The 72,089-nt window shown below is 47.0% G+C and overlaps 2 protein-coding genes and 1 long non-coding RNA gene across 4 annotated transcripts; 1 reads left to right on the top strand and 2 right to left on the bottom strand.

The window, feature by feature from the left end:
* Nucleotides 1-28,264: 28,264 nt before the first annotated feature.
* On the bottom strand, nucleotides 28,265-37,714 carry LOC144113559 (natterin-3-like). Of its 2 annotated transcripts, XM_077646695.1 has the most exons (4): nucleotides 37,560-37,709; nucleotides 35,454-35,700; nucleotides 30,306-30,517; nucleotides 28,265-28,943 (listed from the first exon to the last, which is right to left on the bottom strand). In XM_077646695.1, the coding sequence occupies exons 3-4, from the start codon at nucleotides 30,402-30,404 to the stop codon at nucleotides 28,695-28,697; spliced, it is 348 nt and encodes a 115-aa protein (XP_077502821.1). In that variant the 5' UTR covers nucleotides 30,405-30,517; nucleotides 35,454-35,700; nucleotides 37,560-37,709; the 3' UTR covers nucleotides 28,265-28,694. The 2 variants fall into 2 exon arrangements, with proteins under 2 accessions (XP_077502821.1, XP_077502820.1); XM_077646694.1 differs by lacking the exon at nucleotides 35,454-35,700 and having other exon boundaries at nucleotides 37,560-37,714.
* Nucleotides 37,715-56,514: 18,800 nt separating this feature from the next.
* LOC144135459 (uncharacterized) lies at nucleotides 56,515-57,253 on the top strand. Its single transcript, XR_013315506.1, has 3 exons — nucleotides 56,515-56,830; nucleotides 56,904-57,038; nucleotides 57,181-57,253. It is a non-coding gene; the product is annotated as an uncharacterized LOC144135459 (long non-coding RNA).
* A 2,077-nt stretch (nucleotides 57,254-59,330) lies between these two features.
* Nucleotides 59,331-60,233, bottom strand: LOC144113418 (uncharacterized). The gene has a single exon (XM_077646491.1). The coding sequence runs from the start codon at nucleotides 60,231-60,233 to the stop codon at nucleotides 59,331-59,333; it is 903 nt and encodes a 300-aa protein (XP_077502617.1).
* Between the last annotated feature and the right edge of the window lie 11,856 nt (nucleotides 60,234-72,089).

Raw genomic sequence — 72,089 nt, 5'->3', positions numbered from 1 at the left:
GAGGGCCGCACCTGGAACGTGGAACCTCGTAGCACACACAAGGAATGTACCTCGTAGCACACACAAGGAATGTACCTCGTAGCACACACAAGGAATGTACCTCGTAGCACACAAGGAATGTCACACTCGCTCACCCTCCAGAAGAATGTTCTCCGAACATTTGAGTCCCTGCAGCTCCCCTTGTCTTTCTGAATCGCCTCGCACAGTGCGTCCGACAAAACACTTTTCGCTGCACTCAACACCACTGCACAACACCATATGCCTCCGCTGTCATAACTGGCGTCTCCAGGGGTAGCACTGATCTTCTTTTACAGATAAACATGAAACTCAGCACCCAAGCCTCTCCTTTCTAGTCCAAACTGGACGAAATAAATTTACCACAGTTGCAAAGGAGCTCCCACATCTAGCACGATCACGGCACAGACAAAAATATAGATAACGAAAGGAAGTAGGGCAGGTTCTGCATGCGCTCCGCATGCTCTCCTGTGAAGGTGTTACTTAATGACAGAAAGGTTTAACTACCAACTCCGATAACTTAACACATAAGCACATAGCAATGTTATGAGCTGCGGCATTACACAATTCTAACCAGTTCACAACTCCGCTCTGTTTACGCCCTTAGTCCGACTTAGCTTTCCGATTTCGCAGCGGATATCGGCCTTCATGAGTCATACTAAGTAAGTCTGTGCCCCTTTGTCTGCTTTGGGACTCGCGAGGGCTCGTGGCAGGAGCCTCTCCTGGCGTTATCTGCGCGGCAACCTCGCGCGCTTCTTCTTCTAGCAATGCATGAAGTAAATCCGGTGGCATTCCGGCCGTCACCTCGGGCGCCTGCCGAACAAATGCAGGAGAGGGCGTTTCTTGCGAACTATTTGCGCGTTCCGCTTCACTTCTGTCCCCATCAAAATCCGCGCTTTCCCTTTCCTCATTTCGTGAATACTGAACCGGTGCCGACTTGAGGCGATTTGCGTGTATCCTTATCAAACGCCGGTTCACGTCTCGGACTCTGAAGTTTACCGGAGAAAGCTTCTCGACAACCTCGCACGGTCCTCTCCACTTCGTCTGGAACTTACGAGCTAGCCCAATCTGCCTTTGGCAGTTTTCAATGTACACGCTGTCCCCCACATCAAACGGCGCGTCTCTAGCACTGCGATCGTGCACCTCCTTCCTGCGCTTCGCCGCTTTCTTTAAGGACTCCTTTGCGATGTCCCTCGCCACTTGCAAGCGCGATTCTAGCTCAACCTTATAGTCGTCCAGTGAAGCGTATGGGACACGACGGGGGCCCTCTGGCACTTCACTAGGCTGGTCCGGGTCTCGGCCGTAGAGAAGAAAGAATGGCGATTCGCCCGTGCTCTCGTGTGCTGCGGAATTGTAGGCAAACATTGCATACGGGAGCCACAAGTCCCAGTCCCGCTGGTCGCGCGAAACAAAATGCGACAGGAACCCGGCCACGGTTTGGTTCAGTCGCTCCACCGCGCCGTTGCAAGCCGGATGGTACGGTGTTGTCTGCTTCTTAGCGAACTTAAGCAGCTCGCAAACTCTCCTCATTAGCTGCGACACGAAGTTCGTTCCCCGATCTGTCAAGAGTTGCCTCGGGGGTCCATGTCGGAGCACGATCTGTTCGACAAATGCTCTTTCAACCGTGTCTGCCTTCTGATCTGGGAGTGCTACCGCTTCCGCGTATTTTGAAAGGTGATCGACAAATACTAAAATGTACTTGTTTCCGGAAGTGGTCGTGGGCAAGGGGCCCATTATGTCCATACCTGTCCGCTCGAAGGGAGCCGAAACCTCAGGGAACGGCTGAATTGGAGCTGGTCTTCGTCCCTTGGGTGTTTTTCTTTCGAGACAGGAATGACACTTCGCACAGTAGTCTCTAACATCCTGTCGCATGCCACTCCGAAAGTACAAACGCTCCACACGCCTGCGTGTCTTCGCTACGCCAAAATGACCGGCGCATGGCGCATCGTGAAACGCGCGAAGAACCCTTTCTGTCCACGACCGAGGTATGACGACTCTCTCCCAAGCGGTTTTCTCTGGTCTCCCTTTCCTGGTTGGCCTCGTGCGCCGACACAGGGTGCCGCCTTTGCCAATGAAATAACCTAGCTGTTCGGGGTGAGACGGTGCGCCCCCTAAGCTTTCGATTATTCGCTTCAGGTCAGGATCTTTGCACTGCTCTGTGCGTAATTCGGCGGGGTCGAATACGGGGACAAACTCATCTATAGCTGCCACGGCAGCTGTGCGGCTGAGTGCATCGGCATTCAGATGTGTCTTTCCTGACTTGTGCTCAACTTCAAAGCAGTATTCCTGCAGGTGTAGATTCCATCTAGCGAGTCGCGAGCTAGGGTCCCTGACACTCATCACCCATTTCAGAGGATGGCAGTCTGTGACTAGCTTGAATTTGCGGCCGTAAAGGTAGCATCTGAAGTGCTTTACTGCCCAGACAACGGCGAGGCACTCCCTTTCCGTAGCTCCGTACTTTTGCTCTGTGGGGCTCAGCTGTCGGCTAGCAAAAGCAACGGGATGTTCTTTGCCCTCGATAACCTGAGATAGCACGGCACCAACTGCGAACTTTGACGCATCTGTGGCCATAACGAAGGGCAAACTAAAATCCGGGTGGCGCAACAGCGGTGCACTCATTAGCTTCCTTTTCAGGGCCCCAAAAGCATTCTCCGCGTTTTCGTCCCAGCGAAAGGCGACATTTTTGGCTGTTAAGGCGGTGAGCGGCTTAGCGAGCTTGGCGAACTCCTCTATGTGCCTTCGGTAGTAACCGATCAGGCCGAGAAACTGCCGGACCTGGCGGACGCTAGTCGGGGATGGAAAATCCGAGACACACCTTAGTTTCTCAGGGTCCGGTCGCACGCCGTCAGCTGAAACAACGTGCCCGAGGTATTTCACCTCGTTTTTGAGGAATTGGCACTTAGAGGGCTTCAGCTTGAGACCCGCTGCTCTTAGTCGCACCAAAACCTGCTCAATATCGCGCAAATGGTTATCAAAACTGTCACTGTATATGATAAAGTCATCCATATACACGAAGCACAGCCTCCCCAGAAGACCTGCCAGGATAACATCAGCGGTTCTCTGCCAGACAGCAGGGCTGTTGGCCAGACCCATCGGCATTCTTTTCCATTCATAGTGCCCTGAGGGCGTGTTGAATGCCGTTTTCTCGGCATCTGCCGGATCCATTGCTATCTGCCAGAATCCCGCCGCCATGTCCACTACCGTGAAGTACCTGGCAGAGCCCAGCTGAGAAAGCGTCTCCTGTATATTGGGGATGGGGTATGGATCGATGCGAGTTACGGCATTTAGTTTGCGGTAGTCCACTACCAATCGATACGAGCCATCTGGCTTTTCCAACAATAGTGCTGGTGCTCCCCAGGGTGACTTTGAGTGTTCGACAATGCCGCGATCAATCAGGTCCTGCACCTGCCGCTCCATCTCCTCACGTTGGGAGTAAGGAATCCTGTACGCACGCTGGTAAACGGGTGATGAAGTGCCGGTTTCTATCCTGTGCTTTATAACGCCACAGCAGCCCAAATCCAGGTTGGACGCGGCGAATACCTCCGAGTAGTCGTTCAGCAAACCAGCCAGAGCCTCCCTCTCCCTGGATTTTACGTGAGAAAGATCGAACGACACCTTTGGAGCAGCCGAAGGACTAGCATGCTCTACAGTTGCGAGTACCGTATCGGTGGGCTCACGTTGCTCTATCGCAGAGGTGAAGAAAGCCAATGCTTTGTTCTTGGGAAGGCTCAGTGGCTGCTGGCTACAGTTAACCACCCGTAGGGGCACTCTGTGGGCGTCATTAACTGTCACGAGGCACGCGGCTGCCTTCAGGCCATTGCTGAGAGAGTCGACCGGCTCAAGCACTCCCACGGCGCCGCTCTCTACATCTGAAGGCACAAACGCGTACAAAATGTGCTCCGACCAAGGAAGGACGACCGCCTCCTCGACCAGCCGGACGGCAACCCGCGAATATACCTTCTCCAATGATCCCACTATTTGACGGGTGTCAATATCGGTAATGCGAATCTCAGCCCCTCTCCTGTTCAAAAACGAAACTTTTGATCCGCCCGCATTAACCTCTTCCTCAGAGAATGAGACTACTACCTTCCCTTTTCTCAAAAAATCCTGCCCTAATATACCTGACACTCCGTTTGGCAGAGACACCGTGTCCGGGCATACGTAGCAGGGGTGCTCCAATGCAATTCCGCCGAGAGAGAAGTGTAACCGGTAGAGTCCACTTATGCCAAGAGGATCCCCCGTTATGCCTACAAATTTGGTTGTCATACCACCAGACGCTTCCAACACCTCGCGGTCCCCCTTCCTTCGAAGCGTGTTAAAACTGCTCTCCTTAAGCAATGTCACCTTTGACCCCGTATCTATCAACAATTCCATACAACAACCATTTAACTTGCAACGCACAACAGGGCATGCCTCGTCGGCCACACAAACTACCACCACCTCATCATCTACTGCTCCCTCCCCACGCTCCTCAGGCTGGGGAGGACTAACTAGTTTTTTGACTCGGTATCTGGAGCCCCGCTGTAGGCTTGCTTAGGGCGTGTCTCGCCTGCTTCTCTTTGTGGCTCCCCACGGCGCACGTTTTGGCAGAACCTGGCGATGTGTCCGCGACCCTGGCAAGCGAAGCATACGATTTCTTCAAAATCTCGCATACCGCGCCTGTAGCTTTGTGGCGGTCTCCGGTTTCCAGCGAATGGGCGCTGTTGAGCGCGCGCTTCAACCTGGCATTCTACCTGCTGAGATAGCAGCTGTTCTAAGCGATCTAACCGCTCTGTCAAGAGAGCAACCTCAGGGTTGAGCACCGCTCTCTCTATGACGCGTACTCTCGCTGCGGCTGTCGTTAACGCCTCATTTTGTTCCTCATCCAATGCGGCCTCCATGGCTTGGTCGAAATTGCTCGGCTTGCGCGAGAGCACGAACCGGCGCACGGGGTCTTGCAGACCAGCAACGAACAAAGCAGTCATTTCCTCTTTAAGTATATCCTCCGCGTATTTCTTCTTAAGCTGGTCTCCTTCCTCCTCCCTGCTTAACGTATCGCGCGCTAAGCGCTGAAGCCGCGACGCAAACGTTCGCACGTCCTCCCCTACCATCTGTCCGGCGTCACGGAACCTCTGTACTCGCACGTGACGTGGTTCAGTGTCAAAATGCTCAAACGCGAGCTTCTTAAATTCCGCAAATGATTTTGTGGATTTTACTTTTTCGTCTCGCCATGCAAAATCATGAGCAGCTCCTGCCATCTTACACCTCGCCATTCCCAGCATTTGAGCATCGGACCATCCCCCCATTTTCCCAATCTCTTCTAGCATGGAAAAGAAATCGCAGATTGGAACCCCTGTCTTATCTCCCGTAAACGTCGGAATGACGCTTCCTAATGCCAGCATGCTTGCTCCGAGCGACGGCTGTGGAGTGGGAGCTCCCTCAGATAAAGACATTTTTTTTTCAAGCCCTCCGGTGCCTCAAGCCTCTCAAATGGGGGTAAGAGTCCCACAATCAGTCCCGTGATTCCCTTTTGATTACAATTTTGAAGTCATGAATGTCGCAGCATTCAGAGGACATTTGCTTTTGAGACCCCACTCCTGACACCAGTGTGATGACCCCCATAATGCGCAGGTCCACACGGGACGGAGAGGCAAAGAGACACCGTATGGCTCAGTTAAAACAAACAGGTATATTCAATAATTACACATGATTAAGATTATACATCAGAGGCTGGGGCGTCCGAGCTTACGTGCCGACGACTTCATGGGGGCGATGGAGTGGCTCCGGAGTTGGGCTCGAGCGGTTGCTGGCAGAAGCTGCACGCCGTCGGGCTTCGGCGCTGAAGGCCCTCTTGGCGAACGATGTCGTCCTGAGCGTGTCTTCCGTACTGCTTCTCGATTTTTATATCCTCTTCCCCACACTCCCTAGGGTGAGGACGCCCACGCCGGAGGGGAAGGAGGGGGGGCTAGGGCTTTCACTTGGGCGCACAAACATACCACCGCACTTATTGTCTCGCCCCCCTCACGTGTTGAGTCCGAGGGAAAGAATGTTGTCTTCGCGGTAGCGCATAGCGTCGGCTGTGGTACGGCGCGCTCTGGATCGCTGACAGTTCCCTTGTCCTGGAATGTGCCCGGGAGGGCCGCACCTGGAACGGCCACGCAAATTGGGGAGGATAAAGCCTGTTTCCCCGCGGCGGCGGCGGCGGGTCCGGTTGGGTCCGGTTGGGCTTAAACCCCTTCGTTCTGGTTGTCACTCTCAACGAGCATGGCTGGGTAATTGATGATGCCTGTCATCTGGGTCTCCGTCTTCCCTTGTCCTGGAATGTGCCCGGGAGGGCCGCACCTGGAACGTGGAACCTCGTAGCACACACAAGGAATGTACCTCGTAGCACACACAAGGAATGTACCTCGTAGCACACAAGGAATGTCACAACAAGAAACTCCTGTGGCGAGTCATCGGCTGCGGACTGGGACTTTTGTCCGATGCCTGTAGCCTCCTGGTTTGCATGACTGGCCTGCTTGCTGGTACCCCACTTTGCGGGATTTGGATCTGGGGTCCCTCCTATTACCGTCAATCGAGTAAGCCATCAATGTGCCACTTTTCTTTGAATCTCCACTGTTGCGGGCGTGCAGCCGGACATTTTTTGGGAAAACTTTCTGGCGGGTTCGGTATTGGCTTCTACCACGTTCGCATCGCTTCGTTGGCACGGGCACCTACTTGCCCGTACGAGGTCTCATGGCACCTGTGTCCATTACCGAAGTAGCGATGCCTTGTTTATCAACACTGGCTCAAACCTTTCGTTGAAGACTTCCCCGCTATTCTGTGTGTCAGCATGCCACCACGGAGGCTCCTTCTACCGTTCACGACGACCTCCTTAAAATTGCAGTTTCATTGCACTGAAAGAATTGTACCATAGGCTGCAACTGTGCATAATCCGCTCGTCATCAAGACGCTGGTCATAGACTCTTCGCATTGTGCACAAGCACTACACCGGGGTGCGAGCCATGCGTGCTCAAAGCCTGCAATACCCTTTATATCGGTACCTTCTTCCAAACGTTCATGACTTGGTCACCCATGCATGCCTGAATAGTATCTTGAGGCATTATTTAGAGGCATACGCGACTTTGTTTTGTGCGCAGAGTCTATCCGCTCTTTTCACACTTCATAGATGAGACCAATACTAAGCACACGTGTGACATTACGAATGCACAGAGACTCAGAAAATGATGGAATCGGTTTTTAACCTTGCAGGTGACATGGTGCCACACGCGAACAATTGATGTACACGTTCTAATTGCGCGCGCTGTGGCGACCGAGGAGGAGTATTCGATCAACAGCCAGTTGCGGTCACTGTCTCATGACATTGGGTGCCTCGGTGACGGCAGCTAGAAGGAATCCTGCTCTCTTACCGTAATCAAATGACATCCCTTACTTTCTCCACTTGACCAGCTGCGTTATGCGGCGCATCGCATAAAAAATCTGTAGTGTTATTAAAAATGACGATAATAGCCACGGGGATATTGCCCTCATACGGTGTACATCGGGCTCGGTGAATATGCATTGCAATCATGGTCGCCCGATTAATAAACGGGAATTGGTTAGTTTTTATTATTTATACCAGATGGCATGTGAACTGTTTAAAAGGACTAATCCAGCTTGCATAACCCTCCTAATAACAATAATTCGACATATTCGTCGATAGATTGTTTTATCCTGATTTAGGAACGGGGCCCTCAAGACTGGAAACACCACACACGGTAGTACGCCATGTTCTCTCTAATAAGAAGCTTCATCGCCTCAGAGCTAGCTTTCGAAGAATCCGCACGGCTGCGTTGACGCAGCTATGAAAAAGTATAGATGACGGAGAAAAGCAGCACAGGAAAGAGCCGAGAGACAATGAGAGACAAACAGCACGGAGCTTCCAGGTACTTTGAGTATCCATGAAGTTCTATGTAAGAATGTTTAATGTAACTCTTTATAATATAGGTACACACTCGAGCACAACCAAGCAATAACATGGCACAGCATATAGTAACTTCGATTACCATAAAACGTCATTTTTAAAGAATACACGGAAAGGGAAAGGGCAGAACGTATCATCAGGTTAGAAAACGTTTCAAAATATCAATTATTATTCATCCAAGAAAAATCCGAAGAGTGTCATATCCTCTTTTCGCAATTTCATGACGTCGCTCTCTCTTCTGGATGCCTCTGTTTTTGCCTCAGATTCCTCGCCTCCTATTACCCAGAAGGCAGCAGTCGCGGCACTTGAATTCGAATACAGGTGTCTTCTATAGTTGGCGCGAGGTCAGGTGTCACAAGAGTAGGAGCCGATGCGGCGATTGCTGCCATCACCGTCACCGACGGGCTAGTGCCACTCAGATGAGCCCTCCAGCGACTGTCCGTCAATTGTGGTGCGCTGTCTCCATGGCGTACACCGCAGTGCTTATTTGCGTTCTGTCCACAGTGCTTACAAGCCAGAGTCTTCCTCTCCCGCGGAGAGTTCTTCCCGAGAGACGAATCGATGACGGCTGAAGAACCACTGCCATCGGAAGGACCTGCTTCCCTTGCAAGAGTCTGAGCCCATGCATTGGTTGATGGCACTGCGGTTAATGACGTGGCTCTGAAACTCGCCTGAGCTGCCGTCGCGGGGCTGGACGCCCGTGGTAGCCCTAGCTTGGGCAGCAGTCTCAGCCCTGCAGGTGTCAAAGATGGCTGCTGTAAACAGCGCAGTTCCATCTCGTGCCTGGGCGAGCCGTTCCACGCACCAGCTGACTCGGGACGACGTGACAGTAACAATGACTGGACTGGAGCTTCAGGAGGAACAGCGTGTTTTTTGACTTCCAACTGCTCTGTCGCCTAGCCCACAGCGAGGAAACAGGCGGAGCCGTTGCTGTAGAGGACGGGCGTGCTGCGGGTCCGCTCGAGTGCTGTAGCGTGCAAGATGATAATGTTGAAGAAGGCGAAGAAGAAGAAGCCACGGATGGCAATAAATAAGTACGCGTAATCGCTGCCTCTTTTTGTTCTCCTGGGTTATATTGCGCGTGTAGAGGTGTAATTTGTGATTGTGCCCAGCGGCGATTTACAGGCGAGTCGCGTGACTTTGCGCTCTGTTATTAATTTTTTTCCTCCATGGTTGGTGCAACCGTGCATGATAGAGAAATAAACAGAGAGAGAGAGAGATAGAGAAACAGAGAAAACATACAGAGAGAGAATTACATCATGCAGCTAGCTCCCGCAAGCACTTCCGCAAGTGCTTCTTCAAAACCGAATCGGATACGAATAGTGCAGCTTCGCTGATGATTCGAGTGCGAACAGTGTAGCTAATATGTGAGTCGAACATTGAATGATCTGAACTGAGCGCGTATAGAATACGAATCGAACGTACGCATAGTCGATTCGACATTCAGCGTGCGTCTAGCGGCGGCGCTGTAGCTCCTGAAATTACAGCTACACCTTTCAAATGGCCCATCACTGCTCTCCACTAAGGTGTCGCAATACAGCCATTATCATAAAGAAACTCTGAGGAAAACTGATTTTGTGGCTCTTTCTGTGTATGTTGATGTTTATGTAGCACCACAAGTCGCGTTTACTCAAACGAAAATTTGCTTTCAGTGAGGAACACTTTTTTTCCCCGCGGTTGAAGACTTGAAAAGACGGTGCGATCATCGCTTAGGAGCGAACAGCGGTGTAGCCGGGACTCAGGCGTATGTGAAAAAACTGTGTTTACACCACCCCCGCCCGCAAGTCGGCTCCCGGTGACGGCCGGGACTCGGTACTCTCCATTTAAATCCACCGCAGGCAGTCACCTGGGGCCGACTACCCCTTTTGATTTTTTATGACCAAACTTGAGAATAGTGACGCTGTGCTCGTCTCGAGCTTATTTTCCCCCATGTCGGAACCACACCGCGCCTGATGGCCGCAACGTAAACTTCCCCACTTAAACTTTCACATTTCACCACGTTCCAGGCGGTGTGTGGACGGCGGCGAAGGTCATGGCACCCAGCGTTTCCACGGCCGATTCGTTAATCACGGGTCCTACGTGTACTTCGCATTGTTTGCGCAGGGTGTGGTGGGGTTGGATTGCATCAAGCGTACACTGAAGGCGATCCCAACTTAGATGCGCGATGGTATACAGCCTGTTGCGTGCAAAACTACCTGCCCTTTACTTCTGCACATCTCCTTCTTTCACAAATAGGCTTTGTGCCAGCCCCATTTCAATAAAGGACTAATCACTGACCTCTTTATATGCACGCGAGCCGTAACGCCGATGGCCCTACCGTCGGGAGTCCATCATTACAGGGCACGGACACACTGCGAATGCGCGATGCGAAAACCGATGAGTTCCACGCTCCCGTCTCGTGCGCGTGCGTCGCCATGCATCAGAGCAGTCTCGGTCAAGCAACACAGAAAAAAAATTGTCATGTGCGGTAAGTAGAAGTGATGCGGCGAAGCTTTGAAAGAAAAGGGGGTGCCATTGACTTATGCTGGTTTCTCTTTGGGGCTAGGATTTGCCTTTGCGCCAGTGCTTTTCGATTATGCGTGGTGTGGCTGCGGCGGTGTATTTGCAGCTGCGCATGATGGATTTGTGATCCAACTATGTCATCGTGCTCAAGAGCGGGGCACCGCAGCCGCTGAATCACCGCGCAGGGAAGTAACCTGCCTTTTTGCGACGGCAACATTATTTCAATAATGGGGCCCGTCAACAGCTGGGCATCATTTTAAAGCGCGCAGAAGGATATGAACCCGGCTTAGGAAAGAAGAAACAGCCCTATTCTGATGCTCGTTGTACAGGCTGTTTTTCATCTGTTCTCGTCAATCGCACGCCCACAAAACTCTGCCTCCTTCTGTATACTCCTCTCCGCTTCTGCTGTTTGCGAGCGCGCAGTCGTTCTTTAATCATGAGCCGTCGCGAACTCTGCAAGCTATAGCTAATCTTGTGACATCGTTGTGTCTATACTAAACCTCGCCGTCATGCTCCCAGCAATAAGTTATTTATGTCACGCACGTGCAGTCACGCAGTCAACATGCCTGATGCAGTTTTTCCTTTTGAACTAGAAACAGTGAATTCTAGCATTTCTCGCTTTCTCTTCTGTCCTAACTGTTCTCTTTTCGAAGACCGCAGTGGCCATTTCTGCTACGAATAGACGCTAGCGCATCCTAAAATACTGACCACGCGTCAAAACTTTGGTATATCTTTAGAGTAACCTTAATACGGTGGCTTTGCATGGGTCGTGGAGACGTTGCTAGCAGCTCAGTTTTCTCTATAGCTTTGGTGGGGAGCTGGCTTTTTCGACTGCGTCTCTGCATTCTATTTGGCCGTCGCTTTTATGCCATAGCGTTAGGAGCTCCATGAAGGCGAAACATGTCTGGCGTCTGTGCGAAGCCTCCCCGTGCCAACATTGGCAGGCTTCAGGAGGTGGCCAAGGGGGATTTCCCTCCCCTGCCACCTGCCTTCCATCCCCCCTCTCTATCCACTCTACACTTGTAGGAGATTGGAGCGAGACGCCTGACTAAGGATGACTCAGCAAAAAAAGAGTGCAGAAGTACATTAGATACAATCATAAATTACCACGAGATAACACGAAGCAGCGGGTATAAAAGCGTGTGCGCTCATGTCAAGACGGTTATTTGAACGCCACTAGAATAGAGACGTTCGCGCTCGTCCACTACACGGTGTTCTCATCGGGGTTTATTCAACACGGCTTGGAAGAGGCTCAGCCGGCCTTTCACTGGTCCCGTTGCCATCTGTCGCATCTGCAGCAACAGACCGCAAGCCCAGCCTTTACAGTGAGTTCTACCTGAGCAGGTCTTTCGCTAACAGCGTTTACGCCCCCGACTTGTGCTCCTACGACGCCCTCTAGCGCGTTGAGGGTTGGCGGCGGGCGAACCGCGCGCTGGGAGCAAAATGACATGCGAACTCGTTTTGTTCGGACTCTTTTGTAGGTGAGAGACCTGGAATCTAACACCGGGTGTTTGAATTCAGGGAAATAACAGATTTTTAAAGGTGGTTGAGTGCGGAATATCGCGTGGTAGAACAAGTTTGGCTGGATACTTAAGGTCCTTTCGGAATAGAGGCAATTGACATCGAGGCCTTTACCATATACACCTTCAGCCTAAAGGCGCTCTTCCTAAAGGCCTATGGGTAAAGACAGGTGTAGATGCTTAAAAGCCTGCCAGGCGTACCCACCTGGCAGGTTTCCCACAACCCGGTGGGCCGCCTGCCGCAGAGCAGGCTTCAGGGACGTACGAAAACAGAAAATGCGTCTATTAGTTCTAGCGCCCTAAAATGAATATGATTAAGAATTGACTCGGCAATAGTAAATAACAGAATCGATTACAAGTAGAAATTCGATAAGAATTGAACACTAATACAATCAAAATTGAAAAAAAAAAGTGAATTGGAATAGATTGGCGAATCAAAGGAAAATACCTCCGATTCAACCCACTTTACCGCCCCTACGAATTTTTGCTCCGCTGCTGCGCGGGCTTCTACTGCATGGCGTTGAGGAGGATTCCGTAAACAGTCCATTAAAACTTTAAGCCGGCAATTAAAAGACCCAATGTTGCTTTTATCATAAAGGCATTGACGTTATTACGAAGTTCTTGTTTATCTTGCAGGTTTTAAAAAAACTCTCGCTGGTAAGGATAACCTCAGCTGTCTTCGGACGGAGCGTGCTATTGAAGTCCCAGGAACTTCGAAGACCTGTGGAATGACTGTAGCTATACAGCAAGGCGTGGATTGTTATTTACCTTGGAAATTTTCATGATTTTGTGAACTCAGCTCAAATGACGATCTTATATTCTAATATTCGGTTGGGGCTCACCGAGTATCGCAATTAAATAGCGTAAAGGTAGCATGCCTTAACGACATCTCCATTCACGTAAACACGTAAAATGAAACAAAAAAAGCAGACAATGAACACGATTTTTGCCTGGCGCACTTTTCTTTGGCCGCTAACACATTTTGCTGCCAAAGGCTCTCTACCACGAGAACCGAACCTTCTAATATCTCTGCCTGAGTGAGAGTCGATAAACACCTGCAGAGCAGCTCTGCACGGAGGTAGGATCTGTAATTGCTTAAGCGCAATAAAACTGCCCCGAGAAGATTTTAGCGGCCTCGTTTCTTCGTTCTCTCTCAACTTTGATTAACAACGCTTCCTGTTGCGTTTCATGCGAAGCCGAGCTCTCTAGTTGTGCGCTTCAGAACGAACGAAACCTCAGGGCTGCTACCTGGCATGCTGAACGGTGCGTCTCATTGGAGCCTTGTGCTAAGGGGATGGGCTTTGAAACTGAGCAGCTGCAGGTGTTGGCACAACCATTGTTTATCTCCGGAAGTGCACTACAGGTGTGCAGAAACGAAGTACGTTGAGCATTGTTCTTTCCATGCATCCTGCTTTGTGTCTTTTGTTCGAAACTGAGGGCTATACGCCGCAGCTCTGCGTATGAAGCCCTATTACTTGTGCAATTTCCTAATCAGACGAAATCACTTGGGTAAGAAGGAATCAGCCAACAATTCCGAATGCGGAAATTAAGAAATCCATATATTCAATATCCACACAGATCCACGTATTGAGGCAGGTACAGCAATAAACAAAAAAAAACAGGCTGAAAAAACCGCGTGCATCATTGTACAACACCGATTAAATTGGTTCCTTTGCCCACAGTGCAGATATCCATGCTCAGTCTTGGCAGAATAATACAATCCTATTCAGGAGCACCGCGGTATTCTCATCGCACGGACGCCGAAGGGTAGACGCCCAGCAGGCGCACCAACAGGAGGCTCGATCGCTAGGCAGATGTGAGAGGCCTAGGCAAGAGCCAGCAGAAGGTGTTCAAGCTCTTCCTGTTCTTCTCTGACGACATGGAGACCGGATGATGCGAACGCTCCATGTTCATTAACGTCGTTGTGTATGGGAAGAACTAGCGCCTTTGCAGCAACTTGGACGAGGGTCTCGCTGAACTTCCAGGAAGTTTCCAGCTTCAGCGAGTACTTACTTTGCTTTGGTGACTTGAACACCATGTAATGCAAGGTGATGCGCCGCATCATGAATGGCGTCAGTAGCAAGACACGGGAGTCCGAGGTCAGCGTTGTCGTACACCAGCAGCATGTGGTAGTCACCTTTCCCATAGGCGTCATCGATTGGAATAACAACGAGCGCTTGATGCTGACCAGTGTTCTCTGCATTATAGTCAGAAGCGGGCGCTTTGCTCTTGCAGGGCATGGCAAGGAGTCGGTTAAGGGTGAAAACGCGGTGCCGCTGCAGGACCCGGACAAACTGCAAACCGTTCTGCGGTGCAGTGGCGAGAAGCGCAACTCCTGCTGTCGCTGTACGCGGAGCGGAGTTCCCGCCAAAAAGCACTTGCTTCTCTCCTTGCAGCAACCGGGCACAGATGGTTAGGGGGCGGCTCCAGGGCGACTCTGGCTGGGGGGGGGGGGGGGGGGGGGGGCAGTATTCCACCATCGGATGAGGATGCACAACGGTAATGCTCAGTTGACTTCCCTTACCCTGGCCTTGCGCAAGCACAGGATTCCGACAGGAGTGGCGCCGCGGACTCACGGAGCGTAGGTGCCGTTCCCTGAGACCCACCAGCATGTCCAGTGTTGGCAGAAGGGGGTCCTGAAGCGTCGTAGACTTGTTATCCACAAAGACACAGCGCGCAGGGACTGAGGTTCGCGTCTTTAGTTTTGGAAAACCGAAGAAGCAACCTTTGAGGCTAGCATGCAGATGGCGGCGTCTTTCGCAATGTGGCTAAGGGCAGAGCGCCAGAGAAGAACATCAGCGCGTGGTGGCGCGTGCGAGCAGACCAAATGAGAGAGCCTCATCTTCGTTTTTAAGGGAGCTAATTAAAAGGGTTTGTGGACCCTATTGCAACTTCAGCTGGGTTACGTAGAGACGACAAGGAAGTGCACATGGAGCCAACTGATGAGCATGAGGTCAGGCATGTGAAGGCATACACTTCTGATGATTTATAAAATGTACGTACGCCTAATTTTGGAGTTCGGGTGTGTTTTATTCTCAAGAAATCCTGCCTGTAAATTTCGCCCTCTTGTGCTTTTGGAGCGTGAGGCGTTGCGCCTTTGTCTGGGGCTTCCAAAATATGTCGCCAATGCTGTTCTGAACCTTGAGGCGCGAATCCCATCTTTATCAGCTAGGTTTCGCCTTTTAAACGTTCAAACATTTTTAAAATTGTACGACTCATCTCTTCACGCTTCCAGTAAAATATTTCTTAGTAGACCATCCGTGTTTTTTAGTGCCGCCTGGTCTCGTTTTCATACTCCGCAGATATGTTACGTGCAATCTCTCCTTGATCCAATAAATATTCATTTCACAGATGTCCACCAAATGTATAACAACTCATCATCTGTCCAGATTGAATTCGATGATATTTTCCCATCGAATGCAAAGCTGCAGCCCTTCCCGCTTCTTCAGGGTCTGTTGCAGGACCACCTAAAGTCCTTTCCCTCTCATGTTCTTATTGCTACCGATGCTTCGCGGGATCGCGAAAAGGCAGGTGTGGGAATTTTTTCGCCTTCACTGGATTGGTCTTTTTCTCTCCGTCTTCCTGACTTCACTCCAATTTTTCTGGCTGAATTATTAGCAGTAATCTTAGCCTTACGAAAATTAGAAACTACCGTTTCCCAGGTCGTGGTTATGACAGACTCTCTGTCCATTTGCTCTTCATTATCCTCACCCACTGAGTCTCGGGCATTGCGCCTCTTTAAGTTCCTGATTCCGCTCCATTTAAATTCGGTAAGGTTGCTTCGGGTACCAGGTCATATGGGCTTTCACTTAAATGAGGTTGCAGATTCCTTAGCAAGAGCCTCTCTCTGCGGCCCAATTGTTGCTGCCCTGCCAACGAGTGCATATACAGCTGAGGTGAGATTTCGCAGCTACACAATATTTCAGGAATTTGCTGCCTCGGTTCTTACATCATCTCCCGAATATCAGCATCTTCTGCATTCTTTGACTAGGAAAGACTGGCGCTCGCGCAGACTAGAGGTCTCTTTCACGCGTTTGCGTTGCCGGGTTCCCCTTCTAAATTTCTAGCTTCACAGATCTTGCCTGGCGGCTTCCCCATTGTGCCCTTTTTGTGCCGAACCTGAGACAATAGATAACTTCCTGCTGTTCTGCCGCCGCTTCTCTCATTTGAGGAAGCGTCTTTTGCAAATTCCATTTCATCAACTGGGCTTACCTGTGTCCTCCGCGGTTTTTCTTTCCATTGGCGCTTCTTTGCTTGGACGAAGCGACAGGAGTGTGCGCTCTGCTGTGCAAATTTTCTTCAAGAAACGCAGCGACTCCCATTCTAATTTCTTTTTCCCGCTATCAGTCAGTACGAAATTGAAACATTACATGCACTGTATGCTATTATGCGCATTAAGCCATTGTCCCGTCCTCGATCTCCAAGTTAACAGGACCCCTGTCCTTCCGTCTTCCAATATATCAGACTACATACTATTACCACTCCTTTTCCCGTCAAAACTTTCCTGTATCCAGCAATTAACCGCCTTTGTCTTGGCCACTCCCACGTAGTGGGTATTTGCCAGCAACGTCTGAGGCCTTCCTTCCTTCCTTCCTTCCTTGATGGGACGAAACTCGAATGTGAACATTTCATGAGTGGTATGTGGTCGTATGAGTTTGATGTGTGTCAGTCATGACGTTTGAGTAGCTGGCAGATGTAGTTTGCCTTGACGAATGTTGACATGAATCTGCTAGTTGAACTTATTACTTTAAGGTGCTGGTCGACAAGTTGTCTGTGCTTTTCTGTAGCTAAGTTTTCTGTAGCAGTAGGCGCACGATATGTGGGCGCCTACTGTTAAGATTACCAAGGCAGCCATTAAGGTGTACCTGCGCGGTCGAAATACTACTGAGCACGCTTCGGCGTTTCAAATTTTCTGGCACATTCCGTTGATAAGACATGGTGGTTTATTAGATTTGTTTCCCGGGGCACCGGAGGGATGTGCTAACTAATGTATAAAGTACTTCCTATTTTCTCTCAGTAAGACACGAAGGAGTTGGATCGCCTTAGCGTAGCTTCGTGCTCATATGGCCTGGACCCGACGTTCTACGAGGTGCCGACTTTTGGATGGTACAGCGGAGGCAAAGACACTCGTTCTAACCCCTGGCCACGACATCGCTTGCATGCGAAAAGGGCGTTTCCCGGTCTAATGGACGGCTTAGTTTCGAAGGCAGCCGTTCCGAGGTTTACACCTGTCGAGTTAAGGGCCGTCCGCCACTCATCTGGGTGCCATAGGCGCCTTAGCGCCTGATAGGCCTGTTGTGAGGGTTTCGAGAGACGTCGAGGGGTGCACAAATGCAGTGGCCTGGATCACATAGGTATCGTTCCGGCATAGCGACAGCACGAATTATTGTCCTTATTTCTGGGGACTGAGCCAGGACATGCCTCACAGTTGACTCGCACGCCGAGCTGCTGTGCTTCAAGCACGGCAACGAAGTGGCATTGTAGCCATTCTAACTGCTGGAAGCTCCAAATGAAGGCGACTGTGCTGTTAACAGCACCTAGTATGGCAAACGACGCTGATGCATGCAGAGATGTGCAGAAGTTCTGGTGTGTTGGTCGAGGGGGTGCATAGGCAATGCTGTTAGCTGATCTTGACTAGAAGGCATTATTTCGAGATGCAGAAAGTAGATTTGCCAGCGGGATCAGTGCAGAGAGAGTTTCTAATAAGTGTTTTTTAGCGCCAGTCAAGATAGTAACCTGCTGTCTAAGCTTCAAAGCGAGAAACACTCTAAGCATCTTATTTCGCGGAACTTGAAGTAGTCGTAAAATATGTTGCGGTTCGGTACCCAGCATAGCGTCTGAGGACAGCGGAGACGTTGGAGAGCGACGTCATAAAAATATCGGCGTTCCCATGCGTTTAAAATTCCCCCACAGCACTCCAAATTTTGAGCTGTTAAGAGACCTGCCTAGCTAAATCTCATCCGAAGTGGGCGGACATGACAATCATGGCAATTCAACGTGTTTTTACTGGTCACGTAAAGATGACACCCTAGCCGCATCGGCTCAAGTCCATAAAATCGCAATAGGAGCTGGCGTTTTGTCCGTTATTCCCCGGCAATCGGCTGTCTCCGGTATTTGACCCAAATAATGTATTTGGAAGAACAAACGGATAACAAACGCAGCATGCAGGGCACCAGCAACTCCGAATAGAACAGCGAATGCCAACACGGGAAGTTTAGTCAGCTCTAACTGGATAAGAATATGACAGTGCCATTTCTACCGATCGCGCCGATTTTAGTGCTGTTGCGGCTAGGGCGGTGGGGTCCTGGGCCTTTATGGCTTGGTGTCGGGTCCAAAGATGCTGAATAAAAAGTTGCGGACAAAAAGGCTTTTAAACACAGCGTTAACATTTTGTGGATTCGGGGTGAGAGACAGCTACTACCCTGACATAACTGCGTGGCCCGGTATCCTGCGCGCCTGCGCAGTAGCAGCCTGAGCAGTTGTGATAAAGCTGCCAATACGCCGATGTAACAGACCAGTCGCGTTGCGTGAGGGCCGTTGCTGCTGGCGAGGCGAAGCGCCGTGCTCTGAACGTTGCACGTACGCGGGAGAACAGAGCCACAACCGTGAGGTGGGTCGAACAGAGTCCGGAGACGCTGCCCGCAAACTCGGTGCACCACAATACATGCTCAAGTCCGTGCCTACACATTTCTCACGCCATAAAGCACACATGTCAAAACTCCCCAAACAGGAACACAGGCATTCAAAACATATCCAGAAACTGCAAAGCGCAATGCGAACTCGCTAGCGCTGATCATCCGCGTTATCGTAGGTGTAATAGGTATTTAATTGCTTGTTCTCTTTTTATTTATTTTATTTATTTATTTACAAATACTGCAGGCCCTATTCGGGCCCAAGCAGGAGTGGGTACATACAACAACGTAAATTACCATTGCCAATTAGCAATTAAGAACACAATAAACATGTACATACATCTTTGTAACACTATACGTAACAGAAATAAACATGAACGTACAACAGTGCAATATGTAAACAAAATAACAATGAAAAAGCGTAACGCAAAAGAAACTGCTCTCATTGCGGCAATTTTAGAGGTCAAAGAAAAGGTTATTTGAAAGCTGAACGAACGATTCTATTGTTTTAGCGTTAACTACTTCTTCGGGTAATTTATTCCATAGTGAAATTGCATGGGGAAAAAGAGAATATTGATGGATGTTAAGGTTACTTAATGGTTGCTTAATTGTTTTGTTGTGGTTTGTACGAGCAGAGCGCATGGGGGGCTCGGGTAAATAACATTCACGCGCTATTTTGTAGTGACCATGGTACAGCTGATATATAAATTTGATGCGAGATACAATTCTGCGATGAACTAGTTTTTTCAATTTCGCCCTGTCGCGAAGAACGGACACGCTTGAAAAACGCGAGTATGTGTAGTATATAAACCGCAAAGCTAAATTTTGCACTCTTTCTATTTTCTTGATTAAATATTTTTGATGAGGGCTCCAGATTAAATCCGCATATTCTAATTTTGGTCTGACAAGAGCTTTGTATGCTGTTAACTTAACGGTTGATGAAGTACGGCGCAATTTCCGTTTCAAAAATGCCAGCTTTTTTAGCGCGTTGCTGCAAACGTTTTCTATGTGGGGTTCCCAACTTAAATTGCTTGTGAGTGTAACACCTAAATACTTCACTCGCTGGGTTTTATGAATATAAGAATTATTAATAATATAAGCAAAATCTAAGGGTTCTTTCTTGTTGGTAAATGTAATAGCTGCCGTCTTCAAAGTGTTTAGCTTCAGTCCCCATGTTTCACACCATACGCTAATTGAGTGCAACGCGTCATTAAGTCTTACTTGGTCGGAGTGATGATTTACATTAGTATAAATAACACAATCGTCCGCAAACAACCGGATCTTCACAGGCGATTGAACAGATAAATAGATGTCATTGATATAAACTAAGAACAACAAGGGACCGAGGACTGACCCCTGTGGCACCCCTGAGTGCACTTCCAGTGTACTAGAAACGCAGTCTTTAACAGCAACGTATTGTTTTCTTGAGGACAAATAAGATTCTATCCAACGGATGATATTGCGTTCAATGCCCATTGAGAGCAGTTTAGTTACTAAATCGGCATGCGGAACTACATCGAACGCTTTGGAAAAGTCCAGAAACACTGCATCGATTTGACCCCTCATATTCAGCTCATTCATAAAATCATCCGTTATCTCAGCTAACTGTGTTATTGTGGATAAACCAGCCCTAAATCCATGTTGATTTGCATGAAGTACATTGTTATTCTCTAAATGTGTTATAATCGCTTTAAATAAAATATGTTCTAGCAGTTTACAAGTTGTGGATGTTAAGGAAACTGGTCTGTAATTATTTAGTTCTAGAGGGGATCCAGATTTGTGAATCGGAACTATCCTTGCAAGGCGCCAGTCATCTGGTATCACACAGGATTCTAACGATGTTTTATATATTACATATAAGTACTCTGCTACCCAGATTGCGTATCTGTTAAGGAAAACATTAGATATTTTGTCCGGACCTGATGACTTTTTTATGTCTAGATTACGTAAAAGACTAAGGATGCCGTTTTTGCTTAAATCTACTTCGGGCATCGGATTACGAAGCGTGTAAGGTTGCAAGTGCGCGTGCGATGCGTTTATGGTAAACACCGATTGAAAAAAGGCGTTAAATTCATTAGCAATGGTCAAAGGATCGTCAATGCCTGTGCCAGACGTTCTGATCTCTGTGATGCCGCTTTTATCTTTAGATAAATATTGCCAGAATTTCCTTGGTTGCTCTGACATGAAAGAAGTCAATGTGGAAGAAAAGAACTGATCTCTTGCAGCGCGCACTTTATCCTTGAAAGTGCGTACTAGACTTGCAAGTTGTTTCCTGTCACCCCGTTTTCGAGAGCGTTTTATTTTGCGTTTCTGATGTATCAGATTACGATCCATCCACGGGTACTCCCTGTTGATGCGCTTTTTCTTCAAAGGCACGTAGGTGCTTTCACAGTGCATGACTATGTCTTTAAACTTTGTCCACAGCACATTAACGTCATTTGTCTCATTAAAGGAAGGGAATAAAGATTCCATACAACTAATAATTCCGTCATCATCAGCATGCGTATAGTCTCTTACAAATGTGTCAGAAGGTTTAACATACGATCGCAAGCCCGAAATAGGACACTCAAGAACAAGTAACTGATGATCAGATATACCGTCCTTGACACTGACTGAGCAGTCTGGAAGCGAGCTACTTGCAAACGCAAGGTCAAGTACAGCAGAGCTGGAAATTCTTGTAGCATCCAAAACCAACTGGGTTAACGAAAACGTAAATGCAGTTAGTAGTAATGACTCAGCATTTTTGGAATCTTTGCCGTCATGTGAAAGGCTGCACCAGTTAATTCCTGGAAGGTTAAAATCTCCTGTTATAAGGATGTTGGAACGCGAATTTGTATTTTGCAGCAAATAATCATATAAGGAATCTAAGTCTTCCTGAGGAGCATTCGGAGGCCGATAGACCCCTCCTAGTAATATAGTTTTTCCAAAAAACTTTATTTTGCACCATATGCTTTCATGATCACTGATGCCGTTTAAGCGTGTGAATTTAATGTTATTTTTTATTGCAATTGCAACTCCGCCACCCCTTGATCCTCTGTCCTTACGGATAAGCGTATACGAAGGAGGCATTATTTCTGAATTTTGCACATCGGAATGCAGCCAGGTTTCAGTTACCACTAGGACGTGTGGTTGATAGGTCAGAATTATATCTTCAAGGCTCTGGATCTTATTCAGTACACTGCGTGCGTTCAAGGAAACAAGCCGTAGCGTCTTGGATTCCCGTCATTTGTTATCTAGCTTACGCGTGTTCGCACGTGTGGGTCGATGAGAGGAAGTTTCGGGTTGGGCAGGCGCAGATGATTTGGACAACTCTATTCTGCGATTGCGCGTTGCGTCCCATACGTACAGCCTGTCATCAACTTTGAGCTTATCGAAACGAAGGGAAACCTTAGAACCATTGTTCTTTTCTTCAGCCGCTGAACGCCATAATTTTGCACGAATATCCCGAATGTTTTTTGAAAAATCTTCCGATATAGCTACTTTTGTGTCCTTTAATTTGAAGCAGGAAGACATAACCTTTGTTTTGTCTACGTAGTTAAAAAACCTCAAAATGATCGGACGATGTCGCTGTGCATGTTTTAGGCCAATTCGGTGAATACGCTCTATTGAGTTTACTTCAACACCTAGAATCTTTTTAAAAATTTCTTCGTTAACTTTCCGCTCCAGTTCTACTGAGTCCTCCTCTGGATCTTCCTTTACTCCATATAATACGATATTGTTGCGACGACTTCTGTTTTCGAGATCATCTACCTTTTTGGTTAACTCAAGAACTAGTTCGTGTTATTGCAAGCTTCGTCCACTTTCTGCAACCTTTGCTCACAATTCTCAATTCGGCACAGTTCTTTCTCAATTTTGGTAATCCTGGTTTGAATATTCTCGACTGTCGATTCTACCTGTTTCAGATTACTAGTCAGCGAAGCCAGAGTCTTATTAGTCTTTGTTTGCTCTTTCAAAATTTTCTTAAGTAATTGGTTGTTTAACTGTGTCTCAGACTCTGAATCAGAAGTAGGACCAGGATTTAGCTCTATGTCTCCGGATGTTAGTAGCAATAACCTGATCACATGTAAACAGTCACATAATAGACCAAACAAACACTGTGGGCTTGGCAACACCGTCAATATGACTGTATCATCTCTAATAGAAGAAGTTAGATACTTGTCACCAACCTGGGCAAAAAGAATCGGGATCAGCATCCTTCTGTAACCGGTGTCACCAAGCCCACTGAAGGAATCTTGCAAGAGCGTCCAGTATTTATGCCTGAAGTGGTCGCTATCCGATGATGTCACAGAGCTGATACGCTGACAGGCTTGATGCACGTAGGGCGTTGTTTCTTGGGTCAGCCGTGGCGATGGCATGATGACCAGGTCAGTCGGCGCATGCTCTTCAGGAGTCCTTTCGAACGGAGGGTCCGTTGATCCCACGGCGAAGTGCGCCCGGCAGGCGATCTGGGCAAAAAGAATCGGGATCAGCATCCTTCTGTAACCGGTGTCACCAAGCCCACTGAAGGAATCTTGCAAGAGCGTCCAGTATTTATGCCTGAAGTGGTCGCTATCCGATGATGTCACAGAGCTGATACGCTGACAGGCTTGATGCACGTAGGGCGTTGTTTCTTGGGTCAGCCGTGGCGATGGCATGATGACCAGGTCAGTCGGCGCATGCTCTTCAGGAGTCCTTTCGAACGGAGGGTCCGTTGATCCCACGGTGAAGTGCGCCCGGCAGGCGATCTGGGCAAAAAGAATCGGGATCAGCATCCTTCTGTAACCGGTGTCACCAAGCCCACTTCTTCTTCTTCGCGAAGCGCCGCTTTATACATAGAGGTGCATTCTGTTGTGATGCCATGCAGCAGCTCAAGCTATGACGTATGCCACCGCTCTACATGAATGGTACCCCGGCCATTTCGACGAGTATACAAGGTGAGGCATCCAGACGGATTCCATTGCGAAGCGAAGGATGTGAAACACATTGAAGTAGAAGAGACGCTGGCTTGAAGCATTTGAACACCTTTACAATTTTTCTGTTTTTGTTATGAGCAGCATAGCAGCAGCAGTTGTGGCCTCGGCAACACGCTCTAAAGTTTCCTGCTCTGTACAGGTCCCATGTGCACAGCTGATCTACCACGCCATAACTTGTCCCGCACCCTTGGTCTGGCCTGAGCACGGTTTACTGCCAACATCGGTGGACAGATAAACTTCTCGGGCGCCACAAGCAACTCACCGGATACGCCTTCTGCCGTTTCTGCGCCTGCGTGGAAACTGACCATAAAATCTTCTGCCGCCGGACCCCCAGCATCATAGCAGCAGCAGTTGTGGCCTCGGCAACACGCTCTAAAGTTTCCTGCTCTGTACAGGTTGGTACAACTGTTTTTCAAGCAGTTTATTTCAGTTTTTGGTTTTTGTACCACGGCTGCTGCTGCTGCTACTTGTACTGTAGTTCATTTTGTATCGCGCCGCTTGTTTGCCACTGTACCGTTGTGTATTTGCCTTTCCGTTTTTTTTTTCTTTCTTGGCTACACGTAACCATTTCTCGCCATGAAGGATGATATGAAAGCCGAGCTAGCAAAGATGAAAGGGGAAATCAGACAGGAAGTCAAGGTTTTCCGCGAGTCGATGGAAAGAGACTTGCGTAGCGAAATCCGTGATCTTAAGAGTGAACAAAAAAATATAACCCAAAGCCTTGACTTTGCCCATGGAACAATAGATGACTTAAAAAAGAAACTGGACGATGAAGTTGCTAAAAACCGACAGAGAGCTGCTGAAAATGAGGCACTTCAAGCGAGGCTCACGTTGATGGAGGCCAAATTGCAAGATCTTGAAAACCGGCAAACCCACTCTGAACAGTACTCAAGAAAAAATAACCTTGAGATACAGGGTGTGACTAAAAGTGAAGATGAATCGGTCACTGATATTCTCGCGAAGATTGGTGATGCTGTAAAAGAACCAATTACTCAGAATGACATTGAGGCTTGCCACCGTGTGCTCACACGAAACCCTGATAAAGCAAACATCATCGTACAGTTCCGGTCACGCGCTAAACGCGACAACGTCCTCGGAAAAGCAAAAAAGACTCGTTTCTCAAACAGCACCATCGGCCTGAACACTTCAGATCCTATCTACATCAATGAACACCTATGCCCAGTACTTAAGAAGCTTCTAGCGCTGACTGTCAAGAAAAAGTACGAAAATAGATGGAAATCCGTCTGGACGAGCAACGAAAAGATCTTCGCAAAACAAGCCCATGGCATGCCGGCTGTGCAGATCCTTACTGAACTTGACATCGACAAAATCTTTTCCGCCCAGGCTAGCGTAGCGTCCTCATCCAATGATAATGAGTAAAGTGTGTGCAGGCTTAGTTGCTTGTACAGACGGAAAAAAAAGAAGCCAAAATGGATTATCGCGAACTGATCTTACCATCAAATCTCAACCTTCAGCATTGTTTTTGTGAATCGGTCTTGCATATTAACGCACGTTCGGCTAAACATAAAGAAGATGATATCATCCTTCTTTTGCAGCAATTTTCTTTTAAGTTTGATGTGATAATGATGTCAGAGACTTGGTATTCAAACAATTGCCCTGTGTTGGAAATAGATGGGTACGAGACCTTTTTTCTTAATCGCTTTAACCGACGAGGTGGTGGTGTTGCGATACTTGTTTCGGCTCAAAACAAATGTGAAATTTTGACAGATTTCAGTATGGTGACTGATGATTTCGAAATGCTGACAATTCAAAATAAAAGCCAAATAATTTCTGTTGTATACCGCCCACCAAACGGTAACATTATGCGCTTTCTAGATTTATATGAATCTTTTTTAAACTTCGTCTCAAAAATAACCTGATATTGGTTGGTGGGGGTGATTTCAACATCAATGTCTTCGAAGATAGCCATCCTGCACGTGAATTTAATATGCTACTGCTTTCGTCTGGTTTCGCAAATGCAATTGAAACACCAACACGCATTACATGTTCCACATGTTCAGTACTTGATCTGTTAATAACAAACATTGATACTACCATAAACAGTGCAGGCACAATTTCATCCGACATCAGTGACCATTGCCTGGTTTTCCTTGTGCACTACGTAAATTCAATACCAAAAGAAAGGCGAAAGAAATGTTTCACTACTCAGTGCATCACTGAAAACAGTTTAGAGCTGTTCAAACAAGAAATATTATGCCAAGATTGGTCAATAGTAAAAACAAAAGATAACGCGGATGAAGCTTACAATGAATTTATCAAGCTTTTCATGCTTGTCTATGAAAAATATTTCCCATTAAAAGCTCCTAAACGCACTAAAAGAGCGAGGAAGCCCTGGGTGACAAACGAGCATCTAAAAAAGATAAAAAGCAAAAACCCTCCTTTATCAATCCTTTTTACGTACACGATTGGAAACAACTTTGAAAGACTTTAAAACCCTTCGGAATAAGCTGAATGCGGAGCTGCAGCGCGTGAAGTTTTCTTATTATGAACAAATCTTTGCTAATATCGCTGAACAGCGCACCAAAGCTGCCTGGAAAATAATGAATAGTGTTCTAGGCCGTGGAAGCAAAAATTCCCCACCAGATACTTTAATGATAAATGGCCGTGAACTTGGCGGCAAGGAAGTCGCTGACTACTTAAATCATTTTTTTCATTAATGTCGCTGACCCAATTCAAACGAAAATCGACCTCACCGAAAACAGAAATCACCGAGACACCATCATTGACAGCATATTCTTACAGCCAACCGATGGGTCTGAAATCCACAGTGTAGTTATGGCTTTACCAAACAGCAAGGCGTTAGACACCGATAATATTCAGATAAGACCCGTTAAATACGTCTTGAGCATAATAACGCCTGTACTTGTACATATATTTAACTTAGTAATAGAGTCCGGAAACTTTCCAGATGCAATGAAGATAGCTAGAACGTCAGTTGTCTTTAAAGGAGGAGATCGCAACTTGCCAACAAATTATCGACCTATATCTATTCTTCCAGTCTTCTCGAAAGCGCTGGAAAAAATAATCTCTGTTAGAATAACTGGATTCTTTGATAGACATAACGTTCTGAGTGACGCGCAGTACGGCTTTAGGAAAGACAGGTCGACGGAAATGGCTCTATTAGCAATAAAAGAAAGTATTTTGCAAAACATAGAAAACAATATGTTCACACTTGCAGTTTTTGTAGATTTTAGCAAAACATTTGACTGCCTGAACCACCAAATTTTAATCAGTAAACTGCAATCTTATGGAATCCGCGGAAAGTGCATAGATTTACTCAAAACATACCTTGAAAACAGAGCTCAGTTTGTGCACTTAAACAACCATAATTCAGTGATTCTACCTATTAGATATGGAGTCCCGCAAGGCAGCGTTCTTGGTCCGCTATTGTTCAACGCCTATATAAATGACATTGTAGACATAGATCATTCAACAGATTTTATCATCTATGCTGACGACAGCACTCTACTTATTTCTGGAACAAACATAGATAATTTAATACTGAAATGTAACGAAGTACTTGAAAAACTGTCTGTTTGGTCCAAAGCAAACCTACTCAAGATAAATGCTGTCAAAACAAAAGCAATGATTTTTCGCGCCAGGAATAAAGAAGTTAAAACGAACCTTACAATTATGTTCGAAACTCTAGAAATAGAAGTTGTAGACCACCACAAGATTCTTGGAGTATACTTCTCTTCTAGCTTATTCTGGGATACTCATATCAATTATCTATGTAAAAAACTGTCTTCAGTTACAGGAGCTCTAGCACACTGCCGCAGTATACTTCCTTTGAAAGCGAAACTTCAGATATATCAAGCATTATTTAACTCTCATCTAAGTTATTGTACTTTAGTATGGGGCACAACAACTAAAAGAAATTTAAACAGGCTTCTAGTAATACAAAAGCGAATAATTCGTCATATTGCCAATATGGAACCAATGACCACTACAACAAGTACCTTCAGGTCATTTGAAATACTTCGTATTGAGGATATTTATGAATTCCGACTATTGAAAACATTTTACTTTTCCTCCCTTACTACAATAAACCAACTAATGTCATTAGCATCACTGCGGCGCCGCGACGCTAACGTACCCACAAGAAATAAAGATTTGTGGGAAATCCCACGGTTCCGAACTTTTTATAAGTATCAAGCGTTATCACATAACCTCCCACTTATACTAAACAAAAATACTCACACTTTAGGTTTGAATAGAAGAGGTTTGAGGTCTTGTTTTCTGTAATTGCTCTCCCCTGGTAATACTTTGTTTTGGTATACTTTGTTTTGTTACACCTTATGTTTTTGTTTTTTTTTCTGTTCTGTTCTTGTGCTTTTTTTCATGCAAATCAATTGTACAATGTTTTTTTGCCACGTTTCTGGAAATGTGTTTTTGTGTACTTCGTTTGATGTCTGACTTGTGTTATTTACCTGGTATAATTTCAGTGCTCCGAATTTTGTACAAAACTTGTAATTACAGTTGCAAATTAGAGGTAAATGTTTGTTTTAATTATAATGTGTTTTTACTGATACTGCTATGTAACGGTCTTCTTGGTCTTAGTCAAGCTGCATGAGCAGCTTTTAGCCAAGGAGACCCTCCAGGCACTTTCTGGAAAAATAAACATTGAATTGAATTGAATCCCATGCTTCTGAGTTCCAATCTAGCAGGAAAAGAATCAGAGAGTGAGAAAATGTCTGTTTATTGGTCGAGGGGACAGTCACGTTGCCAGCATTTTTCTTCGGTGGGACGCGGTGAGGGGCAAGGAAGAAAGGGGGGAGGGGGATCAACGAGAGCACTGCCAGAACTTTTGCAGGTCGAGGGGAGCTTTAGTTCAGGTTGGTGGGACTGGCCCCTTTCGACCGCCATTGTCTACGTGCCTGCAAAGAGTACGACCCTGCGAAGATGTCGTCAGGTCTATAGAGATGCGACATTACACCACTATCACTTACGCATTGAGCTGAACTCCTTTGCGTGATGCGCTTTCGTAGAACCTTTCTTGAAAGGACACAAACCGACAGAGAGGCAAATGAGATTTGAGACTATCTAAAGGCTTACACCTTTAGCTGGTGGAGTCTTACAATGCTCATTTAAATAGCGCCACGAGCATTTTTTAGAAATTTATGGTCTTGCAGACGAAGACTTCATATTCGGTATAGCGGTGTTCCTGGCCGCCGTATGGAATGTAAAGGCACCCGTGGGATGGGTGAACCTTGCCGATGGCCAGTGTTCCATCATGGAATGTTCTGCCGATGTACAGCGGCTCCCCGTTGGCGCAGCTGCCACCCTGGATGGCTCCGGTGGGCACGGAACCACATGCCGCGGGTACCCAAGTCATCGGTGTGCCGTTAGTGACCAGCGCCTGCCAGAGAGAAGCAAAACAGACTAATCAACCTTTTTTTAAAGCATTAAATGCATCTAGCTCCAATTCTGGGCAAATTAATGTGGACATCGTCCGAACCTGAAGCCGAACTTGAGGGAGAACTTATCCATAATATTCCGAACCTTTCCGTCCGATTGGTATCCAGCGGAACAAACTTTACTCCCGAGCGGGATTTGAAACGGCGGCGGCTCAAAGAGGGCTTCGCTTCCCGCTGCCTTAGACCACTCGACCATCGCCTCAGTCTATCGCGCCGCGTGCTTAACTGGTAGCGTGTCGCGCTGTGCTTTGCATATCGTCGTATTCATCCTCTTTCAACCGCTAATTCTCTGCTGCGAATGTTTGCGAAGGCCGCTAAAAAATTGAAATTGAAAATTGGTTTTTGAGGACAGGAAATAACACAGCAACTGTCTCACATATCTCAGTGGACAACCGAACCGCGCCGTAAGGGAAGGAATAAAGGAGGGAGTGAAAGAAGAGAGGAGGAAAGAGGTGCTGTAGTGGAGGGCTCCGGAATAATTTCGACCACCTGGGTACCTTTAGTCTGCACTGACATCGCGCAGCATAAAAATAATAATAAATTGGTTTTCGTGGAAAGAAAATGGCGCAGTATGTCTCACATCTGGGCGGACACCTGAACCGCGTCGTAAGGGAAGGGATAAATGAGGGACTGAGAGAAGAAAGGGAGAAAAGGAGCCGTAGTGAAGGGCTCCGGAATAATTTCGACCACTTGGGGATCTTTAACGTCCACTGGAATCGCACAGCACACGGGCGCCTGAAAAAATGGTTGTGAGGGAAGGAAAATGGCATTCCACCGCGACCGTGATCTGCAGCACGTGCTGACGCCACCTCCTCTTCTTAGGAGGCTTGCGATGGCCATGCGGGTTTCCATACACCAAGAGCGGCAAAGGTAGCCGAGCGCGCTGTCTCTCGCTACGAAAAGCTAAGAAAAGTGGCTGTTGACAGAACCTCCAAGACTCGAGTGCGGCTACCATCATCTATGAGCTGTCCTATCGAATGCGCTAAGCCTTTTCTGCGACGCATTTCTTGCTTACATCTGCTCTCGACAAAAATAAAATAAGATAAGGGAGAGTGGAATTTTAGGAAATATGCTTGGAAGGGGTTGTAAGAAACAGAACACAGAGGGGACAGCATATACAATCCGGGCACTCGAGTGAAAGCACAGTTTTGCTATAGCTGAGAAAGGTTGTCATAGGTTAGAGAGGGCAAAAAATATAAATAAAAAGGTCCCGCCTGCATCGCCTATCGACACAACGGGCTTAATTAATTGGGAAAGGCTGACAGGCAGAAACGCAGGAACAGCGGCATGAACAGTAGGCGCACCTGGTACTCCTGGTGGCTGTGCTCGGTACCGTCGTAAGACACGTAGCAGCAGTTGTGGGTAGGCACCACCTTGCCCGGAACCAAGTCTCCGCCGTGCATCGCGCGCCCTATGAAAATGGACTCTCCGCTGTCTTCTCCGCCGGGCACGGCGTTGGACGGCAAGCGAGAGCCGTGACACTGTACCCATTGGCACACAGGCTGGTGGTGGAACGCTGCGATGCGGGTACACGAAGCCTCGTTAACCAGGGACGAGAATTCAGTGCGTGCAGTACTACTCAAGGGCTACATCTTCGCAAGGGCTGCTATTCGGGCCGTAATTCTGCTGCTCGAATATCCGCCAAGGTCGCTGGATTTCGGTCGCAGGTAAGGCTGCGGGCTTGGTGCACAATTTTCTGTATCCGTAATAGTTACGAGAGGTTGGCATGGACGCAACGCGAATGCTTAATGCGGTCACGTTCCCCGTATAACTACTGCATGGATCCTTTCGACTAGCCCTCATGTGCTTCTTGTTACGCAACCATCACCCAGTATGTCCAAAAGCCATCAAAATTACGAAAGGCAGTGAATTCTGTATTTACCGTGGTGTTCCTCCTGTAATTGAAAAAGCGCACTTCTCGTATTCGGGTAAGTGTGGCTGAAGACGGAAACAAACACAAAGAGAAAAGAGGCAACGCTTCTTCGAGGCTAACTGTTATTTTGTGTGTGTCCTGTGTACCATGATACCTCACTCCTTTTCCTGGCCTTGAATTGCCAAGCACTCCAAACTAGCATTCTTCTTAATTATAGTTCTTGCTGAATTGTGAATGTTTCTTTGTTTCTATAGTTATAACACAAGTCAGGGAAGCGTGCTTGTGGAACATTGTTTTGTTTAACTCACTCATGTGTTTTGGTAGCTGCTTCATGGGATATGTGTTGTTTGGAAACCCAAGTGTCGTTACTGTTGATAAACTTGCGAATGATAAAATAGCCTATACTACCGATAGAATTAATGCCATCCAGAATTAAGACTCGTCGGGCTATGTGGTTTTCCTTAACTTGCAGAACAGCGCAGAAACGACAAATCAAAAGCATACAAACCTAGCACTGACTTGACCATTCATTTCTTGTCATTAGAGCCTATAAAAGCTATGCGCCTCCAGCATAAAAATGCAGAAGCAAAGAAAAACAAAATAAATTATTGAAATACATTTTTCATGGTAGATGGCCTTGCATTTAAACCATACATTCTCTTTCCGATGGTCTGACTGATGATAATCTGACACTCCTGTCTCTCATACACAATCTTCGAAGCCTCGATAATTTTGATTAGCAGCTATCTCTGTTCTGGGAGATATCTCGCATCGGTCGCCCTCGGGCACGCATCCTTTATGATGGCTATGCATCCTGCGGTAGTCTTGATTAATTACACGTCTAGAATTTCAATTGTGCTTTTTATCCTGCTTTACTGTATTAATCTGCCTGTCTGGCAAATATATTGGTTCCGGAGAACAACAAGACACGATAAACGACACCATAATCTTTAGGAATAGAATGCTTTAAAGTGTGTCAGTTTGACACTTTCTTTTTTCTTACATGGTTTGGAAAAAAGCGTCTTTTTACACAAAATAGGCCTCTTTTTTTTCCGAGACTGAGAGCACAATGTGAAAACATCCACGGTTTTCAATATATTTAAGGCTTTACGAATATTTGCAAACACACAGTGGCGTCATATGCACGATATGGGCAACACCACTGCGAATTTCGACCAAAAGGTTGGAAAGATGTTGGCGATTTTCGAATAGTGTTAGAGCCCGTTAATCTTTATGCATGAGCTGCATGACGAAAGGCCCCGTTGGGCTTTTAGTGCCGATGCTGCACTATTTCGGATGTCAATAAAAAAAACGAACTTTGCGTGGCCGTTAAGGTGGTCTTGCCGGCTGTATGGGCATTAATAAACATAGTTGGATACAGCTCTAGAACGAAGCTGCAGAATCCACTCAGAGCAGACCCTCCGGATAATGGCGTCAACTGATTGCGGACCCTGTCAAGCCCATCTTGAGGCTTTCTGCCCATTTTGAGACCGACCGACCGACCGACCGACAGACTCACTTACTGACTGACTCACTGGCAAAGAGAGTGCCTTTTATCCGTCTCTCAACGTGTAGTGTAGCCAGCTGGGCATAGCCTGGTTATCCTCCGTGATTTTCCTTTCTTTTGTTCCTCTCTCATTCTCTTGCAAGGGCTTCATCCGAGAGTACTCTGCATTGCACGTAGGACGTCTTTGAGATGCTGAGTGCACTGAGTCGTTACTGAATTCCGTAGCTGAATACGTGCTTCAAAAAGTTAAGAAGGCCCTCGGCAAACAGGGAAGCAAGGGGCTGCATGGAAGAAGCATGGCCGCAGGAGGGCAGCAGTCGTGCCCTGTATTCACCAAATTTCGCAAGACGTGAAGAAGATGAAAACTACGCGAATAAGAGAGGACAGGAGACTACGAAAGTGACCCCACCGGCGCTGTCTTCTGTTCCATGTCTCTTGTACTGTCTTATTCTCGCAGTCCTACCTTTTATGGACAAGCAGGATAAGCGGTAGGGCTTGTTGGTAATGCATCGTTTTCACCAGCGCGTAGCAGCACGATGAGATAAGATAAAAAGACACGAATGCATGCCCAGATGGCGTAGTCTACTCTATTCCGCTATCTTACGGCAGGGCGTATAGGCCGATCTGTCGGTGAAAGGCCAATGGTTTATGAGGGTTTAGCGTCCCAAAGCGACTCAGGCTATGAGAGACGCCGTAGTGAAGGGCTCCGGAAATTCCGACCACCTGCGGTTCTTTAACGTGCACTGACATCGCACAGGACACGGGCCTCTAGAATTTCGTCTCCATTGAAATACGACCGCTGCGGCCGGGATCGAACCCGCGTCTTTCGGGCCAGCCGCCGAGCGTCGTAACCACTCAGCCACCGCTGCGGCTGATGAAAGGCTAATGCGTCATCGCAATGATATATCAGGTTCAAAGCGCCTGTTTTGTCTTCGTGTCTTTTTGTGCTTTTTCCTCGTCATGCAACGCGCTGCTGAAAGCGAGGCTAAAGTAGTACGATTAAAATATCAGCCGGGGCCACCAGGGCCACCTATTCCTTCACTGCAACTTCTCTTAAGCGCAGAAAGACAGCACAGGAAGGAACCAAGTTCACAGCACAGATCTCTCTGTCCTGTCAACTTCGTCCCTTCCTGTGCCGTCTTTCGGCGCTTAGTTAAAACCAATTCCATTAGTGCACCAAGTAGCCTGCAAAAACGTCCGCGCAAGTTTTTCTTCACAGCTATCATTGGCGACTCATGCCTTATAGTTCGGCCAACGTTGGCTTATCTCCCAGAGCAAAGATCTTCCTGTAAGGGGAAGAACTGAAGTGGCGAAGACTGCGCATGCGGGACGCGGTATTCTGAGCGCAGCATCGGCCGGATGTCGGAAGAGGAGCGTATTGTTTAGAAGCAAGACCTTCTGCCAGGAAATGAATGCTTCAACGGTGGGTTGTGTTTTTCGTTTTTTTTTTCTTTTCCGTTTTATTGTTTCGTCGTTGTTGTTATTACCGTATATGTATATTATTTGTTGGCCCTTCGAACGCGCACCTGCAAAGACACTGGAGGCAGCGCTACTTGTGCGCGCTTTTGTCCTGTGCTGTTTCCGCGCTGTTATGCAAGTTAGGCGCCACATAAATATTGTTTATAAACTTAAGCGCTGGTGACGCAGGTTTGGCGCACTTTGTCTGCACGTCATTTTTTCGGCGCAGTGGACTAGACCACCTGCAGAATTCGTTCACAAGTCTGTCGTCTGAGCTAGAGCGCCGATATCGCGCGGGCATGTCCGCTTTTCACGTGAAGAGTTTTCCATATTTCGCGGGCTTTCCTCCGATAGAAACATGAACATGTCTGAGTTATAATTCCAAGCTTGAAAAGTTATTTGTGCCGAACACGAGAAGTTAACTAGGTTGAACTAGTGCGTTATTTAGTCAGAATAAAACCGACGCTCCGAGTAGTTCTGTTGAACGACCAACAACGTGCTTTCAGTTACACCCTCCAAAGGTACATTTTTAACCCTGAGCTCAAGTTTCCTGATACACCCGGTACATTTCCTGCAGGCTCCGCGAATGACGAAATGCACTTACTCGAAAGATGCGTTGCAAATATTGAAGCAGTATTCACATAAGGAGATTTCGCGCGTCGCTGGCGCGGCTTCTCGCCAGATACAGGTATTGCTGTGCCCTGGCGTCTTTTTTGCTGTCGCGATAAGCCGCTCTCTTGTGACAGCCACTGACGCAGTATTCTTATCTTAAAGCGGACCCTGGCCCATCGCCACTTCATAATAAAGTTGAATGTGTGGAAGATTTTCCGAAGGAAGTTCAGGCTGTGCCTGTGCACCACCTCCCAATTGCAAGTGTAGCTCGCGTACAGTCAGCGGCGGACTTACTGGTCGTTCTTGCAGGGGGCGGTCCTATTTGATCCATATATTTCTTCGCCTTTTTTTCTTAAAAAAATGGGGTTGAGGGGGTGCAAAATTTCTCAGTAATGGGGGGGGGGGGGGGAGACCGCCTTACTTCTTTTATAAATATGCCCCTGTAGGGCGTTTGCATTGGGCGTCAGTATTACTTGTTTATTTGTTATCGCGGTTCTACAGTCCTAAATATCGACACTCGAGCAGTCGGATATTAGCCGGCGGATATCTAAAGCTACAGGATGTCCTTATCAGTGCAATATTGCGTATGAAAAGGCGTACCGATCTTATCTATACTGCTTATGTTCTCTCAATACAAAACGCTAACGCAAAAAGAAATGATTGACGAATAGAGTTCAAAGTATCACCCCAGCGCAGGCAGCCCGGACGTTAAACTCGATGTCGTCTATTGCTTCGACGGGAAGTAGCGCAGACGCGCGCGTATCCGGTGTCTTCCCGGATGGTGCAGCTACTCCGCCGCTAGCGTTGTGCTGAGCATTCTTTTCTCCTTTTTATGTTTACTGTACAGCTCAGGAATTTTCAGCTTTCTACTGGCTGCCCACTTCTTTCTTTCCTTTCGCTTTTGATCACGCGTTTCGAGGAATGTCTTGCTTTTTGTTCATCATAATGTAATCCCAGCTCGCCGAAATTCGCCGAGCTGGATAAAACTATCTTCCTTCTCACCGTTTCCTCTTCAGATGGCAGGCCGGTGTGTGGCGTCAACCAGACGGGCTCCTATTCTGCACCCCTTTTCTACTCCTACCTTTGCAACACCCTTGGTACCCCGCAGTGTCCGCACTGTGGTTACTACACTTCCTCTTGCACATGGTTTGGCAGTGCCGGGCCATCCTTCTCCTTCAGCACATTCCCAGTCCCTCACCGACTTCCTTGGAGAAGCGACTGACCAACCCATGGCCATCGCCAGCAGTGGCTAGGGAGGGAAGGAGGACCAAGATGGCTGATCAAACTGAATTATTGTCATCTTTTTTATCTAGCAATCAAAATCCTTCTACTCACAATCTTACGACCAACTTCTGTTGCACAGAAAGAAAAGAAAGACAAGCGGGCGTCATGCTCATCTGTCATCATTTCCACCTCCAGTGTAAGCAATATGCACGGATGCTGTATACAGGGTGTTTTTCGTAAAAATTTACGCAATTTTTAAAAATACGCTTTTTGACTTAGAAGAACGCTTTTCTCGACAGAGCAATGTTAGCCGTGTAGTTCATCAGAGTACGGCTAAGAAGTGCTAAGTAGCAGGCTGGTTAAAAAATATTGAATAGTTAACGTTTTAAATATTACTGTCAGGCTTCTCAATTATTAAGAGGCGTGTAGACAACCCTAATTTAGCCGCCGCGGTGGCTGAGTGGTTATGGCGCTCGGCTGCCGGCACGAAAGACGCGGGTTCGATACCGGCCGCAGCGGTCATATTTCGATGCAGGCGAAGTTCTAGAGGCCCATGTGCTGTGCGATGTCAGTGCACGTAAAAGAACCTCAGGTGGTCGAAATTTCCAGAGCCCTTCACTACGGCGTCTCTCATAGCCTGAGTCGCTTTGGGACGTTAAACCCCATAAACCAACCAACCAACCAACCAACCAACCAATCCTAATTAATATCCATATCAGTTTCTAGAATTTCGAAACCATGGTTACCCTGGGCACTGTGGCCCAACAAGTTTTGGCTATATCGCGAAAAATACATGCGCTTTCAAGATGCTTGCAGGGAAAGCAACCTCTCCAGGGCACGTAACTCGTCGAAATAGCCCAAATTTGTTGTACCGCAGCTCTGAGGCTAACCGTGTTTTCGGAATTCTAAAGTCTTATGTGAAACATAAGACTTTATGTTTCGAAAGTCTTATGTGAAGTCTTCTTTCGGAAGTCTTATGGGAAACACCCAGTATTAAGCTGGCAGTGTTTCATCACGGAGCTCCTCCTGAGTGTGTTACGTGCGGATAATAATCTTTTAAGAGAACGTGAACCACGAAGCGAATAATTTTTACTGTCGAATAGTTCACAAATCAAACAAAACCAGGTTAGATCACTGTAAGAGGAAGGTCACCCGACTGAAGATGAAAATGCTCTATTAGAAAAGGGCTTGGGCAATGATCGTGTTTTATGCTATTCGATGGTATTTATGCTAGGGGGAAAAATTCAGGCTATTTTTAGTAACCATTCTGAACACCGCATCACGCCGGACCATCGCAGTCTGAATGTAAGCGCCGATAGCTAGCCATTAATATCATTCGCCGGCATTGGCATTTAAGGCGAAACACACCAACGGCAAGGAGGAGGAACCGGCAGAAGCATAGCTAAGAAATACGGCAATCGTTTGCACGAAAACAGTACACTGTTGTTCCTAAAATCGGAGAAACGCAGCTGCATTTGCGCTTTTTGAGCACGCTAGGGCTGGCAATGGAACTGTCGCCATTTGAATGCACCCCCCCCACCCCCCAATTTTTTTACATCTACGGTACAGCTTCACGATGCAAAATTGAAACTTATACTCTTTTCATAAACAGACGATCATTATCATCATCGTCATCACGACCTTGAATAACCCTGATTTTTATGTATGCTTTTCTGCTCTAGTACTCATACCCCCTCGTTTTTCAGTGAATAAATTTTCATAGATTGTCACCATCACAGTACAGAAGGAAGAACTGGCTAACCTTTTCTGAATATCCGTTTGTAGTTGTACCCTGTTCAGCACATCGTACGAAAAACACAACAGAGCCTTGATGTTGAACGAAACACTGCTTTGAACAGCAGAATGCACACATGCCAAACTCACCTCCGAAAGCAGCCATTTTAGTGCAGAGTGCGAGTTGCTGGTCGCTAGCAGGATCTCTTTCTCGTGTCAAGTGAGGCCCATAAATACTGCAACTGAGCCGGTGCAACAACGCCAGCGTTTGCATAGATAAACGGAACTTGACGCCGGAGCGGAAACAGCGCTGTCGTCAGCGCACCAAAGAACCGCCCCCTGAACGTGTGCCCAACCCGTGCCTCGTGCTCTCCATGTCGCTTTCCCTCCCCACCTAAACTGTTCGGGTTCCATTTCACTCACCGTTTCCTGCGTCGTTGAAAGGGGAGGATACGTTTTATTACCTCACTCAGGTGCGGGTTTGCTTTGGCTTGAGCGAATACCGGATAGCGGTCTGAATCACAAAGGATATTGCACCTGCTGCAGTCACTTCCTATCGAAAAGCAGAAAGAAAAACTAGGAAATGAAGAAAAATAATTCAAGATATATTTCATTTATAATGCGGAGCGGATCCCTACGCACGGTAATAAAGCAGATAAATGTTGAAATAATGCCTTGGAAATTACAGGATGCGAGTATGAAACACTAATAATACAGGACGAGCGGCGCCAATAAATCGATAAAGCATAAAGACGGGAGGACAGTACCTGTCCTTCTGCACGCACGCGCTCAAATGAGCCAGATAAGACACCTTAAAAAGAACTGTCGCAAATACAAACGGGTCTACAGCAAAGAAGGTGTAAAGGAACAGCGTCTGGAAAGAATAGCACGCAGTGTGCTGAACTGTAAAGCAGAACAAAACTGAAGACCATATTTTGGATACTCACCGGTACAACCGTGTTTTAGTCTCGGGTGAACGTAGCAAAATGGTTTGATTTGGTATGGTTTCGTTTTATGGGGTTTAACGTCCCAAAGCGACTGAGGCTATGAGGGACACCGTAGTGAAGGGCACCGGATAATTTCGACCACCTGGGGTTCTTCAACGTGCGCTGACATCGCACAGTACACGGTCATCTAGCATTTCGCTTTCATCAAAATGCGACCGCCGTAGCCGAGATCGAACCCGCATCGTCTGGGTCAGCAGCCGAGCACCATAACCACTCAGCCACTACGGCGGCTTTGGTTTGGTATGGTTTGTGGTGTTTAACGCCCCAAAGCAATCGACTCGGGCTATGAGGGACGCCTTTGTGGAGTTCTCCGGACAATTTAAACCATCTGAGGTTCTTTAACGTGCACTCACATCGCACAGTGCGCGGGTATCTATCATATCGCCTCCATCGAAATGCGACCGCCGCGGACGGGACTGAACCCGCGTTTTCGGGCGTAGAAAAATAGGTTTGATATGGTGCTATGCAAACACTCACAAGTTAAGTAGCGCAACACTCTTATGGCACGATTTTACTAATAATGGCATAATAACCGCTTCAACAGAATTTTTTGTTGTTGGAGATTGAGATTGCAGGAGTCAAAAATAACTCTTCTGAGAAGTCTTAGCCGTTTTAATACATTAAAAACTGCTGCAAAGTCAAACTGCCACCATCCTATCTTCCAGTGTGCAACACAATACTGGGCTTTTCACCGCACTGCAGGAATAACGTAGAATGTTGCACAGTTCCGCGTCCATTGGCGTAACTCTTACGTACATTAGTGCGCACCATGCTGTTATATCATAGGGCCATATTAGGCAACAAGCTTAGCATTTTCTCAAGGAATTCGTTCATGTTCAGGGCTTTGTTCTGTACCTGTTCTTGGAGGCCCTTGATCATATCGCATTTTTGGGCCGGTTGTTGCATCTGGCCGCACTATGAAATCTGCAGCAGGCAACTCGGCTTGCAACTTCGTTTCTCTTCAGAGCGCTAATCCACGGGTGCAAAGGTATCGGGGAGCGCCTGCTAATCAAGATGTTTTCTTTTTGCACGAGGAAACAAATAAATGGTGTATTGAAATACCTTGCCTCAGCTGACTTGTGCCAAGATTTCTTAACGTTATAAAGCGGGAACCGCGGTTCCGGTGAGGGTTCAAATGTTGATTATTAAAATTTCGCGTCATCCACGCGTCATCCATAAAAGATCAGAGAGACAGTTTGACCACTTGAAGCGGGGGACAAATTTAAATAATTTCATGATAACTCCAGAATTTTGGCAGGGGTAAAATCTTAACCTGTATTAACGTCACCTTATGTTATAAGCTCGCACTGTTCACAAGATACTCGGGCAAAGCATGCAGTGGTGCTGGCGCGGTGATTCTGGTTTGGGCTTTTCGCACACGGGGATTAAGGAACCAGAAAAATGCTGCCCGAGCTTTTGCGACGTGGAGATAGCAGCGCCGGGCTTTTATGACGGGGGTTTTGTGCCCGGGGCAATCGAGCTATAACCCATGAAAAATTATGCAATGTCGTCTTGAAGCTGGTTCTTGTCGTGAACATTGCGATAAGTGTGTGTTCACGATCAGCTAGGTGTTTCTCCGAATCGGCAAAATTCTGCCGCCCGCTGAACTGCGTCATAAATCCTTCTAAAACAAAATTTATAGGGCTTCAAACTATTCAGAACATCCTTTCCTGCACACCGGCTTTAACCCTTTGTTCTAGTTCTCCACTTTCTCGACATCATTCTGGATTCAACACTTAAATTTTCCACACAAATCGCTCATCTGAAGAAAAAAAAAGTCTGCGTTAGCATTAAAGCACTCATTAAAGCTCGCCCATATTTTCCTTGTAACATACTCTTATTCATGTATTATGCGTTCGTACATGGTCACCTCACTTACGGTATTGTTGCATGGGGATATACTTACCGTTGCCACTTATCGTCCTCTCAGCATCCGCATTATCACATGCAGCTCTTGTACTGATGCAAACCATCGTTCCTTGTTACATCATCACAACCTCCTATCAGTCCACCACTTTTTTCAGCATCACCTTTGGATCATGTTCTTTAAGGTATTTAATCACGCCACTGCGTTTCCAATTTATCTATTCCATCCTGTCGCCTAACTGAAACTCTACAAGGTTTGCGGCTGGAAACAATTATCTGCTTCTAAAACTTCCTACTTGTTACGAAAAAAATTACTTACGCCATCTTTTGCATGCATTTCGTTTTTTTACCACACTACCATTTTAATTCATTGAAAACCTCACTGTCCTCACATGTTTTCACGAATAAGCTGAAGGTCTTTTTTTCAAAACGGATGCTTTTTATTTTGTTTCTGTGTAATTTTACGACCAGGATCATTTTGAAGTTCCTTTTTGCTTCTTTTAAGTTATAACCAATCCGATGAATTAGCTGTTGTTACTTCTTGATTTTGTATTTATATATCGAGGGTCCCGTCGTTTGAATTTGGGACCCTCGCCTGTATTAATTCTGGGTCCGATAAACCTTGATAGTTTGATTTGAAAAATAGGGTGGTTGAAATTGTAGACAGACTAGACGGCTCTACATGGAAGGCAGTTCTCAAACGGCATGGTAAGCGAGCCGTGCACAGTATAAGACGTTGGCTACGCCGATGGCTCCGCCGATGGCCCGACCGCCTTAGGCATCCGCGAACGCTTCTCGTGCTTGCAAACACGGTGTTGTTCTATAGCCACGAAACATCCCAAGCAGCACGCCAATAATGGACCACCTATGGCATAAGAGTGGCGAAAATTGGCTCCAAAATTGGTCCTTCATTGGCATTTGGGCAAATTACTACATTTTCCAAGCATGGCCCATCGTTCGCTCTAGTAATGGGCCGACGTTCAGCCACTCTGACTGCCAACAATGGGCCTGTGCACGGCCCAGTATGCACGAATGGTGGCTTCTCAGTTATTGGAATCGGGTGGCTGCCTATAGGCATTTCCAACATGGCAAACCATTGGCTTTCCCAACAACACCAGTGAGGAATTACCGCATGCAATTGGAGGTCCCGTTTGTGTTTAATACCGTGGGACCATTTGTATTGTAATGTGCAATTTGTAGTAAGTCATGAAACTTTCAAAAATACTGGAATCTGTCTTGATGAAGTGTATATATTAGTTAAAGAGGCCAAATGCTTTGCCAAAATCAAGGAAAACGCATGCCTAATGCCACATTTTTGTTGCCAAAGTTATCGAGTGTAATTTTTTTGTGGTAAGAAGTGCCAATTCTGTTTATTCAAAAAGCCATGTATACAAATGAAGGGCTTATAACACTGCAACAGTCTGGGAAGGTTATTAAGCATTTAAGAATTAGAGAGACTGGCAATATTTAAGCGAGGCGATAGTTAGACATATTCATCTCGGTCCCCTTTTTTGTGTTCTACTGCAACTTTGGCGAACTCTACGCGACGAGGGGACGCTCCCTCTGAGTTAGAAAGGCTGAAAATATTCACTAAGCAAGGCGGAATTACGTCTGCAACATATTTTGCAGGCTTGATCTGAAGGGCCAGATGCGTCGATAGATGTATATTTGTTTTAAGGTCATGAACGTCCTTGCCACTTCACTTTGAAGACTGGATTCAAGAAAACACTATAAATGTCTTGTTGGTGTTAATCACATCCTAACAGACATGCATATTTAATATATTTTAGAATTCTATTTAAGTGTTCGTAGCAACAAGCATCCGTGTACTGTGCGATGTCGGTGCAGGTTAAAGAACCCCAAGTGGTCGAAATTTCCTGAGGCCTTCACTGCGCGGCGTCCCTCATAGCCTGAGTCTCTTTGGGACCTTAAACCCCCATAAAGCGCAATGACATTAATATCACTACCAATGATTACTTCATATATATATATATATATATATATATATATATATATATATATATATATTCACGGACAAATTATAACGACAAATCAAAGAAAAAAATTACTGGGAAACGCCAGGGCGGCGGTAACAAAAACTGAACCTCTATGATCCATAACCAAGCATAAGTATTTCAAGATGTGGAATCACCGAGCAAAAATCTGGGATTAACTCGCATTTCAAGGCGTTAAATACTAGTATTTGACTCACCGCCAGCTAGGTTTGCTTTCCTATTTAAATAGTGTGACTTGTAACTTGCTTGGTAACTATCATTGCATTCTGGGAGTCAAAACAACTGTTTATTTCAACGCCGTGTGCTACGCATATCGCCGGCAATAGGCAACAGCGGTGCAAATGCTACCAGGGAAAAGAGCACGACTAAGGCTCCTCGCTGTACACCGATGCCTTTGATCATTTCCGTTATTGAGGCACAATGTGATAAACACGCGACCACACGATTTATACGCTGTGGCGGGGCACGACACTGTGTGAGCGAAAACGAACCCTTAGTAGCGCATCGACTGAGTAGAAATCGTGCGGACAGTGTGACTGCTGGAGTGAAATTGCACTGAAACGCTTAACATTTTCATTCCTTTAAACGCTTACCGCTCACAGCGCCTTCCCTAAAGCATTTTCGTGACAGGCGCCAGGTGCAGCCTGGACTGAACAGTACGTGAGCATCTATGAGAGAAGTATGCTCTCATAGATGCTCATAGGCGATCGCGACCAGTTACGATGCAGATACCTGTGAAAAAATATGCCATAATTTACAGCAGAGACGATTCTGTAACTATGCCGATTATCACGTCTTTCTCCTTAGTAAGAACTTCACTGCGCAGTTTTAAATGCGTTTGGGAGTCCACGTTTGCTCCACGCTCCAGCGGCGTTGGCGGTTGATGGAAAGGTGCGAAAGACATATCCTGCGACGAAGCCCTTGCAGAGATAAGAGCGTTGGACCAGAGGAAAGGAAAGCGAGGCCCGGACGCAGGGGTTGTGTAAAAAGCTCGAGCGTTGTTTCTCCGCTGTACGTTGCATCGGTTCATCAAACGATTCCTTGCGCAGCCTGCGGCCGGTCAGTAAGCTAGGCAAGCTTGAAATGGACGCAACTTTCTGAGACCCGGTGAGCTGTGGACTTTTAAAACGACGTACTTTGGTAAAGGCTGCAGATGCAGCCCGTTAGTTCCTGACTGCTAATCATCAAGAAACTTTTTTCCCATTGCGTAAAATTTCATACCTCCGACTTCTTGTTTGATGTTTTTTTTTTTTCTGACGCGGTCAAAATGGACTGCAACGCACAATGGGTGAGCGTTGTGACCACGATACGCCGGCGTGAGCAGTTGCCGCGGCGCACGCAATGTCTGGGCGCAATCAGGAACAGCGAAGAGGTGACTCTGGTTTTGTGTAACACCACTGCGTAATCGTCATTTTGAGTGGTTTGGGAGAAACGAACAATGCACTTCGTCACCGCTCTGCGCTATCGGGAGTGTAAGCGGTGGTGACGTGACGAGCAGCTCCGATTGTCGAGAGGAATAAATACAGAGTGCACGAAACACGTGGCACCCGAGGCGGAAAGGCTGCAACCCCCGACCAACGCATGGCGGACGTCATTACACTCTCCATCACTATCACATTTCAGGGAATTGGGCTAATGCTGGAAAAGAAAAACGCATGAATATTATAGCCACCCTGAACAAACAAGGACAGATTAGATCAGTCGCACTAGTGCCGAAAAATGCTGTTCGCCAAACCGCAACTGCGAGAAGTACGAAGTTTTCGGGATATGCGCCCTCATCCGTTGCGATGAATTGACATCGACAGCTGTAACGCTATGGAACATAACGCATACCCACTAGCCCGAACCATCACCTTGTCAAGCTGCAACGCCACTGCCATCAGTGCCGTTGTACCTTACATGTGCAACAGTCTCGGAAAAAATGTTTGAATATTAAAATTGTAATGTACTGTTATAGATACATTGAAGGTAATGCATGGTGAAGCTTCGCTGGGTGTCCCCGTTCCGGTCGCACTAAGGGGAAACTCAGGTTGGCCTGCGTCGACAGATTACCGCGTTCTGATGACAAGTACACTACTTTCATTCAAAACGGAGCTTTTATAAGCTATAAATGAAAAATAAATTAATTGCAGGTGGCGCCGGCAGTTTCCGCAGCCGAACAGCAGTGCGCCGACGTTGTGTTTTTCGCGCAGGCCGCCGAAGCTAGGCTGCACCACTATACACTTCTAAGCGGTGATTACGGGGTACTTTTCGATCTTGATGCCATAATTTTGAATTGAATGGAAGGAAAATTCTAGTTCGAAAGCTCTCATACGGCCACCAGCATCGACCCAGAATCTTGCCACCGTTCGTACACTATCTTGTGCCGCTGCCTAGCAACGCGAGTTACTAGCCGAGCTTACCCGGGTTGCTCCGGTGAGCTGGGGTAAGTTCGGAGGAGCGTCGCGCCAGCTGCGCGAGAGGTTGTTCGGGAAGAGCAGCATGGGTCGCACAGTATACCTACGGGTGGCTGTGACAGGAACTGCCACCCGCCATTGCAGTTGGCGCATCGCTTAACCGCGGCGCCACTGCGCTGGTTGTGGCACGAGGACTCGCCGCCATCTATGAAGGTTAAGTAGAGAGAACGACCACTTCTACACACATAGGCATTAACCCACTAAAGATATCGCGTAATACCCTTAGGGCGGAGCGTAAGTGTCCCCTCCAGTTGTAGAATGAACACCTGCTTTCGCACGTCCACTCGGTTTGACTATGTTAAACCCCTACCGATTTTTAGAAATTCTATTTCTTCAGCAATAATGCGTGCTTGCTGCGGAACAAACATCGACAGAGCCAGGAACATCCAGTCGCTATTACTAATAAAAATAATGAGATCAAGTTGCGCTCGGATTTCATTCAAAAAAAAATTGGCGATGGTTGAGCTCTGGTTAAACCTGGAGTTACGCGATAGCTACAGCTGGCCGAGTGGAACTTGGTCACGTGACCAAGCACGTGACGAACCACGTGATCAGCAACAGCGCCGCACAACCGGCAGCCGCTCCGCACCACGTGACGAACCACGTGACAGCGTGGAGGCGCCACCACCACCACGGCTCCGCCACGCTGAAGGCTCGAAATGCCACCGTAATGTAGCTATCGCTACAAAAAAGTCGCCATTGACCGCCTCCCCACAATGCCACAACGTGACTCACAGCCTTAACCTCCCATCCTCCCCCTCCCCCACGTCTTTCACATCGCAGCTTTCGTTCTTTTGACCCCCGCCTCCCCTCCATACTTACAGGCTAGCTACTGCCCCCAGTCACCCCTGATGAAAGAGTCGAGCCGGCTTCTAAACGTTGGGTTTGAAATTAAGTTTTTTGGTTGGAGATGTGCAGTTTATTATAAGTTTTCATGTAACAAACTCTTTAGTGAGCGGGAACAGGAGGTTTGATAATAACACGCATAGTTTGCACGTGGGCGCCACCATTCCGAGCACTTTGCCTTTCCCTGTTCCTTTGGCTGTCAAAAAAGAAAGTTCGCCGGTATTAGCATTTGAAAAGACAAATGACGCAGCCATTATGACATATCTTGTTCATGAATACGCCAACTTTCTTGGACAGTGTATGGATGATTCGTCAACCATTGATCAGGTATGGGCATGTTTTAAGGTTCATGTCAGACATTGTATTGACAATTTCATTCCCACTGTAACAAAATGAACACAGAAAAAGAATCCATGGATAACACGCGATGCTATTCACCTCAAGCGTAAAATCAAACGACTGAGAAAATCAAACAAAATACGCCCGATTCCAAACTACCTTACCCGCCTTCCCTCTCTAACTAACCTATTAAAAAGTAAAATTAAGACGGCTAAACTGACTTATTGTAATACCACACATAATGGGTTTATTAAATCAGCACCCAGAAAATTCTGGAGATACCTTAGTTCCTAACACACAAGCAGCAAGACAAAATCCACCGTAGGAATTGACGCTGATAGCTTTAACACTCACTTTCAGTCAGTGTTCACGCATGACGACTGCCCTGACCTTACCTTCGCATTCGAATATAAGACCACGCTGATAGGTACTGCATCAATATCCAAGGCGGGAGTGCTTATGATGTTGTTAAACGTGGATGATAAGAAATGTGATGGACCAGATGGAATCCCGAACAAATTTCTCAAGCGGTATGCCGAGCCTATAACTAAATACCTCTGCCTGATATATCAAAAATCAATCGACGAGTGTAGCGTTCCTGCTGAGTGGAGAGCAGCGAAAGTAATTCCGGCACATAAAATCAGACAATATTTCATCTGCAGCTAATTATCGACCGATATCACTAACATGTACATGCTGCAAAATACTGGAGCACATCGTTTTGAAATTTCTGACAAATTTTGTTGAAGTCAATAACATACTCCACCGAAAACAACACGGATTTTGTAGTGGCTTGTCAACCGCTACGCAACTAGTAGAAATTATGCATGATTTTGCACTATGCCTCAACAATAGGTCACAAATCGATGCCCTTTTTCCTGGATCTATCGAAGGCTTTTGATCGAGTCTCTCATACTAAACTCCACTTTAAAATTAAAACTATATTTGGTGATGGACCACTGGTACGTTGGATTGATAATTACCTCTCTGACCGTTATCATGTTGTGCAATACGACCACCATGCCTCCAAGTTAGTACCTGTTCTTTCAGGAGTACCGCAAGGTACAGTTTTAGCCCCGCTGTTGTTTCAACTTCTTATTAACGACATATGAAATGAAACTAATGTAAAAATGCGACTATTCGCGGATGACTTCGTGCTATACCAAGCAATAAATAACTCTAATGACCAAAAAAAGCTTAGCAATGCACTAGGAAAAATTGCAGAGCGGTGTAATAAATGGCAGATGGTAATTAATTTCGAAAAAACGGTCTCTATATCCATTACAAGGAAAAAGTGTAAATTAGACTATGTATACTCTTGGAATAACATGAATACCCGTAGTGTGAATGAATATCAATACTTGGGTGTAGTCATCACTTGTGACTTGAACTGGACTAGGCATGTTCAAACATAGCTAGCAAAGCCATGAACAAGTTATTTTTCCTTAAAATGACCCTTCGTCATTCTACATCTGATACAAAACTTCTTGCTTACGCCACTTTTATCCGTCCAGTCTTGGAATACGCTAACATAGCTAGGTTCCCCCCCACTAAAAACAACGTTAAAACACTCGAAATGGTCCCAAGGAAAGCCGCGCGCTTTATCTTCAACTGCTATGGACGCATGCATTCAGCCACAGATATTTTACGCAAGGCTGGGCTTCACACGCTGTCCATCCGTGCCAAATTACACCGTCTAAAGTTTTTGTATTTACTGCTTAATAATGCATTAAAGATGTCTCCCACAGACTGTTCGTATAAACACAACTAGAGGAACACGTCACAAGCATGCACTCACCCTTGAAGAATATTTCTGTCAGAGTAATACTTTCCGATATTCTTTTTTTCCACAAGTTGTCCGAGATTGGAATCGCTTGCATCGATCAGTCACAGCCCAACGCACCATAGACAAATTTATCACCCTCGCTGAGAGCTCTGTGCTTACATTCCTCTCTCCATAACCTTGTTCATAATCTAGTAAGACAGTGTTCCTCTCGGTGTATTTATTGTATTCAAGTGCTATGATCAGTTTTATGACTCGATTGCTTTATTTATGATTGTCATGTGTATTGCATGTTTTGCCTCTATTTTTGACTCTAAAAACGTTTTAGCACCGAACCTATATCTGTATGTTTTGCCCTGTCCTGTAAAAATCCCAAGAAGGGATTGACAGTATTCCGAAATAAATAAATAACTAAATATCTTGAGGCACAGCAGTGTGTGTCATGTGGCCGGAAGCCACAGGCTGCGTGCGGCCGCGTCATTAGCCCGTGCATGGTGAACGCAAACGACAGTCGTAAGCAGTCCGGCGCGCATTGGTAAGTGGCCACTCTTGACGAGACAATAATGTCCGGGGAAGTTTTTCTTTGCGTAATCGAACGGCAGCAGCATTGCCCGACGAATACGGGGTCCTTAATGTCGGCAAAAAAAAAACCTTGCATACCATTCTCTGAAGAAAATTGCTGTAAAGAATAGATGCGTACGTAAAAAGGCTCACACACGCTCGGCAATCAAAATAGAAAAATGCTGTAGAATAATCGTGCCTCCAATATAACGTGAGTGCCGGGAATTCGAGTCTTAGCGAGCTCTGAGGGTTTCGAGCTGTAATTGCTCTAGGATAATGGCGAAAGTACACGACCCAGACTATAAGGTCCAGCTCATTTCTCTTTTTTTTCTATCTCTGGCTGCAGACAGAGTGCGAGCTGGACAAGTACCCATACCTTTTTGCCTTTTCTTTTAGCCCTGCCGTTTACACTAGCAGGCTCCAAAGTCACAGGAACCGCACTGCCTAGCGAACCGCTGAGAGTGGCAAATGTGTTAGTGGCTTCCAGGCGGGCCGCACGCTTCCGGCCCGCTTGCAGCAGTATCATGTTCAGCTGGTCGGTCTATGGTGGCGCGCTGTGCACGCGATTACGCAATCCTGAGGTAGGGAGTAGGAGGCAGAGCAAAACAAAAATTTGAGATCGCTGTTGACGAATAGAAAATACCAAAAGTTTGGTTCGGTTTATGGGAGTATAACATCCAAAGGCGACTCCGGCTATGAGGGACGCCGTAGTGAAGGGCTCCGGAAATTTCGACCACCTGGGGTTCTTTAACTGACATCGCATAGTACACGGGCCTTTAGAACTTCACCTCCATCGAAATTCGACCGCAGCGGTCGGGATCCAACCCGCGTCTTTCGGGTCAGCAGCCGAGTGCCATAACCACCGAGCCACCGCGGCGGGGCAAAGAATGCCAAAAGTGATCCCTAAGGGATGTCAGGTTGAAGTTGAAGTTTATGCATTTTTTTAATGTGGAGAGGAGTGCGAATTAGATGTTATTTGACCACCAGCGCATCAGCAAAAAAGAGAGAAACACGTTCTGGAGCTAGGTGGGCTACGCACGAGTAGCCGCGGAGAGGATCCGTGGAGGCAGCCGATGAGTTCGTCCTGCAAGTAGTTGTTGATCCCTTGTAATTATTTCTTGTGCGTAAGTCTTTTCCAGCACGGCTCCCTCTCCCGAGTCTCCATATGAAGGCCGCAAATTAGAACAGACGGCGACGACAGAAAGACAAAGCCAGTAATTATTTCAGAGCTTCGCTAGAGTCCTTAAGCAATTCCAACTGCTTTGTCTGAACCTCGAATGAACCAGCTAACACAGCCTCAGCCTCTTCTAATGCTGTTTACCGAGCTGGTCGCTTCCACTTATGCGCATTGTTGATTCCTCCCCCGTTTCAAAAGCGTCCCCGTTTCAAAGGGGACGCTCTTCCACCCATTCCATCCAGCCCGAGTCAGCCGGTGCGCCGTCTGCGGTGCCGTCTGCTGCAGGGCGTGGCTTACTTTCGCGCGCTTGCCACGGCATTTGAGGTCTGCTTTTTCAGGTAATCCCCTCTAGACTATATAGTTTCAACTACTGCATTAGGGAGCAAACGTAGCGCATGCGGCAGCATGTCGGTCTGCGCGAGAATCTTACGCGATTCGGCGAAACATCCAGCGGATAGAACGCCTGTTGGGGGTATGTCCGGCTTCACAAAACACATTTTTCGTGGCGTTTTACAAAGATTGCGCCGAAATGGCGTACCATACCTTGTCACACACTTCTTCAAAACACTCGCCAGCTGCTAACAGCCGCCCTCCATGAGGGCTCTGTGAAACGAGAAAAAATATTCCTGAAAGTTTCTTTTTTTTTAACGTGCGTTGCTATAAGTAGCTCTCCCGTTCTATACCCCCAGATGGGAGTCACTCCTATGTGCAGGTGTTTTAAATATACATGGCCTTCAACATGACTCTTCATACTTTTAGAACCTGTTCTAGGATGAATTTGGTTGCTCTTCACGAAGGAACGACATCATAAGTGCACTGTGAGATCAGAAAACTGGTTGTAAACATAAATTGGCTTCCATGTATTATAATAGGCACAAAGCCTACTTTTCAGCCCCCCCCCCCCCCCCCCCCCACCCCCAAGATTTCCCTCAGTCGTTCGAGCCGGCGACAGCAGCGTCACCATATATTGCTTACGTCACAGATAGGTGTTGGTCTACAGACTGGGAGCGAAGCAGTCCAAAGGTCCCACTTCTAACATTGCGGATTTTGTTGACATCGTTGGAGCCAGTTGCTTCACGGTCGCCGACCATCCTGCAAGGAAAGACATCTCATATTCTCCGCCCACAGTAACTATGACACCCACAATTGCCTAACTTTCGACTTTGGAGCAGTTAAGAATTGGACCAGAGCAGTTCAGATTAGATCACTTCACGGCCTCGAGCCGGCACAATAGCCCGGACCGGGCCGTAGAATACGCTCTTTTGCCGGACCTTGGCGGGCCCGGGCTATAAGTTGTGGGAACGGGCACTACTCGGGACCGTATATGGAGGGCCTGTGACCGGCTTTTGATTCATTATTGCTGAGTTAAGTACACTGGACGCGTTCGACACGGACGAAAGATTGCCATGGTGTGGGCTGAGACAAAAGGTTACTCAACCCTGTCAACTTGCTTTTTTGGTCTCTGCTATAGCTACACTTCTCTCACGCGAGAAAAACTACAAACACTTGTATTTTTTTTCCTGCTGCCTTGAACACAACGCGAATCTCGGCGCTAAAATTTATCGAGAGAGTGCTTCGTTGATGCGGAATGCGAGGCTTAGCTACGACATTTTGTACACACAGTTTAATCAGCGTCACCTACAGTGCCATGCGCAAACATCTTCGGGCGCACACGCCTAGCCACGCTGAACGACACAAGAAAAGTTGCATGACATTTTTCAATGATCGAAGAAATGCAGCGAAATATTTCTCTCGAAGGTTGTGCAGCACTAAATTCAGCCGATGGCTACACTACTGTGGCGTTCTTAGCAGAGCGTTGTAACGTCTAGCGCACACCTCATTTGCACGAGTTCATTTGCCTGCTAAAGTACAGAGCATTACTGGTCTCACCTGTTTCATCTATATAAGCGAGCACACGCTGCCGGTTCTATCAAAAGCGCTAAGCGTCTGCAAGGTTTCGTGTGTCCGCCCGCGACTCAACATTTGAAGTGTAATAGAAACCGCTCGAGAACGCCGCTCATTCGACTGCTGGACGGGCAGCGGTTCGGTGGCAGACCGTCCGATTCTGTCGTTATTTTGCGAAAACAGATCTGTAGGCTAGATAAACGCCACTGGGGAAAAATGCGTTGTTTTTGCTACTTCGAGTGTCTTAATTAACACATACTACGCAATATACAGGAGTTTTTGATTTTCGCCTTCATTGAAGCGCGGCAAGTGCAGCCATGAATTTAACCCGCGAAATCCCATTCATTAAAAACAAATGGAATTCTTAGGACGTTAAGATTTTTAAACATTCTGGTGGTAAAAAAAATGATTAAAAATCTAGAAGTAACTAAAAATAGTTTCATACGCTTTTATGAAACCATTTTTATATGGATCTCGGAACTTCGGAGCCGTGCTATCAGACAAATTACTCTTTCAAATTCGAAAGCGGGCGAACCCGCCTCACCTTCTCTTCTTTTTGTGCTTACCGAACCAATATCTGGGCCGGACCCGGGCTGAACCTCACGCTGAGCTTAACAGGCCGTGCCGGGCTCAGTAGAGCGATTATTTAGACTGACATGACCGGGCCCGGGCTTGTAGCCGCCGGCTTGGCTCGGGAAAAACTCCGGCCTGAGAATCAGGCTTGTTTTATGGTTTATGGGGGATTTAACGTCCCAAACCGACTCAGGCTATGAGGGACGCCGTAGTGAAGGGCTCCGGAAATTTCGACCACCTCGGGTTCGTTTACGTGCACTGAAATCGCACAGCACACGGGCCTCAAGAATTTCGCCTCCATCGAAATTCGACCGCCGCGGCCGGGATCAAACCCGCGTCTTTCGGGCCGGCAGCCGAGCGCCATAACCACTCAGCCACCGCGGCGGCTAGAATCAGGCTTGTGCAGCGCTCTATGCATCAGATACCTTGTGCCATTCTGGAGACGTTTGGGGCACCCAAGTGGCTGGGCGTCTCAGCGCTGGCATGCACGAGGTATTTTTCGGACTTCTACAGAGCTTAGTCACCAGACTTATTTTTTGACATACCCTACGATCCCTTACGAGCATTACATGGAGGCGAGGTGGAGGGGCTAATGCCAGACATGAAGAAAAACGATGATAAACAATAAATAGGTTTATGGGTGTTTAACGTCCCAAAGCGACTCGGGCTATGAGGGACTTCCTAGTGAAGGGCTCCGGAAATTTCGACCACCCAGGGTTCTTAAACGTGCACTGACATCGCACACTGCACGGGTCTCTAGAATTTTGCCTCCATCGAAATGCTACCGCCGCGACCGGGATCTAACCCACGCCTTTCGGTTCAGCAGCTGAGCGCCATAGCCGCTGAGCGACCGCGGCGTGTAAACAACAAATAATAAACAATAAAGAAAAGAAGCAATGCGGCGGATGTGTCACCTTGCAAGAAAGGTTGCAATTTGTGAATAAATTCATCGCAGCTGTGTACGGATGCGATGCTATTGGAAGGTTTGTTCCAGTGAGAGAGAGAAAAAGCGGTGAATGACGAAATTAGTAGTACGAGTGAATACGGTCTGTGCTTCGAAGTTGCGGCCGATATCAGATAAGCAGGCCTGATATGGGCGGCCGAGAACGACGACGGTGCATTGCGACACGTGTGGAAACACAGCAATAGAGAAAGCAATCTTCGTTTTTGCCCACATCGCAGCTGTAAAATGTGGGGTTTAACGTCCTCTACAGTTACACATGGGCTCTGAGGAACGCCGTATTAGCGGGCTTCAGATTCATTTCGGCATACTGGGGTTATTTGCCGGGCGCTGACATCGCACAGCACAAGGGCCTTTTTATTTCGCCTGAATTTACATACGGCCGCCTCGGCCGGGATAGAACCTGCGACACTCCATGGGATCAGCAGCCGGACGCGAAAGCCACTGAGCCATCGCGGCGGGTGCATCAGCAGGCGTCAGCGGAGTGAAGACTTACTGGTTTTATTATGCATCGCATTATACTTGGCTCATTGTGGCAAAACCCCGCCTCCATAAGGAACTCGTAGCCAAAACGCGGCACGCAAATAACGTCATCACCCCTCGTGGAGCAATACGCCACTGGCGTCCCCGTCGCCACGTACCTCAAAGCGCGATTGAGGTGTCCGCTGACCCAGAGAGCCAGTTGCATTCCCTCTCGTATTTACACATCATAATAATTGCTAATGTGCCCCACAATTTCTTTAGTGCGGAAGCGTTATTTGTCTCCTACCCCGCAAAATCCCGCTGTTTGCGTGGAGCCTTTGATAGAGTCACGAAAGGAAAGGAGAGGCGCTTAACGGGCTCCCTTGGACAGTGGACATCTCAATCGTGCTTTGAGGTACGTGGGGGTGTTATCCACCTGAAAAAAAAAACCGTGCTTTCGCGCAATACTCCGTGCTGAGCAATGCTAAACATCCCGCCAATATTTTTACGATACTGCCTTCCTTGTTGTGTAAAGATTTGGCTGTCATGCTGGTGGCATAGGGAGTACGGGCAGGGCATTATTTTCGTTGTATATTTTTACCGCCCACCCTGATGAAGGTCGTACTGTGTGCACGGGCTGTGACACTGTTATCTTCTTTTTTTATTAGTTCCACCGTAGTGTTTGTCATGCTGAGTTACTTTTTTTGCCCCGAATTTGACATCTGTTTTAAGCTTCGCCGTGAACGCTGACGTGTAAACCATTGCAGTCTCTGCATTGTTTTCTTTCCGTCTTTTCTTCGTATTTCTTTCTCATCCCAGGCATTTTTGGAGCAGGCAAGAGAAGAGGCATTATTTCGGCAGTTGCGAGCATGCTGCCTTTCCTTTTTCGTTGTATGTCATTCTGTCTTTCCAAGCTAAACGATAACCAGTTGGCTATCTTCATTTTATTAAAGTATTTGTGCGCACTATATAAAATTTCAGATAAAAGACAGTGTGAAAAATAAGTAGCATTTCAGTGAGAACGAAAAGCTATTAGCTTCTGACAACCTTTTCTTTTCATTCTTCTTTCAGCGGTGCCTTTGTATGCGTGTGTGCATGCATGTTTTTGTTCCTGTAGAAAGCAATGCAATTAAAATCCGAACTATTTGGAGTCTCACTTTCATTCCTGTTGTCAGAGGGTTCAGAGGCCGATAAAATTGCTTCGCTTTTTTGTCTTTATTTCCTGCTGAGTGTAAAAAAAATCAGCGGAGCATAGCTCACAGGGACAATACAATGACGTAGAAAGCGACAGCGGAAACAGACTGCGCTGTGTTTCAAAAACCGGTGAGGTTAGCCAGCCCGGTCGGCCCAGGCATTTATTCAGGTTTCTAGCTCAGAGCATTTTAAACTTATTGGACGCCGCGGTGGCTGAGTGGTTATGGCGCTCGGCTGCTAACCCGAAAGACGCGGGTTTGATCCCGGCCGCGGCGGTCGAATTACGATGGAGGCGAAATTCCAGAGGCCCGTGTACTGTGCGATGTCAGTGCGCATTAAAGAACCCCATGTGGTCGACATTTCCGGAGCCCTTCACTACGGTGTCCCTCAAATCCTGAGTCGCTTTGGGACGTTAAAACCCCTAAAACCATGCCATTTTAACCTTACTGTAGCGTGAGCTACACTGGCCGAGGTTGAGGAGTTCCGCGTGGCTCCTGGAGAGCCGTGCTGCGCATGCGCGAGGAGCAGTGACATCACACGGCGCACAGTTGGCGCGCCGGAGCCACCGCCTCGGCGCGTGCCTCGCTGGTCATAGCTGCGTCATAGCCGCGCCAGACGCAATGGCGCCGGTGCGTGCCCAGCTGTGCCCCTCCGTTGCACAGTAGCCAAGTCTCACGCTACGCCGGGGCTGCTTGATAGCGCCTCTCATTCTGTGCGCATGCGCAGAGGTATCAGTGGGGGTATAGCGCAGAGGTATAGCGGGGCATTTGCCAGTGTGGTATTCTCCTTTTCACTGTTTACAAACACGCGCCTCTGGCGCTCATTGGCTGCTCCCACTAAACTTCCGGCGAAGAACTTCCGGCAGTGTTTTTCAGGCGGCGCGATACGGAGACCCCGACTATCCGTGCGTGTTTTGAGGCTGTGCTTACGTTCATTGTGCGTCGCTTGTACAAAAATAATGTCAAGTGATTATTTTAAGAAGCTGGACACTGAGGCGCAAGTGCGGTACCGCGCGAAACTTTCGTTCAGAGGCGAGGAGCTGCCTGACGCTCTCGACGACGACGTTGTCCGGTTTGCCTTTACATCGGGCCCACGAAATCTGCCGCCTGTGACAGCAGCAGATATTTATTTGTATCTTGTGGAAGGCGTGTGTTTTTACACGAACGAACAGTTTAAGTCTTACAAACTTGAAGATGCGTACAACGCATTCATATGCGGGAAGGTGAAGCAAGTGAAATCTTTCAAGGCGGGAGCGCACGGCGACTGTGGAAGCCAGTCAAACGCTTTCGAAGTCTTACAAGGCGTGGTGCATCGTGAAGGAGGATAGAACCGTCGAAAGTGCGCATTGCACTTGCATGGCCGGGTACGTAGGCGAATCATAAGAGCTACAATGCCATGAGCCTTTACCTTGCCTTATTTTTCATTTTTATGAATCAAACCACAAAGAATGGAGACTTTCCCGTTTTCGAAAATTCTGTACTAGTTGCGTTACAGCGCAGAAAAGCGCTACTGTTCGCCTAACTATGCGCGTGTAATGAAATGTTTGCCTACTGCCGTAATTCGTCATTGTAAACTTTGTTTCCTGTGCTAACAGCCGCCCGAGCGCGGCTTTATCGCTTTGCTCGCCGCATGCAGATTTGTCCAGAATTATCTCGTTTTGTTTGTGACACGCTGCCGCATCTGGGCTGTTCTAGATTGTACTTGTCATTTGTAACATGTTATCTGTAACTTTCCATACTGTCTTTAAATTCAACTCGGCCCAGTGCTGTCAGTAGTCTATTTCGAGGATCGCCGAGAGCGCTTGTGATCACCGACGCATATTATTCATTCGTGGGGCGCAACTCAGCCCAATAATCTGTTTGTTCAGGCAGCTGTTATTGGTCTCCATGCATGTCTGCTTTATTAAAGCCACTACTTTGCGACAATATTCATGTCATAGTTAGCCAGATCATTTGTCGATGCTTGACTGCATGATGTTGCATTCATCCTAATCGAGTTGCCTTGTGGATGACAAAAGTCGTCAAATCTCACCCTCCAGCATTCTTTTGTACAAGGCATTTAAACTTTTTCAAGGGCCACACTTCTCACCAATAATTACAGTTGTTTGTGAACTTTTTATTTCTCATGTTTCCTACTTATTTTTAAGCCTTGGGGAATGCTGCACACACGTGGCTGCACTCTTGTTTAGAGTTGAGGCAACTGCGCAGTATGGCCTGAATGACCCGTCCCCAACTGATGTTGCATGTAAATGGATTGAGGCATCAAAGGGAAGCACAGTAAGTCTTTGTTTTCATTCTGCCATGAACAGAGTTGTGAGCAAAATTGTAATTGACACTGAACTTTCCACAGGCAGCACCAGTCTCGGAGATTGAATTTTTTAAGCCCAAAATAGGCCGTGCACCACCCCAAGTCAGCGAGGCACCAGACTACTCAGTACCAGTGCTCACGGATGAGCAAGTGTCAAGGTTTCTTCATCAAGTGAAGGTAAGGATTTCTCATTAAATAAATTTTGATACATACGTAGAGAAAGGACACACACAAAAAATGCTCACTGTTTGTGCAACTGTAAAGAACCAGATCCACTGACATTGCAAATAGGGCACTAATTCCAATACTGTTTTTTCAGGAAATTGCACCAAACACTTTGATCCTGACTTCAATCTCTGACAGCGAGGACACAGATTCTGCCCCTGAGACAGCTGTCCTGGAACCTGTACGAGTGGGCAGATGCAAGCAACTCTCTGCGAAACCGCCCCTTGCTGAAATATACCAAGACCTCGACACAGACGAGGGAAAAAAAGTGGAACTGACAGCTGCATGCTGTAGTGAAATTGAGGAAGCTACTCGAGGCCAAGCAAGGTCACCAAGATGGTTACAAGAACGTCGAGGGAGGATCACTGCCTCTGTAATGCACCGTGTCGCAGCATGCAGCACAGGTGCAGCAGGCCTTGTTGCGGAGATTATGGGATACGTGAAGACGCCTCAAGTTTCCAACCTGCGGTGGGGCTCCGAAACAGAGAAGAAAGCTGTGCAGGCATTTTTAGAAACGGAGTCTCAAAAACATGTGGACTTCAGTCTTCGAGACTGTGGTCTTTTTATTGCAAGGAGCATGCCTTTTATTGGAGCATCTCCAGATGCACTAGTGTCTTGTTCATGCTGTCCAAAATCAGTACTAGAAGTGAAATGCCCTGCAACTATGAAAGATGCTTCACTGACGAAGGGCTTAACTAAACTGGCATATCTGAATGAAGACTTGCAGCTCAAGCATAACCATGCCTATTACACACAAATTCAGGCTCAAATGGCTCTAACTGGGCTGTGTCAGGCATATTTTGTGGTATTTACAAGTTCCTCTCTAACAAAAGAAATCATAAGCTTTGACGAGACATTTTGGGCAGCTACTAAACTCAAGGCAGCAAACTTTTTTTTCACCCACATATTCCCGGAACTACAGTCAATGCACATCTTCAGTCAAATCGAACGTGCAACGAAGACATGTCACTGCCGAGGCACCAAGTTGGGCCACATTGTGGAATGCTCACTCTGTGAGGCAACGTTTCACCTCAAGTGTGTAAAACTTAGACGCACACCTCGACAATGGATTTTCACTGCATGTCAACATAATGGGCAGACTGCTGATGAGTAAGGACAAGGCCAGAGGAGCTAGTGCTGCTGCTTTTCACATTCCCTCTTTGAAGTGTACCGGGTCTGTTCGCTTTACAGAAGTCGTGTCCTCCACAACAGCTGAAAGCGTTGCCATTCAGGCAGCTCTCAACAAGCTAGGGTCTTGTACGGCTCAACCTGTTGTTATCCTGTCGGAATAAAAATCTGCCCTTCAAAGGTTAGAGTGTGGGTTCCCTACTGATGCTTTGTGTCTTAGCGGTCTAAGTTTGTTGCATAATCTGAGCAGCAGAGGCTTCTCTATACGCTTCCAATGTCCAATGGGTGGCCTCGCATACAGGTCGCGCTCGCACCAGATTATAAAATTTAGTTACTGTAGGTGCCGCTACGGTGGAGCAATTGTAGGCAGAAACCTCAAGGCTAACCCTGTAGCTTACAGCATCTCAACTTAAGCACAAGCTTTTTTTTTGCTGAACACTCCAAGTGTTATATTTTATCACATTCGAAAGGCAGATAAACACTGCTTGTTTGACAAAATATGTTCACTTCAAGGACTAATGTCGGATGCATTTGTCGGATGTGCAAACTCAAATATAATAGATTTTAAATAGAGTACGCCTTCACGTCCCAAGCAGGGAACATATAAAAAAAACTGATACAGAAGCAAACAGCAAGTAAAAATTTGAACACCTGCTCTGAGGACAGAATAACTATACAAGCAGAAAACAAAAAGCCCAATTCTCAACATGTGAGAACAAGCAACAGGAAATACTTAAAAACTGAGTCAAACAATATGCAGTAATTGACTGCAGAGAGTGCAAGAAAATAGAATAAACAAATGTGAAAAGATCAATGTGGGCAACATCAACAACATGAATTATTGTGTACACACAGTGCAGACACATTGGATGTAGTAGAAAAGATAAATACATGCAATGAAAAGCATGGTCACACACACATGAGCACTTGCTGTTCTATCACAGTGTGTGTACACGTAGTGCAGACACACTGGAAGTAGTCGAAAACATAAGTACACACTATGAAACTATATGCAATGATTGTCAGCATGGTCACACACACATGAGCATTTGCTGTTCCATCACAGCATGTCTGTATACATGTTTCCTCACAGCCCCGCACTTTCGTGGAAGAGAGTTATGAAGCACTTCTGCGCTGAGAATTCTTAATGATAGGGGTTTGCAGATTAACTAAAGCAGAGCACACCACCACCACTTTATCTATGGTTGCGAGATTCTTGTCGCCAGTCCTCTTCACGAAGTTCAAAGGCAGCACAGTCTGGAAAACTCTGAAAACTGTCAATCTTTGTATGGCCTTTTCAACATGGATGCGCACGCTAGAGACTTTCCTAGACGTTGTGACCTCAACACCAGGTAGCTGGGCACGATTCTTAGTCAGTGATAGCATGAGAAGTGTTGCACCTCGTCCAGCAAACATCTCACCGCATCTAAATCCTCGGTCAACAAGAAAAACATCCCCTTCCTTGACCTTGTCTAGGAGACCACTGCGTAGAGTAATCTCCTTGTCAGGCGTCCTGCCTCCCCATGCTTTTGATACGAAAGTTATTGCTCCTGAAGGTGATATTATAACTAGTATTTTTACTGTATTATGGTGTTTGTAATGAGAATATGTCTGGCTCCTTGCTGTCATTAATATCGGCCTTTGTATGAATACTTCGGTACAATCAATGATGCCAGTTACACCATCAAAAAAAGGGTCCTGAAACGCCACTGGCCGATTAGCTTGAAGTGTCTGTCGGGAAGGCCAGATTATCAACTTTGTCATGTTTGCAGCAAGAACATCAAACCATGCATGAAAAATTGAACTGACAGTGCCATTTGAGATGCCAAATCGGCATGACAAATCTTGGGTAAGGAGACCCAAATGAAGTCTTATGAGTACCATGATGAGTTGTGTTTCTGCATCAAGCCATGTGGCACATGACGGCTTCCATGCTGACAGCACAAACTGCAGGAAAGCAGTGAACATGGCTGTGGATACAAACCCTGTGTAAAACTTTACTGTTTTGGCTGACTGCATTACCACTTCTTTGGTTATAATAGCATGGCTTGTATGCTTGTTTTCAAGTTCAGCAGCCTTTTGCTTAGCTGCTGAACACTCTTCCTCCAGAGAGGCCAAACGCTGCTTAAGCCTGCCATTCTTTTCAATAAGATGGGATATATTCTGCATGCTGAGATCAGTTTCTGTTTCCATGTGGCAATTCTCTACCACGGAAACAGTTGCAGTCGCAGATAGTGCGGTATCATCCGCGTCTTGTCCTGCGCCAGTCGTGTTGAGCCCACAGTCAAGCACACTTGGCCCAGGATTACATGCAGCAGGTCTGGATGCTTTCTTCAATCCATCCTTTCGAGCAGCGCGTTGGAACCTAGAAATTTTCTGGGCCACATTTCACGAGGCACGATAAGGAAATATGGAGGGGACATAGTCGGGATGTGTGGGGTCAGATGATGGTTTACCTAAAGAAAGAAAAGAATGTTTGAAAATTATTAGCCACATGTGCACTCCCAAATGCAAAAAAAAAACAAAAAAACTGGCTGAAATGCACCAAAGCAATATTGCCCAGGACTTCTCTAGGAAAAGGAAGAAACACTAAGGGTTCCTTGGTATGATTACATACTTTACGTTCGGCATTTGTAAGTAAGAAACTGCACAAAAATACTGAATCAAGCGAGTTGGAAGCATTTCACTCTTTTTACCAGCACTTGCAGGCGATCGAATGAATTTCTCCAGCCGCTGAGAATAGTAGAACAAAAAGTGCATCGAATGATACTCCAGCGTTTTTGGATTTCGTCCCTGTAGAAAAGTTGATGCAGAGAACGGGATCGAACACACGACCAGAAGGTTAGCAACAGACGCCTGAGCAATCGCGCCAGATATGCGCATAAAAGAACACCAACCGAGTTAGGCATTACAACAATAAGATGCTTGGGCCCGCATCGCAGCAAAAACTGCCGCTCATAAACTAAGCATCAACTAAGCGCCCGATTACTAAGCTGGGATACCTGGGTTCGATCCCGGCCATAGCGGCAGAGTTTTGATTGACGCGACACGCGTCTAGAAAGCGACCGTGTGCTGTGCAAATTCAGTACACATTCAAAACCCTCAGGTGGTCCAAATTATTCTGGAGCACTCAACTACGCCGTTTATCATAGGCTGAGTTACTTCGGGACTTTAAATGCCCGTAAATCACACACACTCGCATTGCTGCATGATCGAAACTGCACTGCAAGCGTCACAAGCTGGCTAATTGCCCTGGAAATGGCTAAACGACGCCTTGCACGCACAACTAACCGCAAAACAGTGTTTCCTTACTTCACAGTGCAATTTTTACTGCTAGAGATGCAGCCGCTGATTAGGCGAATGCGGTCGCGACGATTGCCAACCCGCAACGTTCAATCCAGTCAACGTTCAATCTCAAAGCGCACATAAGACGTGCAGGAATTAGCTGCGGCACAAGCAGACATCATAAATCTGTTCTCACCTTGAACGAAATGAGCAGAACAAACATGGGAGCTTTTCGTAGGCATCCATCGGTCCCGCCGAACTGCTGCTATCCAAGCGTTTCTACGCTCGGCGTCTGCCGGAAACCTGAAAGTGCGCACCTGCGACAGGAGGTTGGTTCCAGGTCGCAAGCTGCAACCTAGCACACAACAGCACGGTCCACGTCGTGATGGGGTCACGGAAGATGTTTTTCCACCCGAAAACATATTGCAACAGGGCGACCGCGCCGTACTTTGGCCGTGCTACAAACACAAAAGAAAAACTCGCCTCGACCCTGCGGCTCGCTCGCTCGCTTCGCGAGGAGACCGGAAGTTTCCTGGGTGTCCATCCGGATTGCGGCGCTGTGGCTCCCCCTGGCGGCTATGAGCCCGTGAAAAGGCGTATAGCTATGGAGAAGGGAGAGCGAAATTGCTGCTCAGCGGCAATCGATGCTCAGCGGCTCAGCGTAGCTCACGCTACATATATCCTGGCATAGCCGAGCTAAGCCGCTGCTAATTTCTTTTTGATAAGCCACACTTTCGATGGAATACTCCCTCTCCTAGCAAAAATCCACATAACCGTATCGTAAAGCCATTCTCGTTTTCCATGCACTCTGGAGCCAGAGAAACATAAATAAGACGCATGGCACACGCCCTTTATTATCGGCAGATGGAAACCGTATTCCATATGGCGTAACTGGCAGGCCTTTCCTTGAAGTCCGCTGCAAGAGCCCTAGAGCATTACTGCGTTCCAGCAGTGAAAGGAAATGCGGATCGGTTCCTTCTATGGTGAGCAGAGGAGAAACGCGTGCATTAAAGCGAGCTCATTCGGCTTGCACTACTTGTCCGCTGTGGAGGAATTGCAGCACATGGTCTCTGTCTGAAGGGGGCCTTATTGCCTGAACAGTACTAACTAGGATAGTAAGAATGCGTAGAATAGACGCATATTCGAGCACATTGGTAATGAATTTGACGAAGCCATCATAGCTATCCCAAGATAGGCGAAAAATTGCAGCAAATATAAACCCATAAAATTTAAGTGCCAGTGACTCAAGATGATCGATAATTTGTGATAATTAAGGTGCCAAATCATAGTGGAGATTTTTTTTCTCAAATAAAAAAATTCTCCACGTCTTCGGTCTGTTCGATAAACGCGTTCAGTCCGGTATCCATTTATGTGGACGGTATACCATGATGACCTGCGAATTATGCCTCCGTAAATGCTAGCAGATCAGACCTGTGATTAAGGCGAAACTATATGAAGGTTTCGTCGACACACTAGAGTTCCGAACAAACACAACGAGTATGTACACGTGGTCGGCGCAGCCGATGCAGAGAGGTTCCCAGAGTAGAAGTGATAACGTGCAGGCAGTGTGAATATGAACGGAATTAATTTCGCACCGGCCGAAAGCTTCGAAGGTGGGCCTCCTGCAGAGAGGCGAAACCAAGGGGAAAATTCTGCTGGCTCGTCGGGGCAAAAAGGTAAGTTAATCAATATGCAGTTTCTGAAGTGCATTGAATTAGAAAGTCGTTGACGAAATACCTTTACTTCACCTGAAGGTTAATATGATTATCTGCTGATGTAGTGTACTCCGTTTAAGCCAGAAAAAGACGTTGCCGGTTGAGGGTGCTGCCTGATATGTTTTGAATACTTCGTGTCTACACACCTTTTAGCAGCAGAGAAGGTAATCTTGCCTTTTAAATGCCATTCGAAAGGTTAGTTCAAGTGAGAGATGAAACCAAGGCAATAGAATGTCATAGAATGCCGTACCTTCACAGAAACTTGTTTTCCGACAACTGATTTCTGTTTCTTGTTTTTTTACTGAACGAGTAGCTGAAGAACGCAGCGACTAATGCCCCTCGAAGAATGCCCTCCAGCCAACGGCTTCGCCCGGCTCTCAATGACGTCGCGGATAATCTCCTAGCGTGAAATCGCTGGTGGCTGACAGGTGCCTCTATGAAGTGGGGTTAACCACGACGTCACTTCAATCGTTCGATGCCATTGGCTGGAAATGGCGTATCGTACGTAACAGCTAGTAGGGTGTAATATGATATGTTACGGGAGCAGCTACGCGGGAGATTGATGATAAATGCCTCCACGTTTAAGGCACCGGGAGGAAGAGAGATTGCCGTATACACAACGCACTGCATTCCATGAAACTGCAATAGCCCCCTCACAGGAGACGAAATTAATGTAATTTTCGACGAATGACATTCAGCTGAGCTGACATGCTTGCGTCGTTGTCACGTGACTAAAGCTGTAATGTCGCCTGTAGTTGAAACACCGAAGCCGCACTCGAAAATCGCATTACCGAGGGGCGCAATCGTCACCAAACTTTTATTCCAGATACGAGTAGAATAGCTTTGAATATCGATCATTCGAACCAAACAGATTTCCAGTACGGTGAAATTAGTGCGAATGCCTTAGACGAGCGGTATTTTTTCTTTATAAGCAAACATTCATTGCCATATTTCCTGCATCTCGTTTACATTGTTTGCATTCAGCCGCCAGGGTGGCTCACCTGTTATGGTGTGCTCGGCTGCTGACCCGACAGACGCGGTTTCAATCCCGGCCGCGGCGGTCGCATTTCGATGAAGGCGGAATGTTATAGAGGCTCGCGTACTCTGCGATGTCAGTGCACGTTAAAGAACCTCAGGTAGACCAAATTACCAAAGCCCTCCACTACGGCATTCCTCATACAGCCTGAGTCGTTTTGGGATGTTAAACCCGGTAAAACCAAACACTGTTCCCGTTCAGATCAAAACAGCGGTGATAAAATGAAATGCCTTACAAAACTGTAACTCATAATCAGCTCGGGAGCGTTCTTATGCATAAGACTCTTGCTCACCGGTCGCCAATTCATAAGCGAGAGGAATAATATTTTACAATTACCGCAGAGAGCCTCTGAGTTGAATTTCTCATGAAGGATTTCATTATGAGCTAATTGGTAAATTTGCACTGAAACTTAGTAACGAAGTAATGGCGACAGATAAAGCGCGCTACAGACGACACGATAATCGCTAGCAACAAAAGCATTCTAGAGAAAAACGTAACATGAATCGAGGAACATGTGGGGAGGGGCTATGGAAGCAAAGGGGGATGCTGAGCATGCATCGAATATCAGCTGTTTTTGCCTCATATTACAGATGAGTGGAGTGAGCAGAATGAATCCGTTTTGTAGACGCTTGAAAAAAAAGTGTCTAAACTAAAGGACTGTATAAACACAGCCAAATCAAGTAATATAAGAACGTATTTTTGAAAAGCCAGATCGGTATGGAAAAGTCTGGCCAATTGGAGAAAGAAAAGAGAAAAACTATATCCGGGTGAAATCACCGGATAAAATTTCAAAGACGCTTTCGGAACTAGTGGCGCTAATTTGTTATCGTGCGCTGAGGTGCTTCGCGGAGGCGCATTTAGCAGGCGGTGCGTCCAGCAATCGTTGAATAATCTGCTGGTGCGGATTGCGCGAGTCAGTGCGCAGCCTATGTGCATGCATCGTGCAGGCGAGCTTGACGTCCCGCTCTGTGACGAGGATGCTTCGAGTGTGCTACTCTTGGACGACATGCAACCGGGCGCCATTGGCCGGTTGCTTGTGCAATGCTTCGCGTGCGCGATTCATTAGACACAGCGCAGTGCACGCGTGGCTTCGTATATGCAGTGCTTATCCCTATATGTCGGGCGTTTCAGCGGAGCCAGCCATTATTTCTCACAAATAGGATTTTTGAGGTAAACAGACGTTCTTGTTGCATAGCAGACGTTTTTAGCATACCGGACACGCACTAGCGGAGGCCCTATACCGGTTTACAGGGACCCTCTGCGCCCGCGCAGTGGCTCCCCCTGACCGCCACAATGCGCATGCGCAGGAGGGGCCCGGTAAACCGGTATAGGGCTCCGCTATCTTCGGTATGCGCCTGATTGCATTTAGCGACTTGCAGCCGGCCGTTAGTAGCAGCTATATAGTTTTTTTTTTTCATTTTTAAAACGAGCATATCCTCGCTGCTGTTGTTCAACGATTTTGGACCATTTTTGGAGCCATTCGAAAACTGCGCGCCGGCGGGCAGCGCAAAGCCACGTCCATCAAATCCGGACACTCAGTGACGCAAGCACGACTTGACGTTCCCTCCCCCTTCACCCTCCGCCTGGAACAGCGAAGTGGCGAGGAGTCGGAAAGCACTGCAGCGCGAGCGGGGCAGAGAATTTCACGTCGAAAGCGCTTCACGGAGTGTCGCGATTCGATGAACGTTGGTTTGCGTTCCTTTGCATATTAAGGCGTAAGCCTTTCTTGGTTCATGAGTGGCGCGGACGGAAGCTGTAGACGGAAGTTGTGCGCAGAAGTGTCTGCCCGAACTGTCCGTCATAAGTTGTAATTAAAATAATGTAAAAGTTGGTTAGCAACAGTTGATAAGTAACATATATCTTACGATAGTAAATAGATGGTGAAAAATTATTGTAAAGGCGTATGGCAGTTTAACGTCCCAAAGCTACTCAGGCTATGAGGGACGACTTTGATAAGGGGTCCGGAAGTTTCGACCACCTGATGCGTCTTGAAGTGCACTGACATCGCACAGTACACGACATTCGACCGCCGCGACCGGGATCGAACCCACGTCTTTCGGGTCAGCAGCCCAGCGTCATAATCACTGAGCCATCACGGCGGAAGTAAAAAAATAGTGATAGTGATACTGATAGCTACTGATAGTGCCAGTTACTGGTAGAGGGATATATTGGTAGTGATGGCAGTGATAGTGATAATGATAGCTGCTGATACTGATAGTGCTAGAGATACAGTGATAGATCGATGATGAAAGTAAAAGGGATGATGATAGCTGCTGATGCTTATAGTGCTAGAGATACAGTGATAGGATGATGAATGTGATGATGATAGCGATTGTGAGAACTAGTGATACTGGTGATGACGATAGTAATGGAGAAGCAATTAAAAATAAAGTGAAGTAAAAATTACGACTTGAAAATAAAAATAAAATAGTAACATAAACAAGAATATAAACTAAAATACTCAAATTAAAAACAACAGAAATGAAGGGTGGAGGGAGAAAGAGAGCAAATGAAAAGGCTTCCACATTTCCGCTATAACATTTTTAAATTGCGTACAGTGTACATTACCGCCCTACCCCTATCCTTTCTTGCCATCTCCCCGCACTTTTCTTCCCTCTCCTTTTCCTCACTGTAGCCGCAGCTCAGGTGCTTCAGGTATCGATGGCAGATTCCACGGCTAGCAACATCATTTGCGTCCATCGTTTTTTATTAATAATAACCACTAAAGTTAATGATTTAAATTCCCCACAGGCACGCGGTTTTTCAATGGAGCGAGAAATGGCCCCAAAATGAGGAGCCACAGCAGCGAGGGTAAGGGCATTTTGGAAATTTAAAAAAAACTGATGTTCGAATTTCGATGGAGGCGAAATTCTAGAGGCCCGTTTACTGTGCGATGTCAGTGCACGTTAAATAACCCCAGGCGGTCGAAATCTCCGGAGCCCACCACTACGGCGTCCCTCATAGCCTGAGTCGCTTTGGGACGTTAAGCACCCATAAACCATAAACCAAACTAAAAGCTGATGTGGCTGTTACTAACGGCCGGCTACAAGTCAATAATTACTGTCAGTCGCCTTTCGGCAATACTTGATAAGTTAAATATTAGAATTTAATTATAAATTTTACCAGTTAACATGACAGACTTAGAAATGCTTGAAAGGCAAACAAACAGCTGGCTAAGCAACCTATCACAATGACTTAACATTAATCAATTAGCCTTGAACACTAATAACACAAAGTACGTTATTTTCCGTCCCAGAAATAAAGCCATCAATAGAGAACCTATTATACAATTTCGTGGGGAAAACCTAGAACGAGTAAACTCTCACAAATTTCTGGGGGTTATTTTTCAAGAAAATTTGAGCTGGTCTCTGCACATAGAAAAAATACGAAAAGATATTTCCAGATCAATCGGAATTATCTTCAAAGTAAAGAACTTACTACCAATGTGGTTTAAAAAGCAGTTGTATTATAGTCTAGTTTTTTCTCGTTTGCAATATTGTATTATTGTATGGGGAACTACGACAAAAGCAAACATGGAAAACCTGCTTATACTACAAAAACGAGTCATACGATTAATAGAAAACTCTCCATATAGAGCCCCCTCAGCCCCACTTTTCGAAAAACATCAGATATTAACTATCACGAATATCATGAACAAAAGAGTAGCTTTGAAAATATATGATCAAATAAAAATGGACCCGCCTGGGTTCTCGCTAACTTTCTTCTTTAGAGACCACGACCATAACCTTCGGCATATGACCTGTAGAAAAGAACTAGTACGTACGAACTACGGTACACAAACGCTAAAATATCTAATCGCTGATCTTCTAAATAAGTACCCGGGTATTATAGAAACCATTCACAACAGTCGTTCCACGAAAGCATTTAGCAAAAAGTTAACCCATTTCTTTTTGTGACATAGCAATGGCTTACTTTTTCTGCACATATCTGCCCTATATTAAAAAAAAGAAAAATCCATGTTTTTATTAGAAAAGAAAACCTTACTTTGGCCGGCCTAGTTAAGCTCTTCTTGCCTTTTGTTATGTTCAGTCACACCGATATTTGTATTTTATGTGCAATTCTGTGCAACAATGTTGACTCGCGAATATACTTTTTACAGCATTTCTTAATTGTGTACCTTAAATGAATATGTGCTGTTTTTTCTTGTTTTTTTTCTTTTTTGATGTTTTCGTGTATAATGTTATATGCAATGTCTCTTTGGTGTTATGATCTGTTGGTTAAACCTGCCCACTGCTCAGTGGTAGAGTGTAAAGGGGGCGGACGCTTCGTCAGGCAACTTTTGATTGCCTTTTTGTTCGCCTCCTTGGCAACCAAGTGTTGTTGAAATAAATCTGAATCTGAATCTGAAAACGGACGTGCTTATCGCTATGCTGAGGGACGGCGCATATGCCACTTTGCGGAACTTGATGTTTCCGCAGGTTCCCGAAAAGAAGACTTATCAAGAGATAAAACAGGCGCTTTTGAACCATTACGCGCCGAAGCGGTCGGTAGTCACAAAGCGTTGTAACTTATATAAACGCGCACAGGGACCCCGGGAGACAGTTGACGACTTCATCGCAGAATTATAGCGATTGGCAACGAACTACTCGTTTGGAACGTTTTTGTCTGACGCACTCAGAGACCAGCTTGCCGTGGGCGTGCGCAGCGAGACTATTCGGTGCAAGCTTCTGGCCGCCGAAGACAAGGGCTAACGTGAGATAAAGCGTGCGTTATCACCACGTCCACGGAAGCCACGCGAGAGAGATGCTACCAGGACCCAGCGTGACACGAGAACCGGTGGACGACGTCAGGTGGCAACGTGGCGACAGTGCAGGGACTAGGCGGTCGACCAGCCACAATCGGCGACGGGGGCCGTCGTGCGGGTGCAAGGAAAGTGTCCGCTGACAAGGACAGGATACCATCGTGCTTTCGTTGTGGGGGTCACCATCAGCAGCAGGACTGTCGGCACATCAAGGCAATGTGCTACAGTTGTTCTCGGACAGGACATTTATCTAGCATGTGTGCCACAAGGCAAAGCAATTTAACTGGTGAAGAAGTATCTAGTTCAGAATTATACTCGCTAGGAGAAAGAATTCATCCGTACAAAACTGGCATGAACGTAAACGGGCGAACCATTGCTATGTAAATACACAGGCTCAGCGGTATCTATTATTCGTGAAGATGAATTTGTGAAACATTTTGGACATCTGTCATATCAGCGTGTGCCATTTCGCTTACGAACAAACAATGGCTTAAGTGCGCCACTGAAGGGCAGTGTCACTGTAACTCATGGAGGCGCTTCTTTTACACTGCCGCTAGTGGTAGATGGCAATGAACAAGGGCGCACGGTACCGGCATTGCTTGGCCGAGACTGATTGAAGCACATTCACCTAAACTGGTCACAGGTCTTCAGAGTGAATGCAGTCACTAAACAAGATGGACTGCAAGATAAGTACAAGGACGTATTCACGGTCCCAATTGGAACTATAAAGGGGTTCGAGGGTTCTATTGTTTTGAAGCAGGGAGCACAACCTGTATTGTATAAAGCCAGGCCAGTGCCATACGCCCTGAACGATAAGGTTGAAAAAGAGTTGAAGGAATTGGAAGCGGCAGGCGTGTTGTACCCGAGACGCGAAAGCCAATGGGCAACGCCTGTTGTAGCAGCTCTGAAGAGTGACGGAGAAGCCGCCAGGATATGTGGCGACTACCATGTGTCCCTAAACGCCTGTAAAACGGTAGCTCATTACCCGCTGCCATTGCCGGAAGATGTGTTTGCGTCATTGGCAGGGGGGACTTGTTTAAGTGTACTTGATTTTTTGAAGGCGAACTTGCAACTTGAAATGGATAGCCATTCGCAAAAGTTGCTAACGATAAACGCACACCTCGGCCTTTTTCGCTTCACGCGTTTACCGTTTGCTGTCGCGAGCGCCCCTGCCATTTTCCAATCGGTAATGGATCGGATATTGGTTGGCTTGGAGGGCACAGTGTGCTATCTCGATGATGTTCTCAAAACACGAAAGACCAAACACGACTGCCTGAGACGTACTGAACAGGCGCTGGAGAGACTATGGAAGCATGGCATACGTGCAAACGCCGATAAATGTCAATTTCTGAAACACCGCGTCCGCTACCTAGGTCACGAAACTGACGCAGGCGGCATTTATCCCACGAGAGATAATGTGGAAGCCATATAGGGCTCCAACCCCGACTAGCGTCTCCGAACTGAAGGCTTTCCTAGGACTGGTGAATTTTTGCGCTAGGTTCCTTTCCCAAACAGCAACGGCCTTAGAACCACTCTACAAACTGCTCAGAAAAGATTGTCCATGGGAGTGGACAAAAGAGTGTGAGAGCAGCTTTCAGAAATGCAAGTTGCTTCTAAATGAGCAGTCAGTGCTAGCTTTGTACGACGGAAACAAACCGCTCCGCCTGACGTGTGACTCATCGGCATAGAGCTGACGTGTCAGAAAACAGGTGTGAAGGGAGCAGCGGAGGTCGCGTCATTAGAGAGTGGAGGTGGCACCCGTCGGACATTGGGTACGTGCTTCCATGGGCCTCCCTTAGATCGCCGACGCAAGCTCCCTTGAATAGCCTGCATTAAGCCTATGACATTTCGGGGCGCCGTCGATGGGTCCTGGCTACGCTTTTCCTGTTGCTGTAAGGTTCCTGGGGCTGCTGACGGTAGTAGACAGGCGTCTTCCTGCAGTCCTTTCCGCTCCTAAAACCCTCTGCCTACCTTCCGCTGCCTCCTTCGACGCAACGCCAGAGACGCGTCGCAGTTCATCATCATCGCAGTCGCCAATAGGCACGTTAGGGAGGAGAGCCTCATAAGACTCGTGCACTCCTTCGCCATATGCCACGTAACTTACGTGGCCGCCTTTCACAACTAGTCCAAGGCGGAGGACAAAATAGACGTGAACATACGTATGGTATACAAGACGGCGCTCGGGATGCGAGACTCGACCATGGCGCAGAGTTGCAGCTACAACTGGGAATCCATAACACGCTGGGGGAACTTGCAGACGCGCAGCACATATCGCAACTAGAAATACTGACGACCAACGAAGCTGGACGTCACATACGCGAGCTGCTTGGCATCGGCTACCACCGCCAACACGGCGAGAAGGAAATAATCCCGCGGAATGTCAGGGACGGCATCCAAGTCGCCCCAGTCCCGCGAAACGCACACCCGACGTATAGTTGAGTTGAGTGGTTGTAAACTACCGGTGGGATTAGCCTTGCAGTTGCTGCCGGCAATTGCTCCACCGTAGCGACACTTAAATAGAAATCAGAGAAACACTGTCCGCAAAAACCCAAATAGACACTCCTGAGGTCACCATGTGGAGGCCAAATCCGTATCCTGCAGGTAAAGTAGAAGAAGGCGAGAAGCATCCCTTCTACCCGACTGGCTCCCGCGCGGGAAAACAATGTCCTGAAGAGAACTGTGAGGAACTCCTGCCTTCTTGAGGGATCCGAATAACACAGCCCGTTCCGCGTTGTACAAAGTACAGCACAAGAGGTAATGTTCTATGTCACCACACACACCACACGTTGAACACAATGGTGACAACGCTAGGCCAGTCTTATACATCCACGCCGGCGTACGAGCAGAATCCGTGCGAACGCGGTGCAGCAAAGTGGCTTGGTACCTTTTGAGACCCTTGGTCACACATGGCTGATGAGGAGAGCTCCACAAAGAACTGAAGTGGCACATCACATCTCTGAACATTTGCTTGACTTCATGAGGGACTCCATGTACTAGAATCCCGGAGAGAGCTGTATGGGCGAGGTTGTCTGCTATCTCGTTGCCTAAGACACCTATGTGCGAGGGCACCCATTGAA

This window comes from Amblyomma americanum, chromosome 1 (genome assembly GCF_052857255.1).
Source record: "Amblyomma americanum isolate KBUSLIRL-KWMA chromosome 1, ASM5285725v1, whole genome shotgun sequence".
Classification (NCBI taxonomy): Eukaryota; Metazoa; Arthropoda; class Arachnida; order Ixodida; family Ixodidae; genus Amblyomma; species Amblyomma americanum.
This window is presented reverse-complemented; position numbering and strand designations above follow the sequence as displayed.

Excerpts from the sequence above, each read along its gene's own strand:
- LOC144113418 (XM_077646491.1), bottom strand. The coding sequence starts at position 60,233 with ATGCAGTCAGCCAAAACAGTAAAGTTTTACACAGGGTTTGTATCCACA.
- LOC144113559 (XM_077646694.1), bottom strand. The coding sequence starts at position 37,683 with ATGCAAACGCTGGCGTTGTTGCACCGGCTCAGTTGCAGTATTTATGGG. Across the intron at positions 30,518-37,559 it reads TAAAATGGCTGCTTTCGGAG|CGTTCCACCACCAGCCTGTG; the intron begins GTGAGTTTGGCA and ends CCCGCATCGCAG. Across the intron at positions 28,944-30,305 it reads ACAGCCACCAGGAGTACCAG|GCGCTGGTCACTAACGGCAC; the intron begins GTGCGCCTACTG and ends TCTCTCTGGCAG.